Source organism: Lissotriton vulgaris, chromosome 1_1 (assembly GCF_964263255.1).
Source record: "Lissotriton vulgaris chromosome 1_1, aLisVul1.2, whole genome shotgun sequence".
NCBI lineage: Eukaryota > Metazoa > Chordata > Amphibia > Caudata > Salamandridae > Lissotriton > Lissotriton vulgaris.
In genome coordinates this window covers 752,926,666-752,998,754 of record NC_141685.1, presented here as the reverse complement: position 1 = coordinate 752,998,754, position 72,089 = coordinate 752,926,666, and the positions used below count along the sequence as shown (strand labels likewise).

General features: G+C 44.7%; 1 pseudogene; it reads right to left on the bottom strand.

Moving 5' to 3' along the window:
- Positions 1-31,651: 31,651 nt before the first annotated feature.
- On the bottom strand, positions 31,652-57,857 carry LOC147747764 (uncharacterized; annotated as a pseudogene).
- Positions 57,858-72,089: the final 14,232 nt, after the last annotated feature.

Genomic DNA, 72,089 nt, shown 5'->3' with positions numbered 1-72,089 from the left:
CGGCCTCACGGATGTGTGGCGCCTGACGCACCCAACAGTCGAACCGTACACATTCTTCTCGGGGCCTCACCGCTCCTTCTCCCGCCTGGATTACATCCTTACTCCACTGCACCTAGACACAGTAGTACAGACGGCGACCCACCTGGCGAGAGGTATCTCAGACCACTCGCCGGTCATGGCCCACTTCACAATGGGCATCAAGCGAGTGGGATGCGTGGCACCAATTAATGCCTGGCAACTCCGTGACGAGGACCTTCGCAACAAACTGACCCTCTCAATATCGAACTACTTCGCTAGTAACGACGGTTCAGTGGAATCGGCTACCACTCTGTGGGAGGCCTTTAAAACGGTCCTCAGGGGAGAGACTCTCTCAGCGATCGCGGGGCAGCGGAAAGTGAGGGAGGCGCAACTGGTTGCGATAGAGGCTGACCTGGGTGAATTGGAGGAGACTGTGCACTCGGCGGACACCACAAGTGCGCGTCACCAGCTATCTCTTAAGACCGCAGACTACCGTGAGATCGTAACAGAGGAGACGACGAAAATCGCAGCCTTCAAGGAGGGCAGGATATATGACCAGGGAGACAAGGCGGGCAAGCTTCTTGCCTGGCTCGACAAAAAGCCGCAAGCGAATAGAGTAGTGGCGCAACTTCAGTCGGAGGCCGGCACGCTCCTCACAGATCCGCAAGACATAGTCGCGGAATTTGCCCGACATTTCCAAATGATTTACCGCAAAGGGTCTGACCGCCCGGAGGAAGACTCGATTGAGTTGCTGAAGGATCTTAAAATGCCTTCCCTCTCTGAAGAGGAATGCGAACTCCTGGAAGAACCGCTTACTACGGCGGAGGTGGAACGTGCAATTAGGGATCTGCACCCTGGGAAGGCACTCGGACCAAACGGCCTTCCGATCGAGCTCTATAAGCTCAAACCGGAGAGCGTTAGCATATATCTCAAGCGCATGTTTGATGAAAGCAAGTCGAACGGGACACTGCCCCGGGACCAAAGACTAGCGACGATCGTTACGATCCCCAAAGACGGCAAGCCTAGGGAACCATGTTCCTCCTACAGGCCCATTTCCCTGTTAAACGCGGAACCAAAAATCCTGGCGAAAGTCCTGGCGAATAGACTCCAACCGGTCCTTAACACCTTAGTCCATCCCGACCAATCGGGCTTTATGCCCCGCCGTAACACGGCACTTAACCTCCGCCGGTTGAATGGGGTCCTGGGGAGATGCCACACCTAGACCGAAGATGCAATGGTGGTGTCACTAGACGCCACCATGGCCTTCGACACTCTAGAATGGCCATATATGATGGCGGTCCTCCGTAAGCTGGGGTTCGGCCCTAGTTTTATAGGCTGGGTGCGGCTCCTCTATTCGGACCCGCTGGCACAGGTAGTCGTAAATAATAAAATCTCGGAGACATTCACATTGGGGTGGGGGACGCGCCAGGGATGTCCGCTTTCGCCCCTCTTATTTACCCTCCCCCTTTAACCACTGGCCACCTGGATCAGACAGGTCGTCTCCCTGAAGGGGCTTCGGTGGACAGACGGTTGCGAAGACAGGATTACCCCGTACGTGGAAGACATTCTCCTTTACCTGTCCCGACCTAGGAAGTCACTGATAGTAGCCCTTGACATTTTTACTAGTTTCGGCAAAAACTCCGGTTACAGCATTAACTGGAGCAAATCTCACTTGTATGTCCTCCATGGCGACGTCCCCACTCTGCCGCGAAATTGCCCCATACAGGTAGCTACCGAAGGCTTCACATACCTTGGTATATTTATATCCAAGGACAAGGCGGCGATGTAAGACAGAAACTTGCTTTCGCCCCTCCGGAGACTACAACGCGACTCCGCTCCCTGGCAGAGGCTCCCCGTCTCACTACTTGGCCGCACTGCATTATTTAAGATGATGGCGCTGCCGCGCTTTCTCTACGCCCTACAGAATTACCCAGACTTGATTCCACCCGCCTACTTCTACGCGGTGGAGGCGGCACAGCGAAACCTCCTATGGTCTGGAACGCCTAGGATAGCGCTGCAGAAATTGACACTAGGCTGGTACGATGGGGGAATAGCCCTGCCCGACATCCGTAGGTACTACTGGGCAGCGCACCTCTCAGCGATCAACCAGGGCACCTATAGTGATTGGAACGATCCAGGGTATGGTATGGATAGGTGGCTGCTGCCGGGAGGGAACTATGAAGCGGCGCTGTACTCCCAGCCAGGCAGACACGTTCTGACGGGGCCCACACTCCACTCAGTGCAACTTTGGCATAGGGTTCAACGTCACATGGGCTGGCACAACACACTCACCATGGCCACCCCGCTATGGGTCTCAGAACGACTCGGCCTCCTGGGTCGCACTAAAGGGTTCAGAAACTGGGACCTGATCGGTATTTCCCGGGTAGGGGACCTCTGGGACTCCGACGGGGTTAAATCGTTTTCCTATCTGCAAACCACTAATGAGCTCACGGACACTGAACACTTTAGATACCTTCAGTTACGCCACTCACTACAGCGACATATCCCGCAAGGCACAGTGCCCCTCCAAGCTTCCCCTCTCGAAGATAGATTGCTGGATGGCCATATTCAGGAACATGCTATCTCACTCACGTATAAGAAGCTGATAAACAACCTCCCCGATTTACTTTTGGGCCTTAAAGGGAAATGGGAGGCAGACGGCTTGGCAATTGATGAGGAGGAGTGGAAAAGTGCACTTGCCTCCCCTAAGGAGGTGGCCATTTCGTCATGATTGCGGCTTATGCAACTTAAAATACTTCACAGGGTCTACTTCTCGTGTACAAGACTAAAAAGCATGGGCAGAAGTGAGAGTGATGTATGTAGGAGGGGATGCGGAAGAGTTGGAACCTTCTTTCACATGTTATGGGAGTGCCCACTACTGCAGACGTTCTGGGTGAAGGTAACGCGCTGTATGCAGGATGTGTGGGAGGTGGAGTTGCGCCCTGAGGCGAAACGCTGTATCCTTAAAATCTGGGAGCCATCGGACTTACCGGCAAGAGGTAGGCTCTGGGCAACGCTCGGCCAAATGGTAGCCAAACGCAACATCGCCAGAGTGTGGGGGGTGGCCACACCTCCGCGACTCACTGAGTGGAAACGAGACATGGACTGGTGTATGTTGCAAGAGAAGACAGTATATGTGGCCCGGGGGTACCCCAGGAAATGGGGGGAGATCTGGAGCAAATGGAATGAATATAGGGGAAGTATCTGTGAACCACCCCAGATGTAATGTTCTCGAACGCTGTTGCCACGCTGCCTATGCCACTACTGAAATGTCATATCTCTAGCTTGATCTACGAAGTACTCCTCACGCCTGGTGTGACCTGGACATTTACTGTTAGTTTTGTTTAACAATAAGAGTTTCTCATATAAAATGACCTGAGTTATTTTAGCCGACTTACTGAACATTCATACCAACATGTAACACACTGCCCTAATTAGCTATCCCTTACCAAACGCCGCCGGACAGGAAGGTTGTCGGTCACTGGCCGTGTGATAGGCTTAACTGCCATGATATGATGCTGCCGGCCTCCGGGTTGTAGGCTGTGAAGCTGTGTACAGGAAGCATGTGTGAATAAAGGTCTTAAAAAAAAAAAAGAAGTAGACATAAATAACATACTAAGAACATCAGTCAAGCAATAGTCTACAGTACAGTAAACATATGGATTAACCGCTTGGTGCACAATGAGAAAAAAGAAATAAAACAGGACAGCAAAAACCTCTGCCTATTATGAAGGAAGCAGCATAGTCTGCTATGATGCCTGGGTTCTTAAAGTGTACTGCACTCAAGACCTTAAGGTGGCATCAATGGAATATGAGCTAAGACTAAGAATAAAACAGATAAAACTGATAAAAAGGTTGGGGGGATAAGGAGCTAGCTCATGTTTGTAGCGATTTCCTCCTAATTGCCCACATATAACCCAGGAATTGTGCTACTGAGCAAGCAGTCACTGGTCTAGGGTCTGATCTAAGGATACGGAGAGCCGTACCATGGATACGTGTTCCCAGCTGCTTGCAAATTGGTTTGACACATTTGGCTCTCGGGTGAAATTGCACCGGACAGGGAAAAAATACATGGGCAGTTGCCTCTACTGTAAAAGTACAGCTGGGGCAAAGCTGAGAGGTAGTGTGAGGATGGTGCCAAAGGCCTATGAAGGAGTTCAGGGGAAGAGAGATGCATATAGAGTTTCCTATCTTTAGGTGACTCGATAATGTCTAGATATTTTTCTAGCAAACTAGTCAATTTAAAATGCATGAACGCCATAGTTAGACATCCCCATGATGGATTAATTAGTGAAGCGTGTGCTGCCAAGTTCAATACTGCTTTTTGACAATATCTTTACTAGAAGCAGTGACGGGTCCTTAACATCCCAAAGGCCCCTCTAGTCTAATTGGGGCTAGCAAGGATTTCATACTTCGTATCCAGCCTCTTTTTAAAATAATCGAGTGCACTAACTTCCATAAGGGCATTGGCATATGGGAGCCACTCAGAAATAGACCTGCCAAAGCAGTAGATGGCGTAGATTAGGCTTATCTGCAATTGGGACTCTACCCAAGTCAATCCTTACTGGGTGGAGAGGCGTGCTCTGGGGTGGCAAGACCAGGTACCTCAGGAATCAATGGTGCTAACCCTTTCCAATGGAACTCCCCGAAATAATAATATACCTCTGTAGGATTTGTGAAGATTAAGCAATAAAAGCTTTGTCTTTGATGTATTGACCTCTAATTCTAGTGTTTTGGAAACTAATAATGATAATCAGCAAACAATAATGTCACAAATACCCCCCCCTCACCCCAGAGTAGGGGCATCTGCTGGAATTTGGCAAAGATACCAGACAACACCATTCCTAAAGAGAGAAAGGAGTGTGGGTGCCAGGACACAGCCCTGACGGACACTCTTGCCATCATTTATTGGGTCAGTAAGCTGGCCTTGGACACCCTAGAGTATCCTGGCAAAATTAGCTTTAGGAAGGCGGATGACGAGATAAAATCTTGAGGAGAAGCCCCATGTCCTTTAGGACATGGGGACTTGCTTATTCCTTGGCACAAGATTGAAAGCAGTCTATAAGTCAATAAAAACGACATAGAGGCTCCCCTGAACAATAAGCACAGTCTTCCAAGACAGAAGGAAACGAAATACCTGATCATTAATGCCTGTCTTTTGTCTGAAGCCGGCTTGGAAGGTGGTGAAGATGTTATGTTCATCCGGTCCTGTATCTTCATAAGGAGTGCTCGGGAGAACACATTTTAGACACAGTCTATAAGAGTGATGGGTCTATTTTTGCTGGGCGAAGACCTAGCACCTTTCTATTATATAGGGATCACCTCCGCAACCCTTCCATAGTGGTGGGCAGCAGGGTTGACCAATGCCTGATTTGCCCATCATGGAGCCTGGAGCAGTTCAGGGGTAGTTTGGAAGCCGTTTAGAGCTGAGACTGGCACAGTCAAAGCTGGTATGTGGTGAATTGCAGTGGCCTTTAACAAGCATTACCTGCCGGAAATCTGCCAAAAAGCCTGCCAGAAAACCAATCCAGATGCAAACAAAACAGGTGATGGACCGAATGTGGATCAATGTCACACATTCACCCCAGTCCAAAGATCTGGGCCCAAATCCATCGTTTTTTTGCACTCCACACCACCCTGGGTTAGACAATGGCGATATGCAAATCAGCTCTGACCCTGTGCCCCATGGGACCAGTCCAGTCCGAACTACAAAAGCCATGTCCTTCCCAGAACGGAATCAAGCATCCGAGGACCGGACCGGTTTCGAGGTAACACCTCTCATCAGCCCGGCTAGCTTGACTCCAGTGGTGTGGAGTGCCTGGGACCCACGTCTGGGCATCCCCAGCGCACTTAGGGCGGCAATTGCAAACAAAACAGGTGATGGACCGAATGTGGATCAATGTCACACATTCACCCCAGTCCAAAGATCTGGGCCCAAATCCATCGTTTTTTTGCACTCCACACCACCCTGGGTTAGACAATGGCGATATGGAAATCAGCTCTGACCCTGTGCCCCATGGGAACAGTCCAGTCCGAACTACAAAAGCCATGTCCTTCCCAGAACGGAATCAAGCATCCGAGGACCGGACCGGTTTCGAGGTAACACCTCTCATCAGCCCGGCTAGCTTGACTCCAGTGGTGTGGAGTGCCTGGGACCCACGTCTGGGCATCCCCAGCGCACTTAGGGCGGCAATTGCAAACAAAACAGGTGATGGACCGAATGTGGATCAATGCCACACATTCACCCCAGTCCAAAGATCTGGGCCCAAATCCATCGTTTTTTTGCACTCCACACCACCCTGGGTTAGACAATGGCGATATGCAAATCAGCTCTGACCCTGTGCCCCATGGGAACAGTCCAGTCCGAACTACAAAAGCCATGTCCTTCCCAGAACGGAATCAAGCATCCGAGGACCGGACCGGTTTCGAGGTAACACCTCTCATCAGCCCGGCTAGCTTGACTCCAGTGGTGTGGAGTGCCTGGGACCCAAGTCTGGGCATCCCCAGCGCACTTAGGGCGGCAATTGCAAACAAAACAGGTGATGGACCGAATGTGGATCAATGTCACACATTCACCCCAGTCCAAAGATCTGGGCCCAAATCCATCTTTTTTTGCACTCCACACCACCCTGGGTTAGACAATGGCGATATGCAAATCAGCTCTGACCCTGTGCCCCATGGGAACAGTCCAGTCCGAACTACAAAAGCCATGTACTTCCCAGAACGGAATCAAGCATCCGAGGACCGGACCGGTTTCGAGGTAACACCTCTCATCAGCCCGGCTAGCTTGACTCCAGTGGTGTGGAGTGCCTGGGACCCACGTCTGGGCACCCCCAGCGCACTTAGGGCGGCAATTGCAAACAAAACAGGTGATGGACCGAATGTGGATCAATGTCACACATTCACCCCAGTCCAAAGATCTGGGCCCAAATCCATCCACCACAATCTGTCATTTCTTGTTTTTAGGCGCTTCTTCTGCCTGCCATTAACTCACTGCTTATACCCCAGCCGTGGTACGTCTCATTTCTTCAGTCTGTTATCCTATGTTCTTGAGCTGTGATTGTGCTGTGTGGAGATGGGCATGATCAGTGGGGACTTGAATGAAATGAGGTGGAGAAGATGGAGGTGTGACCGATGGGTTGTGAGCACGAGAAGTGCTGATGGAAGCAATGCTTGAAGCATATTGTAACTATGTTGGGGGTCTATCAAAATCAGTGATAGAAAAATAGTAATTTTAAAAAAAACCTTTCTCCTCGAGTTTACAATTCAATGCTTAAGTGTGATTTCCTGTTGGTTTTGATACCTTTACGGTGAATCTAAACTAATATTCCCTAGTCTGATGCTTTAATGAGATCCATTAATATTTTAATGCTGTAGCGGAGCTACTGTCTCATTGTTGGTGATGCAACACCTTCTGCCTCTTCCTCTCTGAAAATATACAGCCGAGAAGTTACAGCTGCGCTAGTATTCAACATGGCTGCAAGCGGCTGCTAAAGCTGCCATCATATATTGGGACACTGCAGTGCTGCAGGCCATAGCGGTGTTGCAGACCATAGTGGTGGGCAGCAGGGTTGACCAATGCCTGATTTGCCCATCTTGGAGCCTGGAGCAGTTCAGGGGTAGTTTGGAATCTGTTTAGAGCTGAGACTGGCACAGTCAAAGCTGGTATGTGGTGAATTGCAGTGGCCTTTAACAAGCATTACCTACCGGAAATCTGCCAAAAAGCCTGCCAGAAAACCAATCCAGAGCAACTGGATCGTCAGGGTGTCCGACTACGAGTATTTAGCACATTTAAAGTCCCAGCTCCCTGGCCACCCTTGCAAATTGTTTATCTACTCTGCTTACTTTGCCAGCTTAGGCTGCTTTACTGCAATTGTCTATCATGCTACAATCTGAATGGCCAGGAAGGCCTACTGGTGATTCATTACTAGTACTAGCTGCTTTACTGTGACTGATGCACAATCATACCAGAAGTTACCATTGGCTAGGTTGACCAGACATCACAAATTTGCCTGGGTCTTTCTGTTTTTTTTACCATCTGTCCCGGAAGATTTAGGCAAATTCGGCTCATCTCCTACTTTTTGGATAGGGTCGACTGAAAACCGTGGAAGGCATGTTTTTATGTGTTACAAAGCAGTGCTTGTTAGCAGCAGGTATAAGCAAGCATTTTAATTAAAATGTATGTTGGTTTAAAAAATGGCATTTTATTTATTTGCTTAATATCTCTTCTGTGATTCTAGATTACTGAGCGCTGTCATTCTGTGCCTCCCAGTTGCTGTTACGTTGGATATACCCTGCTTTCCGGCCTACGTGCTGTTAGGGTTGCCCAATGCCTTAACCTATCCACTACACTCCGAACGAAGTAAAGCCATTACTTTGTTGCTGTGTGCTGTGAAGCAGGTCCTGCTATCCAAGTGGGGCCGAATGTAGTTCCGACCCATACAGAATGCCTCCATAAACTTGGGGTCTTATTAGGGATGGAGAAGTTGGCAGCTACCATTAGCCACACACAGCCCAAATTTGGAAAACAATGGGGCACATGCATTACACACCTCCCTGGAGAATTTCAACAGCTAACATGGCCAATATACTTACGCATACTGCAGATCACGCCGCCAACACCCCCATCGGATCCAGGGTGAGAAAGAGTGATGTCTAGAACTTAGCAACTTGAGCAGATGCTGTTTTCTTTTTCAAAGTTTGAAGTAAATTTGGATTATGTTTCCCCTCCCCCCTCCCCCGCCTTATTTTCTGTTTGGTCTCATGACTACTGTGCCGGCCAATGGATGTAGGCGCTGGATGATGTAAATTAAATTAGTGCCTTACTGCAAAGTTTCTGTCTGCGCCTGCGCAGTGTTTTCAATTGAAATTAAGAGCGCCAACGTGGAACCCCGGCCCAGGAGCAGTGGCGCAGACCCGGTCACTAGTCAGGGGTACAACTAAAGAAGAGAACTCAGATTGGTACCAGTACACACACAGTAAACTAACTGGAAGAGGCACGAGCACGAGTGGAGCACGCCGAGACCAGCGGCCAATGCCAGCGCCGAGACGGAGAGGAGAGGCTGTCGCGGGCTGTGGGTACTCCAGAGTTTTGGAAAGCTGTGGAAAGCCGACGCATGCAGTCTTGAGCAGTGAGTGAGCCGAGCGAATGAGCCACTTTCGCTCCAGCCCTTCCAGGAGCTCCCACCGGGAGTCGCCGTGAGTCACCGTGAGGTGCAATGAAGAGCGAGGGGCAAAAGAAAGCGGGCAAAAAGAAAGCGGCTGCTGATACTACCACCACTACCGCCATTACCACGAACAGCAAGACACCGCTGAGTGCTGAGACCTGTGAGCCGCTGGCAGTGTGAGTTAATCCCGTTTTTGTTGTTGCTGGCGGGAGGCAGCCTTGCGGTTGTGTCATGCGGCGGGGCACTATTGAATTACAAAAGCAGCGCTAGAACTATTAACTATTGAACCATGAATTGTGAGAGGCGAGTGGCTTGGGAGCGGTTCTTGAAACGCCTAACAACTGTTGAGCAACTGCCGGAGCAGAGAGCAGTGAGCCGTGAGGATACAACCGCCATTAAACGCTGTGTTGAAAGGAGCCGAGAGGGGCTACAATAAAAACTAAACACTGTTTCAAAAGAACTTTGGACTGTCAGTGGGTCCGAGCTTCGGGGGGCTCATCGATATAAGGCACATGAAGACAAGGCAGCTGGAGGGGGGCCCTCTGTTTAATACCATCGAGCTAAGTACCCTCGGCATGTGTCTTTAACCAATGTGATTGGAAAAAGCTCCCAATAGTGGTCGGTCTAAGTCTTATTAAGCCCTCGCAAACCCGCGTTCAGTTGATCATTGACCACTGAACATCGACTAATGAACATTGAATATTGATTATTGAACATTGAACTGTGCGACTTGAAGTCAGGCTTACATAGTTTGTTTTGTTACTATTTGGTGTTGGTATTAGTTATTAGTTATTTGCATTGTTATATTTTGTAGCCCTATCTGGGAGACGGTTGATGATGAGATCTGGTCTGATGTCTGATGTATCAATTAATGTAAAGCAAGATGAAAACAAGGGGTTCAGTGGAACAAGCCGCGCAAGTAGAGGCTGAGCTTTCCCAAGGGAGCTAAAGAATGAGTCAGTTGAGTTGAGTTCCTCACGTTTATCCCCCATATCTCCCATAACCCCTGGGAAGATTCAAAAGATCTCCAAGACCGACGCCCAGCCATCGATTAAGAGTTTCTTTTTTAAGTACCACCACAGTCTGACCCATAAACAAAAAGAAAGACAACTAAGAATATTGATTCTATTACTGACTGTGGCATATCTGATTCATCATCTCAGATACTATGTCTAAAAAGTGCTCAGCCTTGTGAAACAACTGAGTCTAAAACTGACTCGAAAGTAGTAAAGTCATGCGAAGGGGCTGTTTCTCCAGAAAGGGGTTTAAAATCTGATCAATTCAGTACAATAAAAGAGTCTAAAATCGCCCTGGGTTTATTCAAGTTGCATGAAGTGGCTGGCCTTAAGGAGAGGAGGCTAAAGTCTGACAAAGTGGTACAGGATTCAGTGCTCCTACCGCCCGAACATTTATTGGGGCAGTCTAGTAGGCCACAGACGCAAGTTCAAATTCACTGTCAAAATATGGTGGAACACCCTACCGGGCCAATCCTGGTGGAGGACTCAAAAAGTATCGTGCCTGAGGAACTCTGCAAAAAAAACACTGAGAGCGTAAATGCTGTCGGCTCAGTAATCAATATCTCCTCTGGCTTGATTCAAAATGTCAGTGATGTGGCCGTGGTGTTGGACCATAATGCTGACAATGTAAATAATAAAGGTGGTGTGAATGATTTAGTATCAAGCCCCATAGAACAACCTTTACCAACTGGTGATGCACGTCCTTTTAATTTTGACCAGTCTAGTATAATTTTGGAGAATAGTTTTTCTATCAATAAGCCTATTCTGATTCCAGGTGTGGCTAGCAGGGGCAATAACCCTAAGGCCAATACAAATGAGAAATGTCAATCTCTTAACGCAGCTGACTTATCTTTGTTAACAAAATTTGATGGAAATTTTCAAGCAAGATCTGGTGCCTTCGAAAATTATTCCAATAAGCCAGAGCGTGGGGTATGAGATTGTATGCTAAACACTATGGATTCTATAACGAACGCCCTTAATTTTCATTCAGACAAACTAGACATGCAGGTGGACATTTTAAATACTTTAGCATCACATGTTGTAGGAATTGATGCAAAACTGTTTCAGCTAACTAAACTGATCTCTAAGGTACAAGCATATAAAGAGAATCAGCTAATATCTTGCACATGTGCTCAATTGATTGATAACATTTCTGACTTGCCTTCAATTGTTAGCTCTATGGTCCACAAAGTAAAATTGTTGTCTGGTAGAAAGCTGAGGGGTGTGATGAATCAATAAACCTGGGAAACGGAGTCAATAATCCCCAAGTTCTAAAACTTACCCACTCGTTGATTAATGGCGACAAAAATACCGCCCCCCCCCCCGACGGCAGCTGGTAACATCTGTGTACCTCCTGAGTACGATCAATCCTCAAATTGGAAGAAAAAATTGGAGTCGAGTAAGATCTGCATCAAAGCAAGTAGGACTACAGAACTTACTGCAGAGCCCGAGGTTTTATCAAAAAGGGCGAGAAAAAGGTTAAGGAAGACACATAATAAAGTAGTTCAGGACAAAAAAATCCATAGTGGGGTAGTAAATAATAGTCCCTCTTTAACCACTATTTCTAAATCTGTGGCTCTCTTCCCTATTTTTAGACCAACGAAAGACTCTGCAGTTGATAAAAGGGAAAAACAATCTGGTAAAGATGGTAGTAGTGTGACAAACGAGGAGTCCGAACTAAATGTGGGGTAGAAACACAAGGCCCAAGTATTTTCGGGGACTTTAGGAGGGCTAGCCCAGTCAATTTATCAATCAGATTCCCAGTATGGTAAGCAAAATGTTATTAAACAGAATTCTAATGCTACCACTCAAGTAATAGTAGGGACCAAAGATAATACGCTAAAAAAATTCAGGGGAAATAGTGGTACTTCGATCTAGAGATGATGGAATAATCCCACAGGGAGTCCAACATATGGTTAACAAGAAAAGTGTAAATTCCATCTGTTTACAAAATAACCAGATCAGTCAGAGCGAACAGCCCTGCAGCCAAGATCAAAATCCCCCTAATGGGAAACTTGTAAATCCTGATTACCTACAATGTAATACGAATGAACAGGAAGATCGGTTTCGCATTCTGGTCCAATCACCCTCAGAGCAGAGTGAACATATAAACTTTCAGGTTTCGGCCCTGCCAATGAATGCTGGAACGATGGTATTAGCTGATTCAAGGGTAAGGGGAGATATAGAACCCCCCCCGAAGTATTGGTTGAAAAGAGAAAAGTGTTTTTTGTCCCCATTATTCTACACGAGGTACTCAGGATATTTTGAATAGGGGTAACATATTGAAATTACTAAAAGCAATCCCAGACCTAAAGGATGTAGTATCTGATGATCTGGATTCTGTGGAGTTTAAGATCGATGGTGGAAACAGGGAGACAACCATCACGACTTGGCTAAACGATGACATTGTTTGAAAAATATTAGCCAATGCCAACAACTTTGAAAGTTGGGGGATTAAGGTAGGGAGACTTCAAGGTCTGCAATACCCAACCCCATTAATCCTGATTAAATCGTTGTGCGGTCCAATAGTGAAGAGGGATGCTCTAAAATTAATTGTAGTTGATCAGTTTAGAGTGTCGAAAGGCGCCTCAGGCCCATCATCAGATTTAAACATGTTATGTGGCATTAAAATCAAAAGTTATCAGCCGGGATCACGAGAATGTGAGGAGTTAAAGATGGTCCCTGAGGCGGTTGATGATTGGAGTTGGCTCCCATCTACACTATCAAGAAAAAATACAGTAAAGACAGATTGATGTCAGGGTACTCTAGTTAATGAACCTTCCTTTAAACTTTGCTCTTGGAATAGGAATGGTTTTAATTCACTTATAGAGGATGTAAATGTCGTAGGCTTTTTAAAATCTTTTGATATGTTAATTTTGCAAGAAACATGGAATATGTGTAGTACTCCACTGTTTGGCTATTATGAATACTTGAATGCGGCAGTTAGGGATGCCACTTTTGGTCGACCAAGTGGTGGTCTCTCTATATATGTTTCTTTAAGTCTTGATGTTAAACACTATGAAATTGACCTTTAAGTCAAATGGATACAGTGCGTTAAATTGATTGCTAGACACTCGTTAAATTTTTTTAATGTTTATTTAAGTTCGAAAAAAAAGGTTAGATCGTTACAACTTATCCAGTTATGGGAAATGGTGAAATTGCTATATTATGCTCATATGGACTCACAGTTGATCATTTCTGGGGATTTTAATACTCATCTTATAAGTTATAAAAAACTAAATATTCAATCAGATCTTATGGCCCAATGGTCTAATTGTGAGTTTATTAAATATAACCGAAAGATTCTGTATGATAGAGAGCATATTCCAACATTTAATAAAACTGATAGTCCATCTATAATCGACTACACTATATTGTCAGTTAAACTCTCTGATTTAGTTCAAAGTTATGAGGTTGTTCCAAGGATTGAGAGTGACCACAATCCCCAAGTTATCGCCTTTAGTTTCCCCTTTGAGTATTTACCAGAAGCAAGAATACTGAGATCTGCCCCCGTTGTTTTTAATCTCAAAGGCTAATATGGAGTGACAAAACTGAGAAGGATATTATTGAATTTCTTTCTCATTTAATTCTTGAAGCCCTGGCTTCCAACTTCAAAGGGAATTCGATGGTTTCTCTTTGGCCCTCCCTATGTGATTCCCTTTTGGATTAATTCTCTAAGAAGGAACCCTCTGGGGGTGTTATTTTGAACCCAAAGAACCCTGGTTGGTTTTCTCATCGCTTATTGTACTTGAAAAGAACTCTTAAGAAAACAATACGATCTTTGTATAGAAAAGCAAAAGGGACTTCCTACTTTTTAATGTCACTTAAAACCAGAGACTTAAAGAGGGGTTACAAGAATGAAATCTGGAGGGCTAAACAATCGTATAATGAAGAAACCTGGGCCAAACTTCATTTCGCATGCAAATCTAAGGATTTGCGACTGTTCTGGGGCATTATTAATAATTTGGAAAATGGTAATTTTAGAAGTAATAGTGCCAATATAGATGAATTAGGTTGGATAAGATTTTTTAATAAACTGAAATCAGCTCATCAAAGACTACCGATCGACGATGATGATCGTTTAGACCATGACTGTTTTTTGGAACTAGTAGGAGGGTGTGTTCCCTTAAGTATCAGTGACTCACTATGCTCTCACGATATTGAGCCATGGTCGGTTGACACAGTTAAAAAAGGTTTACTTAAGATCAGATCCAATGGAGCACCTGGCCCAAATGGTCTGCGGAATGGTATTTTTAAAGCTAAACTTACGAATTGGCTAGAGTTATTAACGCTCCTTTTTAATGACGTTCGCAAAACTGGTCGTATCCCGGAATCATGGCGGGGAAGCATTTTACAGCCAATCTATAAAAGTGGCCCCTAGGACAACCCTGGAAAAAAATCGCCTAATAACCCTCACAGATGTAGAGGTGAAAATATTTGCAAGTTGTCTGTTAGAGGAGTTGAAATCTTGGGCGCTAAGAGAAGAACAGATTCCAATTTTCCAAACGGGATTTAGGAAGGGTGAATCAACTCTAACAAACTTGATTTTATTGTCTTTACTAGGCGAAAGAGCAAAATGTTTTATCGACTTAAAAGCCGCTTTTGATTCCATCCCCAGAAATATTCTCTGGACCAAGTTATTTAATTGGGGTCTATCAGAAACTCTTCTAAAAATTATTAATTTATTGTACTCCAATACTTGGGTCCAGATCAAAATTGGCGACGGTAGACACACCACCCATCACCTTGATACAAATGTCGGCTTAAAACAGGGTTGTGTGCTCGCTCCTTGCCTTTTTAATTTATTTATGTCCGATCTCCCAGCCCATTTTAATGATGTAATTTCGCACTCCCCGCTGTAATGGGTAAAGAAATTAAATACTTACAGTACGTAGACGATACCATTTTACTCAGCCAAACTATAATAGGCTTAAAGAGACTAATAAATGAATTTAACATATACGTTACTCAAAATGGTTTAACAATTAATACAAAGAAAATAAAAAATAATGTCAATAGGGAATGGCAAATTAGGGGTAAAGGATTGAATATTAATGGTTTGAATATAGACTGTGTAAAATCTCACAAGTACTTGGGAATCACATTTGATGATGGATTGACATTTATACAGCATTTTAATAACTTAGAGGCTAAAGGTACCTCTCTTGCCTTTGCTTTTCGAAAACTGAGATATACGTTCTTATGTCCTAATTACGATCACTTACTCAAAGTCATGAGAGCAAAGCTTATTCCCTCCTTGGACTATGGATCAATAATTTTCAGGGGTAGGGATGCGAAATTGCTAGAGGGCATAGTTGTAAGGACTTATAAATCCGTTTTTAGGATTCCTAGACAGATTCCGCGAGCTAATTTAAGACTGCAATATGGTTTAAGGAACCAGATTTTGGACCGCCAAGCTACATTTAAAAAAAACATTATTGGCACTATCTTGAGCAGATGAGGGCACGTTAGCAAATCTGTGCTGGTGCGAGATCTCGAAAGGCCAATATTCGAGAAGCTGGCAGGATTACCTATCTGAGTCTCTCTTTTTTTTTTTTAAATATTTTTATTGAACAAAGAAAACATAATTCAACAATCTGTGCACGCCGGATGAGTCACATAGCATGGTGGTTTTCGTGGCATCACAGGATACATAACAGTAATAATCACATTTAGGATAAAGGGGAGTCAGACATTTCCAATGCAGAGACAGGAGCAGGCGGTTCACAAAGGTCACCCCTGTTTGTATTCCAGAGTCCCCAGACTTCCCCCATTTACCCGGACAACCCCTAGCTACATATACATTCTTTTCACGCATCATGCACCAATCTACGTCCTCGGACCATTTGGAGAGGTCTGGGGCTCGGGTGGCTCCCCACAGTTGTGCAGTGTTCCGCTTTGCCATCTGAGTCTCTTTTAAATTTCTAATGCCCTAATCTAGTTGATGAAGTGAGGAGCAACTCGGTACATAAAAAAAATATTTAATTCAACCGTTGCTCTGTTGTCAGAAATATTGGATAAAGATGAACTGAGAGAAAAAAAACACTTCTGGTCTATAGCAAACTCTTTTGAGAAACTGTCTGCCCAACCTTATTTACTTTTTGATTTAAAACCTTTGTTTAAAAAGAAATGTATGCTTTTAAGGTTTGACATATATCCAACTAAAGATGGAACTCCTAAGTAGGAGCATAAATGGTCATCAAATATTTGTAGGCTTTGCGGGCTGGATGAGGAAACTTTGCTGCACATTGTTACACTATGCCCAAAAATGTGGCAGGAAAGGAAGACCATTTAAAACCTATTTTTAAAGAAATGGGAGTCAGAACCTGTAGATCTGCATTACTATCCTGTTTAAGTGGTGTCAATGTCTATAATATACAGCAATTTGTTCAATTCCTTTTTAAAGCGGAAAAGAAATTATGTAAGGTTGACATCCAAAGTAAATGATAAACCAGTTATGGCTGCGAATGAATGATTTTACTGTTTATAGGGAGTCAATGAGCAATTTTAAGGCACTTTTAAATCATTTTAAAATTGTGTAATATTTGTATGCTGTTAGGCAACTTTTATAGCTATGGTCGGCTTGTCATGTCCATTTATTTTATGATTTTAAAGATTTGAGTATGAGCATTTCATCTCAGAATGGTGCTATGTTTCATAGATTAGTTTTAAAATAAATCAATAACTTGTTGCTGCTAGTATGAGGCATTTTTGCTTTGCTGGTGAAAAATGTAATGCACTTTTCATTTTGCTGCTGATAGCTTAAGTCACTTTAGTATTGATGTTGAGATACTATTGTATTTTTGCTGCTAATAGTTGTAGACATTCTGCAAATTCGTTCTTTTATTCTGCTACTAACTGTTATGTTATATTTGCTGCTAGTACATTGCACCTTAATCTTTGCTATGTGAACTCATCACACTTTATCTAGACATTACAGGCTGCTATAAAAAATTGGATAATATCTATTGTTAGCATCATGAACTTTAACCCCTAACTGGAAAATGGTTAAACAATTGTCAGCATTTTATATTTTGGCATTGTATTCATATATGTTCAATCAGACTTTGTGCTTGTCATGTATTTTCTTTTTTGTAATGATTTTAATTAATCAACAAATAAACAGGACTCAGCCTTACTGCTTATTCCTGGCCAGCCAATGGATGTAGGCGATAGCTGATGTTCCTTATCCCCTCCCTTTCGGAAATCAATAAAAAGGTACAATCCTAAATGGAAATTCGTCCTTTGTCTTTTCCTTTTTAAACACCATTCAATGATCTTGAACCAAATAAATCCATGCTGAGGATCCTGTCTGACTCTTTCCCTCCTGAAGATGAATATTTCAAGAGTATGCAGCCACATAATGTCGCCTCCACTTCTCAGACCTCCATTCATAGTTGCAACTAATTAGCAGTGAATTCTGATTGGTCAAAACATTTTATTGAAAAACCTGAAATAACATTTTGGATACCGATTTGTGCTACTACAGCCACAACACCAGTGCACAATTACAACAACACACCAACCCAAACTGATTGCTACATAGTCATTTCTCTCTGATCTTTAAATGGATGATCATCCTTTTTGCCTTTCCTTGTAAAATACCACCGAATGAACTTGAACCAAATAAACCCATGCTGAGGATCCCGTATGCCTCTCTAGCTCATGAAGATGAAGATTTTAAAAGTATGGAGCCACATAATGCCACTGCCACTTCTCAGACCGCCATGCATAGTAAAGACAAATTAGCAGTGGATTCAGATTAGTAAAAACATTTTATTGAAAACCCTGAAGCTAAATTTTATATACCAAGGTGTAAAACTCTAAACATAACAGTGGAAGCCCTATCTGCACAGTCGATAGAATTAGATAACCAAGCTCAAGTGCTTTGAGAATCTTCAATGTCTAAGGCTAATACTGATCATAGAATTGCAACAATGGAATAAGCTTTGAAAAATAAAATTAAGCAATCAGCAGACCAAAAAGAACCATATACCTGTTTACCTATCCTAAGAAAACTGTCTGAGGTGCCAATACTAATAAATTCTATCATAGATGATCGCAAGACCAAGATGAAATTAGCACAAAATGAAGGGGTTGTTCTCTATCATTCATCATACTAACAGAACAATGCAAATTGCAACACAGGAGAAACAACTTCCAAGCATGTCTTTATGTAGTTGCAAGGTAGTAAATAGTTTACTTAAGGTATTGATTATAAAACTAAATTTGTTTATGAGGAAAAGCTACAGCCACAGACCCAGGGGAAAGACCAACACTATTAGAAGACCACCCAAGAAAAGAGGTAAATGTTCTAAAAGCAGAGCAGGAAGACATCAAATCGCAAGTGGAGGAATCAAAACGACTTCCTAAAGTGAATGTAACATATACAGAAACATTTATCTCATTTATTAGCTCCAAACCAGGTACCCTGTCTGACAATTCATGCACAATCACACACATGTCAGAAGAGCGCCAACAGGATACAAGGACTTGCAGCCAGACGAGCATTCTGCTCCAAAAAGAGAAGTGGTGCTCACAGTGTGAGACAATGCAACTAATGCTATCCTGCATGTAATACAAGAAACATTGCAACCAAAATCGTGCCGCATCGCCTGTGCCACCTTACTCTCAATTAAGAGGGCTAAAGTCAATCACCTAGCCACGAATGAGCCTTAGACAAATGAGAGACTTTGGCACAGTTGCCTCTACTACTAGAAAAGACAGGGAGTGAAGTGCCAAGGAAAGAGATCAAATGGCTGGGACTTCAAAAATCAAATACAATGATTACATTTACCTCATCAGAAGCCACTGCCCTATCCCAAGTCAACAATAAAGTTCTCAAGGTGCTAGCTCTGTAATCCTCAAACTCTCTGCTCAATATAAATCTACAACAGAGTTTCATAGTGCATCTAAACTTTATATGGGTTTTCTGTGTGCCCCTAAACCGGATCGTATTACAGGAAGTAGCAAACACAGCCTTAAAATGCCTCTTAGGCACCAAGAAATAAACAGCGAGGAGCTGATGCTTTCCTGAACACCATTGTACCAAAGTAGAGGCAACCATGATAGCCTTAATAAGGGAAATAGTCTATAATTGATCACCTGACTCACAGCACTCCAACATATAACATCAAATGATTTGCGTAGCATACATTTTGTCTTGCCTTCTGTGCCACAAAATGGAGAAAAAAACATTTGGCATATGGATCAACAGAAACGTAGTCCTCTAGGTACTTAGCAATGTCAGTCCGTTGGCCTCCGAGGAAGTAATAGTGACTGAGGTAAGGACAGAACCATATTTTGTGATCTTTCTGTACAAAATGAAAAGTTAATTAAGCTGCAAATAATGATCTGTTGCTCAATCAGTCTTGAAAACAGCCTGTAGTACCTTAAAGTTCTTCCTATCCAGAGAAGTGTTGCCAAAGTTGAGATTCTATATTCCGACAGACATAATTGTTCCAGCTAATCTGTCAATTTTAGACCCGCAGCCTGCAACCAGCAATGGAGCACTAACATCACAGCAGCACGTTCAGCAGCAAATGTCTGCTGAAGTAGACAGTAGATGCCTGGATGAAAATGGCAAAATGCACCCCCAGAAGCTGAGCCTAGTAAGCTAGAACATAGCAGGATAGGGGAACAAACTGAAAGACTAAGATTGGTTCACATATATAAACAACCACAACATCTGGGTTTCCAATTAACATAGGTTGAGTATAGCATTGACTTGCAAGGCTATATTGTGTTCAATATTCCAGCAGCCAAACAACAAAGGAAGACCAAAAGGAGGCCTCACAATATGGGTCAAAACTAGCTTTACAAATAGTGTGGAAATGACCTGTACTAATACAAATAATAGCACTCATCATTTACAGATCTAGAAAGATCAGTGGATGATGGATCTTTTTAAAATGTATCTCCCCCTGGTGGGGAGAAAGACACTTCATCAATACTTAGAATCCTTGAGTCATCATTCCTCAAATCCCAACAGGAAAGACATTGCCTGGCAAAGTACAAGGATCCTTAGGATGCCCTAACAGGATCACCTTAGTATATGGCAATCTAAATACAAGACTGCAATCTGTGATGCTGGACTGGTCAGTAGTTGAGGAAGACAGTGCGGGGTGTATCTCCACGCATTCACAGAATCTCTAAGGTAACAAAGAAATAGGGGGAGCTTTGGTGCAACATATTAGTTGTGGCAGAGTTATGACCTCTGACTAGCCGCACAGACTCAGACAATCCACCTAAAACACTAGTGACTAAGTCATATTGAACCTGAAGGCTTGGCACTTGATTATAGATATGGAGGTAGTGCAAACATTACAAAGTGATTAATACTCATTGCAGCTCTTGATTACTTTAGTGTGTCTTCTCTACCTGATCAACCAATCAGGCAAAGATAAAAATCCTGCTTTGTGGCTATGAATACATAAATGAAAAACAAGAAATGTACCACTTCCCAAAGGAAACCAATCAACAATTTTTCACATACAAAATGGGATGCAATTTCTACATCTTTGATGTGTGGAAAACATCTTGCAAAGAACACAATGTTAGAAACATTTGTGCTGCTTCTTGAACATAAGGGCTTAGTGCTGAAGAAAAGCACTGGTTGCCGGAAGCCAAATTAAACATTTCACATTTTGAGTGGTATCACAAGGAATGTTTTACAGGCAATAGAGATCTAGCTAACACCCTTAAAAATAGGCCAACTAGTGAGAAAGAACATAGACATACGCAACTCATACAAATCAAAAATGGTAACTAACATCAAAAAAAGCTTAGAAAGTCCAGCAAAGCTGCAATTGATCAAAACAATTTTAAACTGTTTTGACAATTTGCAAGATGGGTAAGTGAGGGCCTGGCAAAAAAAATGAATTAAACATAAGCACTTGAAGATGGATCCTGCACTTTAATGATCCCTACCAGAAGACTTTAGATTAAGATTAAAAAAAGAATGGGCTTGAGATTGGAACGAAGCTAAACAAGTTGGTGAATAGATTCCCTTGCTCCTAAACCAGAAGCATTGCAGATTTAGTCTGAAATAGTTCATTACTGTTATCCAAAGTCAAACACGTTTTAAAGACCTGGGACCAGACTGGGTCCCCATTGATACATTCCAGAATAACCAGGACCGTCTTCATTTCAATTTTTCCAGGGAGCATGAGGTGGTAAAGTCTCGTGAAAATCATCCAAATTTGTTCCCATTCATATGAAAGGGCTAAGAGACAGCCCAGCCACATACTGTCCCATCTCACTTTTGGATGGTGTTGGAAAAGTATTTTGAAAGCTTGTACTTTTTCGACTAGAGACATGGATGAATGATATCACAACTTAAGCCAGGGTTTTTTAAAGGACAAATCATGACAGATCAAGTAATGAGGTGTCACCTAATATTCTACAAGCATGTAACTTTGAGAAAACTTACATTATATAAGGTCAACATAGACCAGAAAATGGCTTTTTACTGTGTTGACAGTTCAGTATTTTGGAACATCTTTGAAAAGCTTGTTCGACCTAGAGAGCTCCTGAGAACCCTACTCAATCTAGTAGCAATAAAGGCAGGACAAAATACTGAACCAAGGGAGAAATGACTAAGGATTTTTAAACAAATACTGGAGTAAGACAGGGCTGTTTTACTATCTTTGGCATTTTTGACATTTACATAAGCAACACAGGAAAAATTTTAACAAATCTTAACTTTGATGCGCGGAAACTAAATGATGAACACATACCAATCGTCCTATTCACAGACAATGCACTAATCCATGCATGTACAGAAAATTCAATGCATCACTTCTTAACAGGATTTGGGACCTTCTCAGCAACAGGAAGCTTACCATCAATATGGTAAACACAGAGTTCATGATGATCAAACCAAATTCAAATATTATATCTTACTTTAAAATCTATGGTAGACCACTCAAAAGAGAATAATTGTATGATTATTTGGGCATACATATCAATGCTAAATTAAATAGGGACTATCACAGGGCAAAGTAATGCATCATCAATATTCTCCAATAAATGTGGCAATACATTACATGGGCCTGCTATCACCTCTAATTAAATATTAATTAAAATCCCTTGCAACAAATGTGTATGGTGAAGAAATATGAGGTAGTACAAGGATTACATCTTACTCATCAGAAGCCACTGCCCTCTCCAAAGTCAACAATTACAGCAGCTCAAGGTGCTAGTTCTGTAAATTCTCTGCTCAGTATAAATCTACAACAGAGTTTCATAGTGCAGCTAAACTCTATATGGATTTTCTGTTTGCTTCCAAATCTAAACTTATTACAAGAAGGTGCAAGTAAGACCTTAAAATGCTTCTAAAGCACACAAAAATAAACAGAGAGGAGCTGATACTTTTTTTACACCTTTCTACCAAGCTAAAGGCAACCACAATACACTTGATAAGGGAAATATTCTATAATTGATCACCTCACTCTCAGCCCTCCAACATATAACATCAATTGCTTTCCGTAGTGTACACACTGTTTTGCCTTCTGTGCCATTAAACAAAGAAAAAACATTCACCACATGGATCAACAAACATAGTCCTCCAAATACTTAGCGATGCCAATGAGTTGGCCTCTTTGGAAGTAATAGTGACTGAGGTAAGAACAAAACCAAGTTCTGCGATCTTTCCGTAGAAAATGTAAAGTCTATTAAGCTGCAAATAATGGTGTGAAGATAAATCAGTCTTGCAATAACATGTGTGACAAACAAGAGAATCTACATGCTTGTGTAACTGACCTGTGATGGTCAGCTTCTCAATCTCAGTGTTATTATGGGTGAACCCACTAGGAGGAAGTCTTTCAAAGACTATCTGGGATAGTCCAAGAAGGGTGCACTCATGATTTTGCTATATAGGCATGACCTGTCATGTGAGGGCAAAGGGGACCACTTAACAATTAAATAACTGAGTTCCATAGATATTCCCATCAGTTTTCAATCATCCTCACTGTACACCATCAACATATGTGTAGATTCTCTGACCAGAGGAAAAGGAGTGATGTTGTTTTCCTGGGAATACAAAAGCATGAAGGTTTAAAGGACATCGAGGAGGTGCTAAATGTAGCACACTAGCTAAAACGTAAATCTGGATGAAGGTACAAGAGCTTATATGGACTAAATATTTAACAACAAGGGGTGGTGATGGACAGAGTTTCTGAATTAAGCAGAATACTCTCACCCAGTCAAGAGATCAGGGCTAGATCCAACACCGTTTTTTAGCTCACTGCACCATCCCAGCTCAGAACCTGGCTATATGCAAATTGGTCTGTTCCTGTCCCAGTGCATGATGGGAACAGGGCAAACCAAACTACCAAGCCAATTCTTACACTGGGAAGGAAACATGCTTCCGGGGACCGGTTTCTGGCATTTCAGCCGTCGTCGGCCCGGCTTGCTTGAATCCTGATGGTGCAATGAGCAAGGGACTCACATCTGAGTATACCCTTCCACGCTTAGGGTGGACAAAATATTTAACAACAAGGGGTGGTGATGGACAGAGTTTCTGAATTAAGCAGAATACTCTCACCCAGTCAAGAGATCAGGGCTAGATCCAACACCGTTTTTTAGCTCACTGCACCATCCCAGCTCAGAACCTGGCTATATGCAAATTGGTCTGTTCCTGTCCCAGTGCATGATGGGAACAGGGCAAACCAAACTACCAAGCCAATTCTTACACTGGGAAGGAAACAAGCTTCCGGGGACCGGTTTCTGGCATTTCAGCCGTCGTCGGCCCGGCTTGCTTGAATCCTGATGGTGCAATGAGCAAGGGACTCACATCTGAGTATACGCTTAGGGTGGACAAAATATTTAACAACAAGGGGTGGTGATGGACAGAGTTTCTGAATTAAGCAGAATACTCTCACCCAGTCAAGAGATCAGGGCTAGATCCAACACCTTTTTTTAGCTCACTGCACCATCCCAGCTCAGAACCTGGCTATATGCAAATTGGTCTGTTCATGTCCCAGTGCATGATGGGAACAGGGCAAACCAAACTACCAAGCCAATTCTTACACTGGGAAGGAAACAAGCTTCCGGGGACCGGTTTCTGGCATTTCAGCCGTCGTCAGCCCGGCTTGCTTGAATCCTGATGGTGCAATGAGCAAGGGACTCACATCTGAGTATACCCTTCCACGCTTAGGGTGGACAAAATATTTAACAACAAGGGGTGGTGATGAATCAAGCCCTGATCTGTTGACTGGGTAGGAGTGTTCTGCTTAATTAAGATACTCTGTCCATCACCACCCCCTTTTCTGAATCGTTTTGTCCACCATAAGCGTGGAAGGGTATGCTCAGACATGAGTCCCTTGCTCACTGCACCATCAGGATTCAAGCAAGCTGGGCCGAAGACGGCTGTAATGCCAGAAACCGGTCCCTGGAAGCTTGTTTCCTTTCCAGTAAAAGAATTGGCTTGGTAGTTTGGTCTGCCCTGTTCCCATGATGCACTGGGCCAGGGACGGACTAATTTGCATGTAGCCAGGTTCTGAGCTGGGATGGTGCAGTGAGCTAAAAAACGAAGATGGATCAAGCCCTGATCTGTTGATTGGGTAGGAGTGTTCTGCTTAATTCAGATACTCTGTCCATCACCACCCCCTTTTCTGAATCCTTATATGGACTAAGCTAATAATCCTAGCAGAAACGAATACTGCCCACAACTGGCCCAGTTCGCAGCTCAGAGTGTGAAGGTCATGGTGCATAAGATGATTACCAAAGTCTGAAGATGCAAAGGAAAACTGACTGAAAGATTCTCTTGGTTACACAAATATTAAATGATTGTCTCACTGTGCAGCTTATTTGTATCAGACCATACCTGCAAGTATATGAGGCCATTCTGGTGGAACAATTGCTTTGTGTTTTCCCAATAGCACCTCACCCTATTCTTAGACAACTCTACACAGGTGTGGTGTATATTCAACCCCAATAATCTCAAGAAATACCACCCATTTCCTATATTTCCTGTACAATAAACATCAAGTTTACATTATATTTGTATGTATCCCTTCTTATGCCCAAATAAAAAGTTACTTGAGTTGACCTTGCTGTTTGTGAGTGTGTTTATGATCTGTCTGTCTCATCTGCTGTATATCTATTTGTAGTACAATGTCAGACAGAATAGTATATTCCCCATCATTTAAAGGGATTATTAAGGCTGAAGAGGAGGTGAGCGGCCAAAACATCCCCTGCTAGGTACCAATGTAAAGGGCGACTAAAAAGATTTAATTAAAAATACTGGGGCTCCCTCATAAGGGCCCGACCTCCGTATCTTGTACACGTATAGTGTCATCGTCAAATCACAACTTGTTTGTGCACCTGGTAGGATGATTTGTCGACGACACTATACATGTGCGAGATACGGAGGTCAGGCCTGTATCAGGGAGCCCCAGCATCTTTAATTTTTATTTGATATGTACGGACTGATATTGCATCCCATTAACGGAACATTGGGATATCGTTGTATTGTGTACCGTACTATGAATTGCTGATCGACTATTGCATCTTTAATTGGCTCACTCTCTGTCCTTATATAATACAAGCCCTAATGAAGTTCAATCGTAATTGAATGAAACGCGTTGGCTGGAATCTATTTTATGATGTTATTGAAATAAATTAATCTATACACAAAAGGAACTCTGTCAGTCTATTTGATTGGAAACACAAATTAGAGTGGTGCACCTCTCCACGATCATCTAATTTCTGAACTGTTTCGCAGCTTGCACCCAACAGCGGCAGGTGCAGGAGGTGTATGTGCACACTTTCTGAGATCATTCAACTCACAATTACAAAAGGAACGCAGCACTCAGGTGTGGCTTCCCTGGTCCGCCGTTCGTCCATTGTAGTGTTAAAAAAAAATGACAGAGTCAAAAAAACAAAAGTAAGAGAGAAAGAGTTCCCTTAAGGCACAGGCACAACTTAGTACAGGTTCAACATAACGAACCGTATGACGTGACAATTACATACAACAAATGCATAGGGAAAGTTAAAAATTCATTTATTTTGAATACATTAAAAAAAAGACAGTTAATAGGGATAACTGAACTAGATCCCTAATCTAAAACAAAAGTAAAATTGAGACAGTACAGTTAATTGCGACCTGCACAATTACAAGCAGACAGAACAGTTACAACATAAAATTGTTGGATACAGATTTGTATATTCTTGCTCCGATCTGATAACACCAGTGTTGTATCGCTACCACCTCAGCGTATCAATTGTAGTGTTGGAGGCTTGAATTATACAATTTTAGTTGCGTCAACGCGTTTCGGTGATGTTTCCTTATTATAACCACCTTTATCAAGACATGTGAATTGTCTGCCAATCACAGGGGGTGTATATAATCGCCCCTAGAATTATATGGAGGGTCACTAATAATGATCAAGTTCCGTGTCCTGATTGGAGCATGGGCTTCGATTATCGCCTCATGGAAAATGCTGCTGCTAGTAGAATATTCTGTTCTGAATGTATACGACTTTTGTAGTTCCACTTGACATAAGTGACCAAAGTAAAATTTGTTTTACTGTCGGCCCTTAAGTGTATCACTGATTAGGCCACAATTGTCGTGTACGGATATCCCGTTCTCCCAACTTCTTACAGGTAATGTCGCGAAGGATTATTGATGGGAAGGGATTCACGGTTAGACTTCTCGGGAATTACCTAATGGGACGGTAAATAACTCCGCTGTCCCTTAGGCTCCCTTCTATGGCCAAATAAAACAAGAGACTACCTCATCAGTGGTAAATAGTTCTGTTCTCTATGGGGGTCCGAGTCGGAAGGGAGCCTAAGGGACAGCGGTTATTTACCGTCCCATTAGGTAGCTGAGGTGGTAGTGATACAACACTGGTGTTATCAGATCGGAGCACGAATATACAAATCTGTATCCAACAATTTTATGTTGTAACTGTTCTGTCTGCATGTAATTGTGCAGGTCGCAATTAACTGTACTGTCTCAATTTTACTTTTGTTTTAGATTAGGGATCTAGTTCAGTTATCCCTATTAACTGTCGTTTTTTTAATGTATTTAAAATAAATGAATTTTTAACTTTCCCTATGCATTTGTTGTATGTAATTGTCACGTCATAAGGTTCGTTATTTTAAACCTGTAATAAGTTGTGCCTTAAGGGAACTCTTTCTCTCTTACTTAGGTGTAATAACCCCATTTCCCTTGGCTTACTAAAGGGGTACCTCTCTGTCTTTTAGAGAGTCAAAAAAACAGCCATTTGTGCCTACATTTTCACCTGTAACAACTTATAACTACAGTAGATTTTTGAATACACCGTTAAATCTGTGAACCCTTCTGATTGCGGGGAAATATAGGGCTTGTAGGTTTACCAAGAACCAAAGATACCCAGAGCCAATACCTGAGTTGCACCTTGCAGTGATTTTTTATTGTGTACTAGGTATACATCAATTTATTTGGTAAAGTATAAAGAGTAAAAAAGAGGTATCAAAGTAATCTATGTATTTCTGGAATGAGAACAAGGTAAGGAGATTAGAAGCAGTCGTTATTTGTGCATTTCTGATTTTGTGGGTTCGCCATATTAGCATGCAAATTAGAGGGTATTGTTCAAAATTACTTCATTTTTTACCCATTGTCCTACATTTGGAATGCAGAAATGCATAGGTAAGACAAATGATAATAACATTTGTTCTACTTTTCTGTATTTCCTTATGTCAATCCGATAAAAATGGTATCTCACTTGCGTGGGTAGGCCTAGTGCCCGCGACAGGAAATTAACCAAAACTCAACATGGACACGTCACATTTTTCCATTAAAAACTGACTCTTTTTAGGTCTCGCATTGGCAGCGCAGCTGCCTCTACGAGGCATTAAGTAATTAACAGTAGTAGTTAAACTCCACCCATTGTATTTCTCTTTGCCTCCTCACTTACTATTCGTGAAATCTGAAATTCCTCTTCTTAACGTGCTCGCTCTTTTGGCTGGTGGTCCGTCACATCATTTCCGTTCTCTTCCGTTTCAGGCAGAAGCAGCATCGATCAACTACTGTGAACTTACACTGCAGGGCGGTATCTTTGCATGTATGCACTACTTTGTTTTTATTTGCCATGGCGCCTGCTTCGTCCCCTCGCTCCTCGTTCTGTTGGCTGAGGTCTTCCAGCCTGTACAGGAAGCCATGCCGGCTCTGCTTGTTTACCAATTGAATGTGGAAGGCAGAGACAGCACAAGCAGCGGCCGGGAAAATGCTGGGAGAAGATAATGAGCATTTTCCCGGCCGCTGCTTGTTTTAGTCGAATTCGAAGTTGCGATCTGCGTGTTGCATCCGTGCGCTGCCGGTGCAGCCTTCTTGGTGCTTGTAGGATTTGAAGCCTGACTTCCTCGCACTCTGCAGGTACCGTGATGGAGCCGCTCGGACATCTCTTCTGCGGATACAGTAATGCCCGGAGCTGCCACACTTAGGGAGGGGGCGGATGCAGACCATGCCCACAGGGCACAGCAGCAGCGCCCACCTCTGCCGTGTCCTCTGCTCTCCTTCCTGTCGTTGGGGCAGGTTCATCGCCCGGAGTGGTTGGCAGAGCTCGCCTCCTCGCCCCCTCAGACTCAGGAATGCTACGCTTCCTCTTCCCACCTGTCCCACTCCCCCGCCCTCTCGGATGGAACAATGAGAGGTGTATCCCGGGCCGTCTCGGCCTCTGGTCCTCGGTTATATCGGCTCGTTCTCACTTGCATCCTATCCTTTCTGGGCCTCCCTCTCTCAAATGCTTGCATGGCTTTCTTCTGCTTATTTATTGTTTTTCCATTCGTTCCACTCTCCTATTTTCTTCACCTACTTTTTCCATTCACTCCACATCATAAAATTGCATCGACTTTCAGTGCCTACGCATTATTTGTAATTGCCACTTATGATGAAAACTGGTCCAAAATGGTCCATATTTACCTGCACATACTTACTGGCGCCTTAGTACAATTATTACGCCAATTATCCCGCTGCCATGGTGAAACAAAAACAGAAAACTGTTGCTAAAATGGCGAAAGCTGCTCAGAGTGGCGCCAAGACAATTTTGTACGAATGTAGGTAAATAATTAAATCACTGAATAAAAAGTGCAACAGATGCTGTTAAAAAAGCTTCACAAAAATGATGTCATTCTGCCCGGCGCTCAAACCTTAAACTGGCAACGGGTGTTTCTCTGCATCACGAAGATACAGTTAACGCACGCTGAAGCATTCCAGGTTGAAACTCACCTCTCTCTTTCCTCCACTCATGTATGCTCCATGTAAATATATATTTTTTTATATACAATAAAAAATTACAGAAATAAAAAAAAAAGAAACTGATAGGGTTTTCCGGAGCGTGACCAGACATGCCATTTTCTGGAGCAATACGGCATCGTGTCCTCCAGGCAGGCCTTGAAAATAAATTAATCCTGTCTAATTAAAAGCCTCTTCTGCCAATCTAGATTACATTAAAAGGTCTTTTTTGTACAATTCAAAGCAACAACCCGAGGCAAATGTCTGCATTGAACTTGCAATATTGTAATGATATCCAACTTTCCTGACTTCATCCACTAAAGGCGATAGGTGCCTGGTGCACGGGTTTCCACTCCAGACTTGTTTTAGAGATATTTTTTCAGACAAAAAAAAACACTTTTGGTGAAAGAACAATGAATCACTCCCGCCCGCCGCCATTCTTTATTCCATAAATTCGTAATTATTCTGACAGCGAAATTGTTTTCCTATCAGGCTCTTTTCTACATCCTCTCCCCACTCTGGCCAGTGAATAATCAAATAATAATAATAATAATAATAATAATAATAATAATAATAATAATAGTTACATTTATAAAGCGCCTGGTTACACTGAGCCAGTGTGTCCCCGCGCTGCAGTGGCAGTAAAGAACAGTAGCACCTATCACACAGGATTAGGATGCAGGGAAAAGGTAGGTCTTCAGTCCTTTCCGAAAGATCGCTTCGGAGTGCTCCAAACGGAGTGTCTGCGGGAGCGAGTTCCACAATTGGGCAGCCAAGTATCGAAACGATCGCCCACCCATCCTGGCTGTCTTAATTTTGGGGACCAGTACAGAACCTTTCCCGCCGGACCTTAAAAGTCTGGTCGGTACATAGGGTATTAGAAAATTGTGAAGATATGAAGGGCCCTTTCTTTGTAAGATCCGATGACTCATGCACAAGGCTTTGAACTTAACCCTCTCCCTAATGGGGAGCAAGTGCAGAGAAGCCAGTGCACCAGTCGCTGAGGTCCTTTTAGAGAGCCTGAGAACTAGTCTTGCTGCTGCATTCTGAATGCACTGTAGGCGCTGCAGGCATCTTGCGGTTGCGCTCAAATATAAAAGGTTGCCATAGTCCAGCCGAGATGTTACCATGGCGTGGACCAGGATCTTTCTAGATGCAGTGGGAAGGGCGTCAAGAGTTTTCCGCAGTCTCTTCAATATACCAAAGCATGCACCTGCCACCCGCCTGGTGTGGTAGTCAAAAGACAGCTTATTATCCACCCAGACCCCAATATTCTTAGCCCGCTCACAAGGTATGGGAGTCGAGCCCAGAGACTGGGGCCACCATGCCGAAGACCAAACAGAAGGAGCATTCCCAATCACCAACACCTCAGTCTTGCTGCTGTTCAACCGTAAGCAATTATTTGCCATACAGTCAGCCAGTTCTTGGAGGCAAGCTACAAAGCTGGATGCAGCATCTGCCCGAGCTTGGGTCAGAGAGACTACTAGCTGGGTATCATCAGCATAGGACAAGGCGCATATTTATCCGAGATTTTAGCCAGGGGGCAACATAAAGATTGAACAATGTAGGGCTCAACACAGAGCCCTGAGGCACCCCCTTAGCCAGCTTGATGTTTCTAGAGTAATGGTTTCCCTGCATAACTCGAAAGCTGCGCTCGGATAAAATGGACTCCATCCATTTTAATGCTCTGCCAGCTACACCCCCTCTCTCCAGATCGTAGAGCAAAGTATGGTGGGCCACAGTGTCGAATGCAGCACTTAAGTCTAAAAGAATCATGGCGGCAGTCTGTCCTTCGTCCACATACTTCCGGATGGTCTTAGTGGAGTACAGCAGGGCCGATTCCGTGGAATGCAAAGCCCGAAAGCCGAACTGGGAGTGGTGGAGAAGGTTATTGATGCAAATGTGGGCAGTAAGCTGGAAATTCACAATATTTTCTGCAACCTTTGCAAAATACGGGAGAAGAGAGATGGGGCGCAGATTGTCAAGCTGGTCAGCACTAATATGAGGCTTTTTCTGTAGGGGAAGTACCACAGCCTCCTTCCACATTTCTGGGACCACCCCTGAAATAAAAGACAGTTCTAAAAGGTGTCTCAGAAAAGGCTCTAGTGCATCCATACTACTCCTCAACATCTTAGGAGTAGCCGGGTCCCTAGGTGAGCCTGATTTAATACCAATGGCAATTTTCTTAAGGATGTCCTAGGGCGGTACATCAAATTCAGAGACCCTGCATTTCAGACACATCCACTACTTCTATTTCCACTCTTTTCCCATCACGAGCAGAATTAGGAATGGAAGAGTAAATCCTCTCCACCTTATCCGCAAAATAATCCGCTATGCGATTGCATGACTGCTCAGAGCCAGCACAAGGTGCTGCAGCGGATGCCAAGGAAGAAATCTCTGTAAAGATCTTAAACATCTCTTTAGTAGAGTTCTCTGCTGTTTGTATTCTATCATTAAAATAGGCTGCCTTCGCCTTTCTAATGAGTGAGTGGTAGTTCTTAAGGCTAAGTTTGTAGTCTACTTTCAGGTGAGCAGAGAAAGCCTTCCTCCATCGCCTTTCCAACTGTTTACAAGTGGTTTTAGCGCAACGTAACTCTTCACTAAACCAAGGCTCCGTTTTGCGACTATTCGTAAACATTTTAGAGGACCAAGGTGCGGTACAGTCAAGAGCAGCAATAATACGTCTCTCAAGAGATTTACAGACCCCATTTACATCCTGCCCGGAGAGAGGACCCTCATCAAGAAGGCCAGGTCAAAAGCACCCTATGGGAAGCCAACCCACTTTCTTCTTTTTATTCCGGGCTTGGCTCCCTCCTGAGTTTTTAAAATGGGCATCTTGATCCTAAACGGGATCAGAAAATAATCAGACCAAAGCACCGGAAGTGGGAGCTCTGTTTCCAGCGCATCCCAGTTGGCAAAAATAGGGTCAAGCAAATGCCCTTGTTTATGGGTGTGGAGTTCAGATTTTAAGACTATTTGTAATACTTCAAGTTCCTGGCGTAACTCTTGTGCCCCAGAGCTGAGTGCATCATCAAGATGCAAATTCATATCTCCCAGCACCAATAGTTTTTCAAACCGTATGGCTGGTTGAATGAGGTAGTCAATCGGGCTGGGCATAAAACGCAGATGTGGTACAGGGGGTCTGTATATCAGTAGCCCCTTCACAACGTAGTTAGTGGGCAAACTGATAGTAAACAGGCCTGCCACCCCATCAACTATGTTAGCAGGTACCAGCGCGCATCGGATGCCATGTTTGTAAATAATTGCGATGCCTATCCCCCATCCTGCTACTCTGTCTATTCTCACGTTCGCATAGCCATTAGGGAGTGCCTCCAAGATTTCAGGCGCAGAGTCAGCACCCAGCCATGTCTCAGTGAGAAACAGAACATCAATTTGATCTTCCAAAAGTAGGTCACATATTTCATAGCTATGCTTCCTTAAGGATCTACAATTGATAGGCGCTAGCCTAAGTGCATAGCCGCCTTCATTAATCTCTGCTTGTGCTTCTGCCCAAAAAGAGCAGTGGCTACATTGCCAGCTCTCCCCCTCAACATTAATGCTATGCTTACATTTTTTTATCCAAGGTTGGGCAAAGAGCACGGAGTCTCCCCACTGAAACGGGACTTTGCACCAGTCCTGGCAGTGAGGCCTCAGGAGTCTTTATCGTCTGGGCTTACGGATCCGGCAGACTGTCTTGCACAACTCCTAGTGCACAAGTACGACTGAATAAAGGTTTCAGGTTGTTGTGGTCCACTTTCAGCCAATGGGATTTTTTTCATTCTAAAATATCAATCTGATTATCGACCGCTTGTTCGGTCACCAGCAACGCGTACTATACCTAATGCTCCCCTCTAAGATATAATGGTAAAACTCCCATTGAACTAATGCACTGAGCTGTTTAGGCGTGTTGGGGAACCTCGCTGCTCAACCGCATGTAAAGTTCCCCAAATGTGGTATCTGCGCTGCTTTGCACTGAAGAATTATAAATCTGCCCAACTACTGCTTCTGCATGTTCCACATTATCCTAATGCTGTTTCTCTGAATTTACGGCTCTAACTGCACAAGGTATGCGGCTACTTACTTTAAAAGTCCTGGCATGAGAAATAATATTTTTATTATATTTTAATTATTTTTATATTACAAGATAAAAGCCCCATTGCAAGGTACTGAGATAAAGTGTAACTGCACAAGGAACGCGGGTACTGACATTAAAGGCCCTGATACAAGATATATTATAATTTACTAAACCGCACATGGTCGAGAGATAGTCAGATTACGGTACATCGTACAAGGTACACAGCCAATGAAATTGAAGGTATTGGCACAAAGAACTTGCATTATGGGTGACTGAACAAGGAACACAGTACTGAGATTAAGGGTCCTGGCAGAAGATATTTTATAGTGTATTATATTTATGTTCATTATTTTTCTTTCCAGGCACTGCCATTATGGGTAATTGCACTAGATAAACGGGTACTAACGTTAGGGTCGTGGCATACTCCCAGTCCCTGGCACTAACTTTAACGGCAGATGGTACAGGGATAGTCCCATTAGGGTGCTGGCATAAGGTACTGGCACTGGAGTACTGAACAAAGTACATGGGTAGTGGCACTTCAGGGTCCGGGCATAAAGTACAGGCATTGATGGAATTTGCACAGGGTACACGGACACTGGCATTAGGGTCCTGGAAACATACATTTTATTGTTCATTACATTTCTTTTCCTAGTTTCTGTTTTACAGCACTGGCATTAGGACTGATGGCACGGGAACATGGGCACTACGAGCAAAGGTCCTGGCACAAGGGACTCACACAAGGGGTACAGTTACGACGCGTCCTGGCATTTGGGGTAATGACGTTACGTACGCGTTTATCGGCTTTAAGGACAATGATGCAAGGTTCAAGACCACTGATCCCAAAGGTACTGTCACCAGGTGCATGCGCACTAGCGTTAATTAGGACCGCAAAGGGCAAGTGTGGGTACTGGCTGTAATGGGCACATGCATTAATAATGATGGCAAAGGGCAAGTTGGTATTGGTAGTAACGGCTCTACCACTGGGTACATGGGCACATGCATTAATAATGATGGTATCAGCAAGTGGGTACTTGCAGCGCAGCCAGCAATACATGGCACAGGCAATCATGGGCGTAGGAGACACTAAATTTCTGGGGGGGACAGGGACAACCTTGTGGACTTTCCAGTGACCCTATACAAATCGCCCATTGTGCGAGACTGTACGCGCGTTAAACGTATACAATCGCATAGTTATGAAGAGAAATATTGAGAAAGGCAGGCAAGTAGTCACAGTCTGCAAGTATGCTTTATTTTTATTTACATTCACAATAAAGACCAAATGGGAAAAAAATATGTATATGAATCTTGCATCTTCATGCACCAAGAAAACAAAGGCGGGACAAAAAAAGGAATAATAAACTAAACGCTCTTAGCGACATTCCTACATCTCAAAATGCAATCGGACAAATTAGAAATTGTTTTTCTTGCTGCAGGAATCTGTTTTAAAATTATGAACTTTATTTTGAAAAGCCAAAAAATTTCTTGCGCCGTTCATTGCAGAGTCCATCATCTCTCTTATGTTGCTGCAAAGTGAAGGGCCCTTTGCAAAGGTTGACTGGTCACCTTTCTCATTGCTGCTGCAAAGTGAAGGGCCCTTTGCAAAGGTTGACTGGTCACCTTTCTCATTGCTGCATTTGTATGTTACACTGGTACTAACGAGGCAAAATCTTTGCAGAGACTGGAGGTATGTGTAAAAATGTCAACATTCACCGGAAGTAACTTATTCCTTAAATTAATAATTGTTCCCCTAAATTAAGAATTTTAACCAAAACTAAAGTCATGTGTTTTTCACATGTCTTATAAAAACACATGTAATGTGTGTCACAGAACATATCCAATCACAACAGGATTTTGGTTTTCTGGATCATTCTATTTTTTCATGGCAGCTGATTTAATTGCTGTTTTAGTAGTAGTAATTCGCCCCCCCCCCCCTTCCCGGACGATGTCACTGTCATGTCATACCTGTGAAATAAGACCAATTAAGTACGGAATGGCAAGTTTCACTGTTGTCTAAGCTGCATGCCAATACATTTAGTTCACAGCAGCACCAACCCACATGGCTGGACTTCACCTTTGAGGCTTTTGGATACAACGCAAGGGTGGGCAAAGGGACTAAAGTGATGAGCTCAAGAAAAAGGCCAGATACCAAGGAACAGGAAAAAGTGGCTGAATGCCAGCATAGTCCCACTTTCCTTTGCAGTGTAGGGTGTTGCAGTGACAAACAGCCTACAATAACACCAGTGTCTGTGGGGGGCTGCTTGCATTCTTGGGTCTGTGCTGAGCATCCCCAGCTGCTCAGAGGCCCCAGCTGACGTGGTGTTATGTACTGGAGTCTGTCACCAGGCAATGTCGGGCCTAGACAGGCTGAAAGACATGAAACCTATTGAGTGTAGTGCATTGAAGGGTGAGTGATGTCTGTGTGAGTGCAGGGTGAGCAGTGTGCCTGTGTGAGTCCAGGGTGAGTGATGTCTGTGTGAGTATAGGGTGAGCAGTGTGCCTGCGTGAGTCCTGGGTGAGTGATGTCTGGGTGAGCGCAGGGTCAGCAGTGTGCCTGTGTGAGTGATGTCTGTGACAGTGCAGGGTCGGTGATGTCTGTGTGAGCGCAGGGTAAGAAGTGTGCCTGTGTGAGTCCAGGGTGAGTGATGTCTGTGTGAGTATAGGGTGAGCAGTGTGGCTGTGTGATTCCTGGGTGAGTGATGTCTGTGTGAGCGCAGGGTCAGCAGTGTGCCTGTGTGAGTGATGTCTGTGACAGTGCAGGGTCGGTGATGTCTGTGCGAGCGCAGGGTAAGAAGTGTGCCTGTGTGAGTCCAGGGTGAGTGATGTCTGTGTGAGTATAGGGTGAGCAGTGTGCCTGTGTGATTCCTGGGTGAGTGATGTCTGTGTGAGCGCAGGGTCAGCAGTGTGCCTGTGTGAGTGATGTCTGTGACAGTGCAGGGTCGGTGGTGTCTGTGCGAGCGCAGGGTGAGCAGTGTGCCTGTGTGAGTCCAGGGTGAGTGATGTCTGTGACAGTGCAGGGTTGGTGATGTCTGTGTAAGCGCAGGGTGAGCAGTGTGCCTGTGTGAGTCCAGGGTGAGTGATGTCTGTGTGAGTGCAGGTTGAGCAGTGTGCCTGTGTGAGTCCAGAGTTAGTGATGTGGATGGGTGAATGCTGGCTTAGTGATGTGTCAGGGAAGGGTGAGTAATGGGTCTATGAGTGCAGGGTGACTGTGCCTATGCGAATGCAGGGAGAGAGATGTATCTGTGCAAATGCAAAGAGACTTGTCTGGCTACTCCCAGAGATGTATTGGCCAAGATACCTCTTTCTCAAATGTGCTTAAGACTGCACCATTTGCCCACACTTTTTTCAAAATGTTCTCGTGGGAGAACCCCCGAATCCCCCATAGGTGGTTGGGCCTTGCTCGCTGCGCGCGCTCGTCACAGTGCAGTATTTAGGCCCCACCACTTTCAAATGTCACCAGCCGCCCCTGCTTTTTAAATGAAAATACACTATGAAAATTACAGTGTAGGCATAAGGTGATCACATATCATTTCACACACTGACAAATCTGAATACACAATGTAATACAGCAATGTCTAGCACCATCCCCTAAATGAATATAAAAAAAAAACCTTTTGACCTAATGTCAGATGTGTCAGTACGAATCTAGTTATACTGAAAACATTGACAGTCTTAACTATCACAGTAGTTTAAGGAAGAAAGTCTTGAAAATTTCCAAAAGGCTTCCTCAGAGTTCTTAAAGAACACTACAGCACGTCAACACAGAGCATTATATAAGTGTCCAATCTGCGGCTGGGCTGCGCCGCGCCGGGCCCGAGAAGGGACCTGCACCTGGTGTGCCCAGAGAACCACAGGTGTGTGCGGCGCTGCGGTTGTGTGAGGTGACCTGGGGCCGCGATGTATACACTCACTGCACTGACTGCATGCCAAGAACAACGGTGCGGGACGCTGCCCACAAATGGACAGTGCCAAGAATGACAGAACAGAAGATAGCGCTAGCAACCCCAGCCTATGCGTTAAAAACACACGAATGTCCATTTTTGCACAACAATCTCCAAAATCTTTTCCCATCTTCCTACCTCGCAGATATTTAATTCACCCCTTGAAAGCCTTGTAAGCGGCCCTCTGATTAATTCCCAGTCCTTATGAGGTTAGATTTCTCACGTCCGTGCTCATAAAACTAAATCTACTTTGCAAGCCTCATTCAGATAATTAGAAAAGTATCACATTTAAGCAAGAATATTGAGCCACAATGCCCGTGAATAGCCGAATTTAGAGACCGGCCTGCAAACACTAGTCCACGGTGGCATTTACACAATTCCAATCTAATAATTACAGGAACACGGCGTGAAAGGGCCCTTTGTTTTTGGGAGTTATTCAAAGTGCGGAATTAAGACAGAACATACGTGGGCACAATTTAAACAAAATGCGACGAGGAGAGGGCTTTCACGCACTATAAATGAAAAAAAATAAAAAGCAGCACTGGCAGCAGAGGTGAGGGTGAGGCTGCTGTAAACTTGTAAACCCCACACCCCCATCACTTTCAAATGTCACCAGGCCTTGCCCCTACTTACAAGTTAACCGAGCGTCAGAGCGTGCTGGTGCCTGCAGCCCTTTGTTCAAGCCGGCAACAGACACTTGGCGAGGAGTCCGAAGACGAAGTCAGGTCAGGTCAGCCAGCAAATCAACCAGAGCACTGGCTACAGCACAGCTTTCCAAACTTTTCATGTTGGTGACACACCTTTTAGACAATCTTCATCTTGTGACACGGTAATGTGAGCGAGTGCAGAGAGTGAGCCCGAACCACCTAAGGGGGGCTCGGGGTTTTCCCCTTCGAGAAAGTGCTAAAAAAATAGTTAGCAAATGGTGCATTTTCAAGCAAATTTGAGAAAGCAGGAAGGTTATTAAAGCAATTGTGAATCTGTTCTAAAAAAAGACAGTGACTGGCAAAACTGGGTGTAAGCAAGGTTAGGTTTGGGCCTGAAACAAAAATATAATCATGCACACATTGACACATGCCCCAGTTGTTTACGGCACAAAAACAAACTCGCCACCTCAGTTCAGACCCAGCTATATGACAATGAATTTACACTGGAAGAGTAAGCAGTAAACACAGAGCTGGAATCTCAAACAATTTTGAAAGTCATAAATATAATCAAAGAATTTACTAAAAAGCAAAAAAAAAAAAACTGCTTGCTTGAAACGTGATTTTCGGAATGTACAAACAACCAGAGTTGGAAGGTCGTAAAAATACCTACAGAACTGTCTTGCTATACGACATGCAGAGCGAAGGAAGCACACCTGCATGCACAAGAAGCTGGACTATACCTGCCAGGAGGAGTGGCATGATCCAAGAAAGACTCAGCTGCATGATGGAATATCATGAGGACAGCTCAAGGAATTGAGATAGCCCAGGACCAAGAAGGCCACCCTCGCACGGCTGCATCAACTCTTGAAAACCCCACCCTTGTTCTTTTTTTGTCTAAATTAGGGAAGGGATAATTGTTTTACTAAGTACAGAAGCCGAACTGAGGCAGCTTGCTTCTGTGACTACATGATTCGCATTAATGGGAAAGTATCTTCTGAAATTTGGAGTAGCCTGGTCAGACAGCGGTAGCAGCAGTTCAGGCCCCCTGAAACAGAAAGCGCACAGCCGTCCAGGATCTGCTCACTATACTACAGCATATGCAGACCAGGATGTAGCTACTATAGGTGCAGCAAGTGCAGTGACACCATTGACCCCTGATAACTGCTGTATTTCTCTTAATCAACAGCAGTCAAAGGGTCCATTTTCCCTGGTTGCATCAGGGTCCGTGGCATCGCTGCTACACATAGGTAGTAACAGTACAAACATCCCTGAAACATAGCAGTGATGGATGCAGTGTTGGTTTATTGGAAATAGTTTTAAGTCGTTTCAGTTTGTGGCTCCAAAGATTCACAGGCTATCTTGTAAAATATTTTGGCTGAGAGCCAGATGCCCCGAGGCCTGGTCTCTGTTCAATGGCTTTAAAACTGTGCGGCGCCCTACAGGAAAGTGCAGATAGGTGTCAAGGGTGGGTGCGATTCTGGCACATTAGAGCACGTAGCTTGTCCCAGATGGGCACAGACAATTTTGGTAAAGAGTAATGTCATATTATAAACGTAGACAACGTGTCATGGAGCAGAAATTAACAACTTTTTGTCACTTGCTGGGAGTAGATATCAAGAAAGGATTCCAGATGACCTCTAAACTCCCACCGCTTCTGTTCAGATTAAGGATCATAGTGTGACTATTTTATTGTAAAATGTTACCCGAGCGCCTGTTGGAAATAATGTATTAAATTATGCTTTAAAAAAAGATAACTGAACTTAACCTCAGTGTCCGAAATATTTAAAAATGCCCAGTTCCTAAGTGGCGCCATGTCTGGTGCAACAAAATAAGTTACTCCTGGTATTTTAGTAAACCGCTTATTGCATTTTGTGTTTAGATTTGTAAATATGGACTCAAAAATCCCAGCAGGCATCGTGGTTTTGGTTGGACTGGCTAAATGTGGCACTCAGTTGCTGGTTGCACCCCTCCCCTCTCATCCCGTTCATACTCTAATTTTATCCCTCCTGGGTTCCGTCCAAACTTTATGAACTGTGCTTGCTGTACAGCGCTCCAACGCCCCTGCAGCATGTTCAGCGCTTTTTAAAAAGAACTCTCTAAATACGTGAAAGCAATAACCAAATATGTAAAATAAAGCACGTACAGCCACAGCATTTTCCATGTTGCCCCTTGAGGGTAAGTACACATCTTGCCATTGCCTGTCTCTGCAACGCGTGCTTTATACACCGGAAATGAACATGTCACAACCATGTGCCTTTCATTCAGAGCATACATAGTGTCTGTCTTCTTTCCTTTATGTAAAGTGCACGCACTCGTGTAATGGCCCTTTGCATAAACTACACATTGCCATTCTTTGCTTGTTTCGACAGTGCACCAAACAGAATACACTTGGCGCTTTCTAGGCCTCTTCTAAGCTGCTGCCTTCACAATGTAGTGTGGGCTAATGGCCTGAGCGGTCGACCTCGGAGTTGGGGAACCGGGTTCGAGTCTGGGCATATCACTTTAACTCCCGGTGTCTAACACAATTAATGTGCCAGTCTGTAACGCAACTGGTGCTCATGCAAAGAGCTCTGATTCCTTCGGGTCTAGTTCAGCGCTATATATATAAAAATAGCACTTTAGGCCCCCAAAGCCAGATATTACAGGCAGAAGAGGTGGTTTTCACGAACGCCGCATATCAAGAATAGGATCGACTCTGTTGGTTCTGTATTTTTTCTACCACTAGTTCTTGTATAAAGAATACAGCCGCCTGAGTTGAAGCAGTTGTATTTGTTCTTGAAAATTATATTTATATAGCTCTTGCTACTCGTGACGAGTTATTGAAGCGCTTTGCAGCGAGCAACATAACAAATTCACATTTTACACTCCTGGGCAGGTCGTGTAACTAGATAGGAATATGGTGTACTTAGGTGCACGTTTCTTGCACACAAACAAACACAATATGCACGACAGCGGTAGCAGCAGTTCAGGCCTCCTGAAACAGAAAGCGCACAGCCGTCCAGGATCTGCTCACTATACTACAGCATATGCAGCTGTACTGTAGTATATCGCGCGACACACCCACACATGGCAGGCGACACACTACTGTGTCTCGACACAGAGTTTGGAAAGCTCTGGGCTACAGGCAGCTGAGGTGAGAACTAAATCATTCCTGGAGCCTCAGGGGTGCTGAGCCACACAAAGAGTTCAAAAGGGCAGTGCAGGGGGGCTAGTGGCCTCTGACGCCACCTTATGCTGTGACTTTCGGATCATTGGCGGCTCACAGACAGGTAACTGGAGAGGCGCCAGGTCAAGTGCAGGGCCATTAATCCGATAGTCACAGCATAAGGTGACGTCAGAGGCCACTCGCCCCCCTGCCACTGCCCTTTTGAACTCTTTGTGTGGCTCACCGCTGATGGCCTGCCAATCTCCCTCTCAGGAGGTAGAGGGGAAATTTGTTTGACCCCTCGTCCCCCCACCCTTGTCCCCTGTGTCCCCCCCACTCCAAAATCTGGGGGGGATATGTCCCCCGCGTCCCCCACAGTTCCTACGCCCATGCAGGCAATCCCTAAAGCACTCACAAACGTCATGTGCATACAGTTGTGGCTCCGGCCAGACAGCGCCACTGGAGATGTTACATGCAGCCCCTTGTAGCTATTTTATAGACTGACACCTGAACTTTCGGCCACTTTTTTTTTTTTTTTAAATCGCGCGATGATAGTTTTGCAGCAGCCTGTATTTGATGGTGGCTACAGCATTTTACAAGAATAGCATATCCTTGTTCTCGAAAAGTTACGGAACAGGCGCCCTTTTTTGATGCCTTCAGTTGTGTGGTGTGGTTGGTTGTGTGAGGAAATCTCGAGGCTGCGAGTGGACCCTTTTCCTGATGTTCACTTCTCAGCGCGCGCTCTATTTACACTCATGTGGCCTTTGACATGTGGACTTTGCTGCCTTTAGGTTCTAAGGGTACTTTTGCTGTCGTTTTGAGTTGCGCCTGAGCGCGTAACTCATGCCAGGGACCCTGTTGCCCATACCTCTGTGTTTGATGCCAGCACTTTGCCCCCCCTTAATGCCAGTAAGCAGGCATGTTGTACCCGCATCCGTAATAGCAGCACCGATTTAATTGGTAATAACAGAATCCCTGCCGGCGCCGTGCCACTCTTGCCAACACCCAGCTCACCCTTAATGCCAACGAAGATTCTCGGTGTGACCGTACCCCATGCCCCCTGTGTATGTTTGACTTGTGCCAGCACAATAATGCCAGAAGTTATGAGCACAGTACCAACTCACTGGGCACTCTTAATCCCAGTATCAATGTATTTGTTGTAAATGTTTTTCATGTATTTTTGTATTTTTAATTCTTGGCTCAAACGTCTATGTACAGTCAAATCAGTACCTATCATATCACATCTACGGACTAACTAGCCATTTAATACCAGTGCTGTTAAGGATTTGCCAAAGCTGTCATAAAAAAGAACAGATAATCAAAACGCATAGTGCAGGAGCGAGTTATGATAACTTTGAATATTCCGCAAATTAACCCTCACTGGAGACAATCATTGGAGCAAGGCCGCATTAATATGTTCTTGTAGCACCTCTGTGTCCATTTCGAGCTGTGTGCAACCCTCCCTCCCCCCAGCCGATACCAGTGCTTAATTTGTAAAATATTAAGTGCCAGGGCTCTGACCAGGAGGCCACTGCAGCTTGCACCACCTATCGCTCTTCTCATCTGCCAAAACACCTACTAACCATCTCTCTCACATATAAATGCAACAGTTCAGATTATTCCAGGTCCCTAAAGCTAAAGGAATGGCTGGGGAGGCAGGTATTAGAAATTCTAATGTATATTGTAGTCATAAACTATCATTGTTTTGCTCATCTTCAAATTAGATGAGCAGCGCCACCATGTGATGGACTGTTCTAAGTATGGTGTTGACAATCAGGTGCCGGTGCCGAGCACCGGAAACCAATTAAGTGCCGGTGCTTACCACCGGAAAGCCCCGGCTCAAATTAAGCACTTACCATACCACCACCCTGGCCCTAATATACTTCTGTCTGAAGCTACCAGCAATCTCTTTGGTAGCACCAGTGTACCAGGTGGCAGCGCCGTTACTGCCAGTACCCATTTGGTCTTTGTCAATATTATTAATGCTAGTGCACATGTATCGCTGGCAGCGCAGTTACTGCCAGTACCCACTAGCCCATTGCCATCAAAATTAAAAGCCATTGTTATTTGTAAGTATGGGCGAATTGCCCGAATTTGCGTTCCGCGAGTTCGTGCAAAAGCGAATTCGCGATCCGCATATTAAGCGAATTCGTGCAAATTTGTGGATTTTTTTTTGCGTGTTTGCTGGGCGCTTTGCGTGTTCGCGCGCCTCTTGCAGCGCTCTGACCGCAAAGTTACCCATGCGGTTGTACATGGGCGTGGCCATCTTGTCCGTTGTGTATTTCTGTTTCCGGGTGCTATTTGCATGCTCGCGTTGTGCGCGCGGCGCGATTGGGTGGTCGCGGGAGTTTGGTCGTGCTCGCGGGGGAAATCTTGCGCGAACTTACCCACGCGGTCCTCTATGGGCGCGGCCATCTTGTTTTTCATTCATTGCTATAGTTCTGGGCATGCTTTTTCAATCCTTCCCTAATCTTTACATCTATATTTTGTGTTTTTTTTCAACTTTTTGTTGCTTCAATAACTACTTTCTTTGTTTATCTCACTCTTTTTTCCCCCTCCACCTATTTTTTTTATTTTTTTCGCCCAGGACCATGGCAAAGGGAGCCGATAAGTCACAGGGGAAGGGTCCCGCACCCCGTAGCTAGCTCCCTTGCGGGCGCTTGGGGCGGAGAATGCACCTGCCAGGGAAATGTTTACTGTGGTGGAGGTGGCCGCACTAATTTTCTATGTGCAGCGCCACCCCCCGAAGACCGTGGCAGCAGGTGGCAGGCTTGCTTCTGGGTATGGCCTCCGGGAGCGTCGCCAGCTGTGGGATAAGGTGTGCCGGGTGTAGGGAGTCAGCGGTCGGGCGCACCTACCAGCAAGCGACGCACCGGTGGTCAGACCTCCTCGACCGGGAGCATGACCTGCTCCACCTGCTAGGTGTGGAGATCCATGGCCTTGGTGAGTAGCTATTTAATAACTACTTTGTTTTCTTCTGCTCTGTGTTATTTTGCTAATATATGTTATTCCCGAAGAGCAAGAATGCTGCCGATTCGATTACATTGCAGGTAAATTAAAGTTTAAATAGCTTCTGTCATTGCAGGTGCTCACCTGCTCAGTGGCGTTGCTACTATGCTTATTTGTTTGCAACTTTGTGCTCATTTGAGAGCAGAACTGCGTAATGCTAGAGAGACTAGAGACTCAAGTCTAGTCCTTCCTTTGTACTCCTGCTGCCACTAAGAAGAGATAGTGGTGGACTGATACGTTGAGTATATTATTTATGACTTGTTATTTAGTAGTAGGACATTTTTAGTGGTCTGCAATCATGATGACGGACCGTGTCTGTCACGTCGATTGCAGCTGAGTGCTGGCAGTTGTAGTAGAACCTTTTTGTTGCTGGTGTAGTTAGTGATTGACATAACTTTCCTATTTGACGGTCTGCGAATCCAGCAATACTGTACTATCCTCCTAGTTGACCAGATCAGATAGGTCAATACATGTAGTGCAATTGTTGGTAATTCGTTCCCCGAGATAATTTTAGATTGTGGTCAAAGAAATCAAATATTTTGAAAAAACAATCATCCATGTTTTGTTTATTTTATGATCATCAGCACCTCCCAGGGGCAAGGAGACTACCACCACCACAACAGACACTCCGGCGGAACAAGGGCAGGATCGGTCCTCTGCAGGCTCTTCTGCTGGCCCCAGTAAGTTGTTCTATTGCTACATTCTTATCCTGCCTCTACCATCACTCTCTGTGCTACTACTATTTACTATTATTATGAGTCGGTCTGTGTAGGTAGCTAAACTTGCCCAGTCGGCAAATGGTGTTAAGCAAAACTCTGATCCAGCAATAGCTCTAGGCAGTGAGTGTAGTCCTCTGGGTTGCCCTTGCTGTCTATTCTGGTCTTCTTAATGAAAGTGCTTTGACAATTTCTAACAACAAAATGTCAATGTGTCCACTAAGAATAAGCTAGCAGTTGGCTTTTTTGATTTGATAGGAGCACATACCATACCGCTAGTGTTTCAGGGACTATTCTGCACATACAGAAGTATGGACAAGAGAAATAGGACATTGTTGATGATAGGTGCAGTTGGACTTTCCACATACCTCAGTCCGAACAGAAGGTGCAGTTGGACTTTCCACATACCTCTGTCCGAACGGAAGTTGAACGCTCAATCCCCTGACCGACAATCTAGTGTGTCTGACCAATGATTATACGACCCAGAAGAACAGAAGACTACCGAGTCCCGACCTATCAGAGTCACGGAAACATGCCTGCAAAGTGCAGTAGTTCAAACCCTTCGGCTCACTCACTCGTGAACAAAAACCACACAGTGTTAGTTAGTTTTAAAGTTTTAATTTTCAAATAAGAAATAAAAAAACTATTCCGAGCGAGCACTGGTGTTTGATGACGTTAAAGTTTAAACAACATTCCCTTGAATCAATATACTTCAACTAAGTTAACACATCAAATTATTAGAATAACTGTGCGGGAGCCCCCACCTTCTTTAAAGTACTTAAAGTACTGCTGGTGATGAGTAGTAGGTGGTGAATTGTCCTGTTGGCAGAAGGGCAATGGAATCTTCTTTCTGTAATTAGAAAAATGGTGCACGTTAAAAAGCAAGCATTCATCAGTTATTCTAAAAAGTGTAGCATTTAGTGGGTAACCATATAAAAGGTTAACACCCTCCCCAAAACCGGCACTTTTTTCATTCCCAATAATTAAAAATTGGTTATGTAACATTTTCTTCCATTACGACATGAAATAGGGGGTGGTGTATGGCATCTGAAAATATGACATGTTTTTTCTAGGCGTCACAACATCGGATGCGGCACCAAACAACACCAGTGCCTGGGCCAGCAGTGCGCAGGGGTCCACTCCAGCGGGTGATGCGGCGGCGCCACAAGTGCCACCAGTAGGAGCTGTGGGGTATGGCTCATCGCAGTGGACGGTGGTAAGTTATTATATTCCTTGCTTATTGACATTTTTGAGTAGGCTCGCAAAGGAGTGTATGATGTACTGTACAGTAGACAGTACACTAGTACAAGTACACTGTACTGTTAAGAACAGTTACTAATTTAGAACTACATTTTTGCCAATCATGGAGAAGACAGTCAACCTTGACTTAGTAATAGCATTAGCGGCTGTAGTTCTCAGGTAAGCAATGGCCCCCTCTATTTGACTTCAACTCAGCTGGGAAACTTTTATTGTGAAGCCAAGTCATATCAGATGAACTTAGGGATGTGAAGAACGAAAAGGGAAAGAAGGGTGAAAGGAAGGACGAGCGAGTCGTAACATTTATGACTGTAAACAATGATACATGTTTTTGAATGCACGCAGAGGTAACTGATAGGAAGGAATCAGATGCATGGCTGCTTGAAGCAAGGACGGTTGGAGGAGAAAGAAAAGATGACTGCCTGTGTGGGTGAATCAGAAAATGCATGTGTGGTGTGCATTGCAATATATATCATTTGGGTCAAACTCAAATGCAAGTCAAGACGGTGGTTTACCAAATAAAATGAAAAGGGTGTTAGTTGGTTGTTGAGAAAAAGTAAACTTGGTACAGTGAGACATTAAGAAGAATGATAGACATTTACTTTGGAAGCCTGGATGGTATCTTCTTCTTCCTAGATAGCAGAGGTGTATGTAGTAGAGCAGACGCTCAGTGGATGAACAGTGGTACTTTGAACAGCATTTCCGTGCCAGAGTAGCAAAGCTGAGGAAATCCAAATACTTGAAGTTGTGATTTTTCAGAAATACTCCCTTGACTAACAGTACTGTAGTTTACTTTGCAAGCACAGTATATATTCAATCAATCAATCATTGAATTTATATAGCGCACTACTTACCCAGAGGGTCTCAAGGCGCTGGGGGGGGGGGGGGGGGGGGGGGGTCTGCTACTGCTCGAACAACCAGGTTTTGAGTTGCTTCCTGAAGGCGAGGTGGTCCTGGGTCAGGCGGAGGTTGGTGGGGAGGGAGTTCCAAGTCTTGGCGGCGAGGTAGGAGAAGGACCGTCCCCCAGTGGTGGTTCTACGCATGCGGGGGACGGTGTCGAGGGCGTGGCTGGTCGACCGAAGCTGGCGTTTGGGAGCGTAGAAGTTGAGGCGGCTGTTGAGGTATCCTGGGCCTTGGCTGTGTAGGGCTTTGTGTGCGTGGGTGAGGAGACGGAAGGTGATTCTCTTGTTGACCGGGAGCCAGTGCAGATCTCTCAAGTGTCCGGAGATGTGGCTGCGACGGGGGATGTCCAGGATGAGTCGTGGTGAGGCGTTCTGGATCCGCTGGAGTCTCTTCTGGAGTTTGGCGGTGGTTCCGGCATAGAGGGTGTTGCCGTAGTCCAGACGGCTGGTGACGAGGGCCTGGGTGACTGTCTTCCTGGTCTCGGTGGGGATCCACCGGAAGATCTTGCGTAGCATGCGCAGGATGTTGAAGCACGACGAGGAGACGGCGTCGACTTGTCTGGTCATGGAGAGGGAGGAGTCCAGGATGAAGCCCAGGTTGCGTACGTGGTCTGTTGGTTTGGGTGCGCTGCCTAGGGCGGGGGGCCACCAGGAGTCGTCCCACGCGGCGGGTGAGTTTCAGGCGGCTGTTCTTCATCCATTCGGCTACCTCTTTCATCCCTTCGTGAAGGTTGGCTCTGGCGGTGGCGGGGTCGTTGGTAAGGGAGAGGATCAGCTGGGTGTCGACGGCGTAGGAGATGATGTTGAGGTTGTGCTGGCGTGCGATGTCTGCGAGTGGGCTCATGTAGATGTTGAAGAGGGTTGGGCTGAGCGAGGAGCCTTGAGGGACGCCGCAGATGACTTCGGTGGCTTCAGATCTGAACGGGGGGAGGCGGACTCTCTGTGTCCTCCCGGCGAGGAAGGAGATGATCCACTCCAGTGCCTTCTCCTGGACTCCGACGTTGCTGAGGCGTTGTACTAGGGTATGATGGCAGACAGTGTCGAAGGCCGCGGAGAGGTCGAGGAGGATGAGGGCGGCTGTTTCTCCGTTGTCGAGCAGCGCTCTGATGTCATCGGTGACTGCGATCAGGGCGGTCTCGGTGCTGTGGTTGGCCCGGAAGCCAGACTGCGAGGGGTCGAGGGATCCGTTCGTCTTGAGGAAGGCGGCCAGCTGCTTGTTGGCGGTCTTCTTAATGACTTTTGCAGGAAACGGGAGCAGCGAGATGGGGCGGTAGTTCTTGAGGTCGGTGGGGTCAGCCGATGGTTTCTTGAGTAGAGCGCTGAGTTCGGCGTGCTTCCAGCTCTCCGGGAAGGTAGCGGTGTCGAAGGAGGTGTTGATGATGTCCCGCAGGTGGGGTGCGATGACAGCGTCGGCCTTGTTGAAGACGTGGTGAGGGCAGGGGTCGGTCGGAGATCCGGAGTGGATGGAGTTCATCGTGCGGACGGTGTCTTCGGTGCTGATCGGGGTCCAGGCGCGGAGGATGGTGGTGGGGGGCGGTGGTTCAGTCGAGGCGTGCGTCGGTTGAGTGCTGAAGCTGTTGTGTATGTCCGTGATCTTGTTGTGGAAGTAGGAGGCGAGGGAGTTGCAGAGGTCTTGCGAAGGGGTGATGTCGTTGTTTCCAGCGTTGGGGTTGGAGAGCTCTTTGACGATGTTGAAGAGTTCTTTGCTGTTGTGTGCGTTGTTGTCCAGTCGTTCCTTGAATGCAGTTTTCTTGGTGGCGCGGATGTGTTGGTGGTGTTGGTGGTGTATGTATGTATGTATGTATGTATTGTATAGTTGACATTATATCAAGTCAAGTCCCTTCCTCCAGTAATTATGAGTACCACACTCACTCCCTATGGTAATAATTTTCTTTCAGCTGTGCCATGGGTGGACTATCGCTGTTGTTCACTCAATCTATCAAAACAAAGCACCTAAAGTCATCCATCATATAAGCAAAGATTATGTGATCAGCAGGATATATGATCAGAAATGAATAATCTTCATTTTTCTTTTGTAGTAGTCAAGGCCCGGGGGGGCAGTGCGAAATATAAAATTACATTGAGCAGTAGCCCTTGATGTAACCGAGTATGGCCAGTGCCACCCTTATAGAAAAGTAAGAGCTTCCTATCCCCACCTGCATGTACTGCTTAAAGTAATGCGAGTCTGCGTCATCATGGCTTGTGTCAGTTTTTCTTGGGTGCAAGCTGAGTGAGCTGGTATTATGCCAGCTACCACAGGTTCATGTACAAGTAATTTCTTTTGCAAAACAAGAGAAAAAAAGAAAAACACTGGTGTAGTCTCTGACTCTCTGACTATGTAGTAGTGAGTCCATAGTGCTGCTAGTAGAATTCCTGAAACTCCCACTAATGTCACAGGCCTACAAAGACGGCGGAAAGATACATGCCAAAAAGTTATACTGTGCTTGCAAGTTGCTAGTGTTACTGTGAGACAAATTTCTGTTGAATTATTATGACTTAATGTTAAAGATTATTAGCTACAGTATTTTTCTTTCTTCTTCATATAGATGTTCCACAACAAAAGCTCACTCGGAAGGAGATGGCTGTCCGGGCCCTGGGCCCGTAAGATGGAGGCCATTTGCGCTGAATATCGGTGGCTGGGGGCTCGGGAGCAGGAGGAGATGCAGCAGCAACTACTGCATCCTCCTCCAGTGCCCCCGGGGCCACCAGCCAGCTGCCTTCATCCAAATGGCACCTTGGCCCGACAGCCTCCCGCTGCCACCGCACAGCAGCAAAAACAACAGCTGCCCCCCCCAGAGCCTGGATGGCAAACCTGCGCTGCCTGCGAAAGCGAGCGGACTATCTGGAGCGCTTGGCAGAGAAACAACAATCAATCAATCACTGCATTTATAAAACATGCTACATACCTGTGAGTGTCTCAAGGCACTGGGGGGGGGGGGGGGGAAAGGGGGGGAAGGGGGTCCGCTACTGATCGAAGAGCCAGGTCTTGAGGAGTTTTCTGAAGGCCAGCAGGTCCTGAGTCTGTCATAGGCTGGTGGGGAGAGCGTTCCAGGTCTTGGCGGCGAGGTAGGAGAAGGATCTGCCACCGGCAGTGGTTTTCCGGAAACAGAGAACTGTGGCGAGGGCTTGGTTGGCTGAGCGGAGGTTTCGGGTGAGGGTGTGGAAACTGAGACGGTTGTTGAGGTATGTGGGTCTGGTGTTGTGTAGGGCTTTGTGTGCAAGGATGAGGAGTTTGAAGGTGATCCTCTTGTTGACGGGGAGCCAGTGCAGGCCTCTCAGGTGGGGTGTGATGTGGCTGCGTTGAGGGATGTCGAGGATCAGTCGTGCCGAGGCGTTCTGGATTCATTGAAGACGTCTCAGGAGCTTGGCTGTTGTTCCTGAGTAGAGGACGTTCCCATAGTCGAGTCTGCTGGTGATGAGGGCCTGGGTGATGGTTTTTCTCGTGTTGGGAGGGATCCATTTGAAGATCCTGCGGAGCATGCGGAGGGTGTTGAAGCAGGACGCGGCGTTGACTTGCCTGGTCATGGAGAGGGTGGAGTCGAGGATGACCCCCAGGTTGCGTGCGTGGTCTGTGGGTTCCGGGGCTTTGCCTAGCGATGTGGGCCACCAAGAGTCATCCCAGGCTGATGGGGTGAGTCCGAGAATGAGGACCTCCGTCTTGTCTGAGTTCAGCTTCAGACTGCTGTCCTTCATCCAGTCGGCTACGGCTTTCATTCCTCTGTGGAGGTTGGCTTTGGGGGTTTGGGGGTCTTCGGTGAGGGATATGACAGGGAACAGGGCCAGCTCCGGGAGCTCCGCAAAGAGCTGCGGGACCACCTGGCCACAGGACACCACCGGAGGAAGTGACTGTTCCTTGCCTCTTTTTTAAAGACTGTTGGGGGGGGGGTGGGAATTGGGCATTGGGGAAAGGGATTTGAAGGACATTTGGACATTGGTTGGGCTTAGGGAGGGGGGTAAGTTGGGTTGGTTTATTTTTGTTATGGGAAATATATTCATTTATTTTACATACTTAAACATAGTATACGCGTTTATATTATTTTGTGTGGTGGTGGGCGGGTGTTACTGTACGTTTGGTTTCTTCAAACTTACCAGCATAAATTATCTAAACGTCCAAAAATGTACAAAAGTGCCACTAACAGTGTTAGTGAATTCAATTGCCCTACTAGTACTTTACTAGTACTACTGTCAGTCTCTCCTCTCCTCCGAGTCCTAGACCATTATTCTACCTCCCCAAAATGCTTATCTTACCTGTGATTCGTGTTTGAGAATAGGGCTAGGTAGGCACAGGACTGGCTGCATGGCAAATGGAGAAAGGTTTGGTGTTGACTGGAATCCTGGACGGGTGAAATATCATTGTTGTGCTGGTAGTAGTAGTTGTACACACTGGCAGTAGCAGCATATGAAAAAAAAGAATATGAAACATTGAGTGGCCTGAGCGTAGCATTAGAAACAGTACAATAGATAGTACAGTAGAGAACAGTGCCATAAATTGTAGCCTAAGCAGTGCTAAAGTATTGTAAATATAAGTAGTAGTTGCTGGAGTATGGCTACTATAAGAAATAGTATTAAGGCAAAGGACACAGCAACGTAAGCATTAAGCATTCGATTTGTCACATGTAGGAGGAGGATGTTGTTCATGATCAATCCACGATGGCGCACATGAAATTCTGATTTGAATGATTTTTTGGTTTCTTTGACCTTATCCTCCCCAGCAAGTGTGTGGAATTTATTGTTGTCAGTCACACCTCAATGAAAAACCACAGAGCCGGGGGGAAGAGGGTTAGGGTTTGCAAATTGGATGGGAATGGGGGTTTTTGGGAAAGTTTTGTGGAGAGAGGAAAAAATTCACAGCATGGACAAACAACAAATGAAGAGAAACAAATCTTTGGATTCGAAGATATCGATAAATCTTTTAAGGGACATTAAGGAAGTGCACTACTGCATGCATGATGTTGTTTGCTAAATGGATGGTTAGGTTACTGAAAAGTAGTACTACTACTTACTACAACTTACTCGTAACTACGAAGAAACAAGTTGACAGTACAGGGCTGCAGTAATTACGCAATTTGACTTGCCTCTCTGCCCTCAGAGAGAATAAACACTTATTATTAGAACACTATATTAGTTTTAAAAATAGCAGAGAAACTTATCAAATAGCTGGAGGGATGAATTTGAAGCAGAGAGCAAACAAACGCACAGAGTCACACTCGTAGAAGTTCAAGTTCACAACAATAACATTTAAAAGATAAGGAGAATTGAAGTGGATACTGTAACTGTATTTTGTAGTTGTCCTGTTGAATTTGTGAAGTTGCATGCATCCATCCATTCCTCCTATTCGCGGTACTCCTCCATTCCATCTGACGCTCCGTCGATCAATCTTGGTGACCAGACACACTATCCACTGCCTCGCTGATGCGGAATTGCGGATCGCTAATGGTAAGCCTGAGTACATCGTTTGTTCCATGGCACAGGGTAAAATCCGGCCTGTACACCACGGAGAAAAAAATATAAGGCACTGCTGGGAAGGTCTAATTTTGATTGCAAATGTGGTTTGAAGAAAATCCATTGTGGAAAAGGGGGGTTTGGGGCCTACTTTCAGAGTGTGTTTTGGCACGATTTTCAATTAGGCCTCTGCCACGTAGCAGTACTGCATGTTTTTGGGGGGCTACTTGGGGGTGTTCTAGAGTTTTGTGACTGGGTTTAAGGGTCTGGGAGCACTCATGGGAATGTCTCATTTTGATTGCAAGTGGTTTGAAGAAAATCCATGGTGGAAAAGGGGGGTTTTGGGCCTACTGTCGGAGTGGGTTTTGGCGCGATTTTCGATTAGGCCTCTGTGCCAGGTAGCAGTATCGCTAGAGTTTTGCGACTAGGTTTAGGGGTCTGCTAGGGACAATAAAAACATCCAACATGTTTCAGTCCAAATAAGCCCCATAAAGGGTGCTGGACTTTCTTCTTGTGGGACCTCACCCTGATCCTCTTCCTATTTGGAGGGAGTCCAACCGCTTGGTCTCCAAACGGTGGGACTCCCTCCAAATTGGAAGAGACGCGGGGCAGGACTTTTGATGGCTGTTTGACAATAAGGCTACCCCGACTCAGAGTGAGGTCCCACGAGAAGTCCAACCTCTCCCAAAACGGGATGGAGTGATAATTTGAGACACTGAAATTAAATAACTTAGGAAAAATAGGGAGCAGCTACCTGCCCCTACTAATAGTAGTGTAGGGAAATTCTCTATCCAGATTCCCATGGGGCTTACAATCCCTCCCTGAAGAAAGTTCAGCACCCTTTATGGGGCTTATTTGGACTGAAAGATGTTGGCTGTAGGCTCCTAGGACCCTAATATCCTTGCTGACCCGCTTTGTTTTTTTTTATTGTCCCTAGTAGGTCCAAGAATAAAGGGAAACTGGGACCTGCTTGCAGATTTTTAATCTTTATCCCCCTGGCCAAAAACATCTCCTTAAGAGCTCCTTGAAAGATGGTCGAGCCCAACTTGACTTTTAGGCATCAGGGTGTCCCAATGATGAAGCATGACACCACTAGGGTGTGTGAGGGAACATAAAACAAAAGGACGTGCCTCCTTCCCCACGCTACAGTGGTGATTTATCAACATCTTCACATTGATGTTCAACCCAGTTGAGTTCAGGTATTGACTAGAGTTTCTTGACCACCTAGTTGTGGTTGAGTAGTTAAGGGGAGTACTTCTGTTGGTGAATTAGTGTTAAACACAGGAGGGTGCACTCCCCTTGAGATTTCCTCTCGGCCCCCAAAAAGAGAAGCAGTGGATTTCCCTTGCTTTTCATTGTGTATCAGAGTATGGCGCCCACATCTGGGGACACCCGTCCCACTCGGAGTGACAATGCAAAAAAATAACTGATGGACAGAATGCTGAACAATGTCAAACATTCACCCACTACACAGATCTGGGCTCAAATACATTATTTGTTCTTCTCCCTATGCCATTCCAGTTTAAACCCAGCCATATGCAAATCAGTATTGACCCTGCTCCCCATGGGAACAGTCCAGCCCAAACTGGCAGGCCAGGTCCTTATCTGGACCGAAAACAAGCATCCTGGACAAGCTGAACAATGTCAAATATTTACCCCAGTACAGAGATCCTGGGCCGCAACTTTTCATAAGTGGGATGGGTATGCCCTGATGTGGGGCGCATACTTGCTGTGCCACTGGATTCAAGCTATCCTAGGTGATGATGGGGGTTACAGAGAAACTGGTCCCAGGATGCTTGTTTCTGGTCCAGGGAGTACTTGGCTTTGCAGTTCGGGCTGGACCGTTACCACGAGGAGCAGGGTCAAGACTGATTTGTATATGGCGGGGTCCAGACCGGGATGGCGTAGTGAGCAAAAGAATGATTGGTTTGACTCAGATTTTATGACTGGGAATGAATGTTTGATTCATTCAGCCTTCCATCCATAATTTGTTGCTGCAGCACTAATGGGCCTGCAGCAGTGATGGTGCCACCCACTCCAGTAGCCCTCTAAACATGTCTCAGGCCTGCCATTGCAGAGCCTGTGTGTGCAGTTTGTAACTGCCATGTCGACCTGGCAAGTTAACACTCTTGGAAGGCCCAAACCCTCCTTTTTAATACGTATAAGTCCTAAGGGAGGCCCTGGACAGCCCAAGGGTAGGGTGCAGTGAATTTAAAACATTTAACATGCTCTTCTAAGTTTTACATGTCCTGATAGAGAAAAACACTCCAATTCGTTTTTCACTATTGAAAGGCATTTTATAGAAATGCCTTTTTTTTATTATTTATTTTTTTATTATTTTTCTTTTATTGCAAGCAGATCAGGTTACCAACATTTCCAAACAGATACAGAGAGAAAAAAGCAACAAAAAAAAGCAATTACAGTTGATACATTGCATTGCATTGGATTCCATGAAAGTTCCCACCAAAATATTGCATATGCAACTAACGAGAAAAAAGAAAAATATACCAAGTACAATCCAAATATCTCTACCCCAATTCGCCCTCCATCCAATGCGCAATCGGTGCCCAGATTTTTGAACCTAGTGGTCTTTTTGCGCCCTTTCGTTCTATAGATAGCCCGGTCTAAAATAAACATAGCCAGCAAGCGTGCCCTCCATGAAAAAAAACGATGGCGGGGTCTGGGCTAATCCAGTCTTGAGTGACACATGAGCGTAAGATTCCCATAGTAATAAATATTAGGCTCCTATGAGCCTCAACAAGAGCTGCCGAAGTAACTCCAAACAATACAAGCTCCGAAGTCAATGCTATTGGGGTACCAAGTAACATAGAGAGAAAAGTTTGGATTTCAGATAAGATTAGGGATAGATGTGGACATAGAAAAAACATATGCATGGTGTCCGCAGCGTGCAAGCCGCATCTACTACATGAAGTGCCGACAGAAGTTCCCCATTTGGCTATTTTAGCTGGGTTGTAGTACAAGTCAAACAACACCATATAATGTTGTGTCCGGCTTTTTCCCGATAATAGAATGGAATTAGCCAGCTTGATAGACTCCTCGATCTTAATATGATCTTAATATGATCTACTCCCATTTTCTCAGCCCAAGTCTGTTGCCTAGCCAGTAAATCATCTGGGGAGAAAGACAGCAATAAATTGTAGAAAAAACCAATCTTCCTTTTATTATACAGAGAATCAATCAAAGGAATCCGTTGCAGTCCTGCGCGTTCCTGAAAGGTTAACAAATTGAGCAAACTATGCCACTTAAAATATTTCAAATAATCGGCATTTCTGAGCTCAAATTTGGTTTGTAAATCCTGAAAAGATACCATATGATCATTCTGCCAGAGGTCGCTCAGGTATCTAATACCATGACTATGCCATCTTCTCAAATTACTGTTAAGAAAATATGTTGAGACGCCAAGGGGGTGTATAGCGTGATTTTAGGAATATCAGTGCCTAATAATTTTCCAAGCCCTAAATGCTGCTTTTAAAATCTTAAATTTTGTTTTTTGTGGTATCTGGGCTCAACCATTTTTAACAACCATCCCATAGCCACTACTCCTAGGGCCAGCTCGTAGATAGACGGTGCATGCGCATCTGAAATCGGTGCCTTATCTCCAATTATTAAGGGAGTGATGAATTGCAACACCGAAGCAAGATAATAAAATAAAAAGTATGGGATGCCCCATCCCCCCCTAGCCTTTGGAAGTATCATTTTCTGGTAGGCTCTTCGATGACGCTTGTATCCCCATAAAAATCTCCCTGTCATTCTCTCCAATTGTTTGAAAGTTGAAAGAGGAAACTCTAAAGGGATATATCGAAATAGATATAAAAATTTCAGCAGAATAAGCATTAATAACACGTTATTTCTTCCATAGAGTGACAAATGTAGATGGTTAATACGTTCAAGTGTAGCATTAGACATTTTAATATTAGGGTTGACATTTAATTCTGGGATCTGTGATATTGGAGATGTAATCTTAACCCCCAGATAAGTCGCTGTGGAGACTATATTAGGCAGTGCCGGGGGGGACTGACCGGTAAACAAAGTTTGTGTCTTTGACAGGTTCAACTTGTAGCCCGAGAAGGCACCAAACTGAGTAGCAAGTTCCTCTATCTTTTTGATAGCTTTTACAATATCCGTGGTGATGACCACCACGTCATCTGCATAGGCCAGTGCCATATATGGTGTACCTGCCACCAGCACTGGTGTTATCTCCTCCGCATGATTTAATTCATTTAAAAGAACATCAATATATATTGCGAACAATAATGGGGAGGCCGGACACCCTTGTCTTGTTCCTCGGTAGATGGAAAATGGAATAGATTTATTTGATCCAATTTTGATACATGAAGTTGGTGCTAGATACAGAGTTTTCACAGCCCTAATTATACCTGGGCCGAACCCCTTAAAAGAAAGGATATCCCAAAGGTACTGCCAGGCCACCCTGTCAAATGCCTTCTCGGCATCTAACAGGGTGACCCCTATGGGTGTATTTGTACACTCGGCCCAATCCAGTAAAGCAATTACTCTCCGGACATGATCCAACGTGTCGCGGTTAGGAATAAACCCATGTTGCCAGCGGGAGACTATGCTAGAAATTACAGATGATAAGCGGACAGCTAATATTTTGGAGAAGACCTTGCTGTCCGCATTAATAAGTGGGGATTTGTCCTTCTTAATAAATGCCATTATAATTGATTGCCCCCACGAAGGGGGGGCAGCCCCTTTCTGTGCCTCCAAAAAAGTAGTTAATAGATCTTGCTTTAACACATTTCTGAATATTCGATAGAATTCTAAAGGAATCCCGTCAGGTCCCATGGCTTTACCCATAGTAATGCTGAGTCTATTTCTTCCCATGTAATGTCTGCATCTAAGATCTGAGCCTGCGCAGATGATAATTTTGGGATATTATCAGATGACATAAAGTTCAAAAATAACTCATTAGAATAGTCTAAGGCGTCCTGTTCATAAAGCTTACTATAAAACTGCCCAAAAACTTCTAGGATCTCTTCTGCTTCAGTATGAATCTGCCCTGCCTCATCCTTGATTGTACCAATAAAATTTGAAGCCTCTCTTTGCCTAATCTTTTTTGCCAAAATTTTCCCAGAGTGCTCCCCCATTTCATAAATCTGTGTCTGCATTTCTGCTGCCTGTTTGGCCAATTTAGATGCAAAGACTTCATAAAGCTTTGCTTTATAAATGGCTAAGGTTGTTTTAATGTCTTCAGTGTCCTGATTAGATGTAATAGCTGATGTTAATTTCTCTTCCCACTCCCGTACTACTTTGAAATGATGATCCATTCTGTCCCGCATAATTTTCTGCTTTTTAATCGGGTAAGCTAAGGACTACCCTCTCACCCCCGCTTTAAAAGCGTCCCACACTATTTGAGATGATGTGCTTTCTCTATTAATTTCGAGAAATTCCATTATCCATTTACCCATATATTCTAAATATGTTGGATCCGCCAGTAATTTCCTGTCAAAAGACCACGATATGTAACTAACAGCAGCACCATCCTCGCTTTTAATCTCAATCAATATTGGATTGTGATCCGAAGTTACTCGCGGAAATATCTCCAGTGCAGTATTAGTTAGGAGTGCGGAATTTATAAAAAAATAATCCAACCGCACCATCTTCTGATGTGGGGCGGAGAAAAATGTATAGCCAGGTGAGGTGGGATTTTTATTGCATCCAACATCAGTCAGTCCTAGCTCCATAACTATGCCTTTTAATGCCTTGTAAGTCTTTCTCTTTAAGCCAACATATGGAGCATTACTATAAATATTCAATCCACCTTGTAAGTGAATATTAAAGTCACCGCAAAATATTAACGGGGATGGCCATTGAGCTAATTCTAGGCTTAAAAAGTTCAAGATTTCTGGATTGTCTACATTAGGAGCATAGATTGAACAGATAGTCCATATTTTATTATCAATAATAATCTCAGAAATAACCCATCTGCCATATTGATCGACCTTAATACGCTTAAGACACACTAGCCCTCTCTTGATTAGACTTGCCACCCCTTTCGTTGTCGTACCTTGACGGGTACACCCCAACACATACATTCCCATATCATTTAAAAGATGCCTGTCATTCCAGGTGAGGTGCGTTTCTTGCAGACAGAGTATGTCTATACGCATACTCTGAATCATTTGTGCGCACATCCCCCTTTTTTTTATTACTAAGTCCACATATATTCCACGAGCAGATCCTTAATTTAGCCATCATGATAATTTATTCGGGTATATCCAGGGTGAACCCCGCATAACTTTTATGCAACATGTTCTTTGTAAAGATCCCAACCTTAGTGTTACATAATTCATTATTAAACGCACCATCCATTTGATATTCAACTTCATATTCAAATGACACAAAAAAAATTTCACCTGACCTTGCTTGCCCCACTCACACCACCCTGCCCCCCCTCCTGCCACCCCCATAGCTCCCCCATCCCACCTCCCCCTCCCACTAAAGGGCAAAGGGACTAAAAAGTCCCTCAGATTGATGACGTGAGATGCAACTTGTGTCTCGCCATTCAATTTCCTACACAGTACCCTGCTAGACAAAATATTCAGCGCCCAATAACTTGTGGAGATATCTAAAGTAAAAAAAAAAGAAGAAGCAGATAGCCAAAACACCACACGTCTGCCTAGAGCACATATCTAATGATTCAAAGATTCATAGATGCCAGAGTTTGATATCCTAATCATAAAGTACATGAATACCTCCACAATCACATTGACAAAAGAGCCTTATAGCCAAATATATCAAAATGTGCTTAATAGTTCTTTCGCAGCCCCCTCAGACGTTAAAAAGTATGATCTCTCTTTAAATATAATCTTGAGTTTAGAAGGGTTAAGGAGAAAGGCCTGGGCGCCCTTCGCCTGGAAAGACGGAATTAACTGACGAAATTGCCATCGCTGTTGCACAGCGGCATGCAATAGTCGGGTCGAACAAAAAAGTCCAGGCCTTTTCCCTTACGTTTCCTATCAGGTCTGGTTAAATCATAAAGAGCCTCCCTAGCCAGGGTTTAACATGGCCCTGGGCTTAGCATTTGAATCAGATCTGATATTCTTTTGGAATGGAAATTGATGAGCTCTTTGAAGTTCCATATCCCATTTCCATTGGGTGAGCTCTGGAAAGGCCTCTATAAAAAGATCAATAACAAACTGTCTAATGTTCCCCCCTTCGCTTTCTTAAGGAATGCCTAGAATTCGTAGATTGTTCCTACGTGATCTATTTTCAAGGTCCACCAGTTTCCAGTTGATCTCCTCTTTTAACCCTTCTAGCAAGGATAGCTGAGTTTTCTGCTGTATCATTGAATCTTTAATTGTCGATATCCGTGCTTCCGCTTCCACCATTCTGGCAGATACCTCATTACAAGTTTTACCAACCCGACGTAGATTATTTTGTAGGCGTCGAACCGCCCCCTGGGTGCGCATGTTCTCTGTCCTGGTCTCCTCCCTATGCTGGAGCATTAACTGATATAATGTGTTTAAAGTCACTTCAGGAAGTGGAGCGTCCGAAGAAGCATCAGGGGAAGGAGATAAAGAAGAAGATTCACCAGTGGCGCCCTGAACTGTGAGTACCGTATGCTCATCAGCGCCCCAGTCTGGTCTGTCCGGTAGCTCATCTAGATCACTCTCTGAGTCATGTGGGGAGCTATGTACACTCTTGCCGCTCCCCTCATACCCCCATTCTCCCCCTCCTTCAGCATCACCATCAAAGCTACCCGTTTCCAAAGCAGTGGATAAGTCCGACATTGAGTAAAATTGACATGCAGAATCAGTTGAATCAACATCCTCATGTAAATTCAGCGGGTCTGGTGCTCCCTGTATATGATTACCCGGAGATGGGACTTGCTCAACCATAGATGTAACATTATTGCTTGATACATCCGACTCAATCTGTAAATGTAACTCTGTTCCAATATTCTCATTAATTACTTGCACCGTCAAAGGGCGCTCTTTTCCAATCTCGATATTACTCAGAACAGCAGAGGAGACAGGTAAGCTGATACTTGCGTCATCGTTAGATGGGGTGGGGCTATCAACTAGTACTGAGTCTCTGCCCACCTGAATCACGGGTTGTTGTTGTTGAGTTTGAGATTGCTCTGCGTTACTGGCTTTACTAGCTTCATCATTGCCAGCATTAATGGTCTTTTTCATAAACATTTCATGAATCTTGGGATTGCTGCCAATACCGGTTCCAGCACTACGAGTCCCAGAATGCACCTGTGATGCCTGTGATACTGGTGATGTCGGTATCGCTTGTGCCGCCTGCTCCAAACCAAGTGCTGAGGATTCCACTATAGAATTCCCTATTACATCTGTGGCAAGAGATTTGCTTTGGGCAGCTAAATTTTTCATTTGGCTTACCGTCGGTGTAACACTGCCACCAGACTGTCCCACTTCCTGTGCCGCGGCAGTTGCTGCTCTGGTCTTTGGCTTAGAATTCTTAGGAGCTATCCTATCTTGACCTCTCCGATAATTCAGCTGTAAATGAAGAGCCGACAATCCTGCTGTGAGCTGGGGAGCTGACGTGCCGTAAATCTACTCGCCTCTGCTCCGTGAGAGCTCTCCCAGTTTCTGCAGTGTTCCAGGGTCCAGTAACGCTCAGGGACGTCTCCCACACCAGCTGACCGCCGCCACGCTTACTGGAGCAAACGCTGAAAGCAGCCCCAGAGATCGCGCCGCATCCCGTAAACAAGCACCAGGTACAGCCAATTCAGATTTTTGTACGCCGAATTTTCCCTCTCTGCATTATCCACTAAAGGGAAAACATGCCGGGTCCACTCTAATCCTGTAGGTCCCGTAGGAGAATAATGAACGGCGAGACCACTGCCGCTGCTCCTCACTCGGACGCCCTTGCGTCCGCCATCTTGCCCCTCTACAAGGTAAGATTATAGAAATGCCTTACTACATTTTATAATTGTAATTTTCAATTGGAAAGCGATTGGACCCCCAAATTTGGTCTCTCTGGAATCACAGTTTAAAAATACTATTGATGGTGAAGTTGAATTTTAAATTGCAATTCTGAAAATGTCACGTCTAAAAAGTTGCTATTTTCTTACTGTAACCATTTGGTGTCTTCTGCCTGTCTATGAATAAATACCTGGGTGGATGACAACTGGCTTTGTGTAGTCCCTTCAGGCTACCACACACAAAGGGAGCGAGTCTTAAGTTTGTCCTAATTCTGTCTTAAGTTTGTCTTAAGTCTGTCCAGCGTTTGTCTTAAGTCAGTCTTAGGTCTGTCTTAAGTCTGTTCTACTAATTTTGGTATTCACAGAAGGCACTTAGTAGTAGTAAAGTTAGGATTGTGTCTTAAGTTTGACTTATGACAGACTTAAGAAAAACTTAAGACAGACTTAAGACAAACTTAGGACAGACTTAAGACAAAATCCTAACTTTCCTACTACTAAATGCCTTCTGTGAATACCAAAAGTAGTAAGTTTAGGATTTTGTCTTAAGTTAGCTCTGTGAATCGGGCCCCTTAGTAGAGGTGAAAGATTTATAATTGGTAAGCCTTGGGATGCATCAAAATCAATGGTAAGTAAGTAAGCAACTGTATTTGTTTTGAATGACTACAATCATACAAAAAGAAAGAGCAGTAATTAAAATTCATGATACAAAACATGGGCTGTGAGCAAGATTAAATACTGGTAAAAAATCCGGGAGTGCATAAGTGCTATCTGAAGTTTGCCAGACACATGGCTTGACTCAAACCTTCCCTGAACACTTGGTTTGTTGGCATGTGTGCAGTGTAAACTGTTTTGTCAGACTGCTTCATAACATTGAAAAGAATCACACAGCTGTTATTGAAGTCCAGTGTTCAACTTTGTCAAAAAAAGTTCCCAGGTGCCAGGAGTTTGCCAAGATTTTGATGTTGATATCTGTTCTCTGGCTGGGAACCTGGCCCAGGAGTCACGGGTAATACACAAGGACCTCGGGACCAGGAATATTAGTAAAGCGCGAGTATGCTGGTTAGCAGCGTTTTAAAGACAAGAGGCAATCCAACACTGGAGGTCCTTGGGCCAGAAATGTTATTAAAATGCAGGTTTTAACAGTATTGAAGTGCATGGATGCTGTCTGGAGCTTGTCAAGCTGGGAGTTGTCAGGCGACCTCCTGAGAACCTAGTAGAGAAAGGTGAAGTAGTATTATAAGAACTGTCCTAAATGGTTTGAAACATCGCACAACTATGTTCAGCTAATGGGTGTAACTTTATCTGGGGTCTCCCAGGGACCAGGATAGCCCAGGGATTTGATGTTAATGTCCCCTCTCCGGGAAGCAGCCTGGCCTGGATGTTTTATGTTAGTAAACAGCCACCCAGCTGGTGGTTGATTTCACTACTTGCTTGTTTAGGTAGTTTTTTTCATATTTATATAAAGATTTCATGAAACAACAGCTCAGAATGGGGTCGTCAGGCTCTAGACAGGATATGACGGCCTGCCTACAAGTTAGGGATCCCTTTGATTGTTAATGAGGGCTTCAGGAGACCCCTCCTCTCCGCTACCATCTTAGGGCATTTGCTGGTTAGATGCAGGAGGTTCCCTCTACTTGAGCCACATAAGCGGTAGCCCGTCATCAGAAAACAGCCATGATGGTTTATCCGCTAGGGTTAAAATCCATACGAGTAGCGTTGCGTGGCTTTAAAAATCTGCCTTAAGGTTTGCATCGCTCTTGTACCATGTTGCAAGTGTGAAGCAAAAGGCCTCATAAATAGGCTCCTGACTGTTTATGTTGCAATAAAGAAATGGAGAACATTTTATGTAAAATTATGCTAAATTACACCTGCTGCAAATTAAAAATCTGCTGTATTATTGTTGCAGTTCTTGTAATCGACATCTGTGGTTGGAAAAATCTTCATATTCACCCTGCTCAAATCTATAAAGCTAAAGATGCTGGATAACCATGGGGTTTGGGCTCAGGGCTTGGAAAAAAGCTAGCAGGAACAGATACCTGAAAGGCAAATGAAGTACATCATACAAAAACACAGAAAAAATGAAATTCAGTGAATTCACTAAAAACAAAGTCAACAGGTAGCTACACTTCAGAGAACACACACCGTTAAAATTATCACAGTGCACAATGCCACATACCTTATGTACCCATCGTGCTCCTTTGTTGCTGGCATGTGAAAATAAACTGTCCACCAATGCAAAGCAGGTCCATAGGTTGTGTCAATTGACAGTACACCTAAAATCTAGGGACCACTGGCTACTGCTCCCAAAAGATCCAAATCTTGTGACCCAGCAGTGTGTTAAATTGTAAACCTCTTTCACAAAGCTGGACAAAGGTGGTAAACTTATCACTTTCTGCTGTTTGAAAAGTTTGCAGTTTTTAAACTTCCCTCATGGAAAATGTTTACCACAAAATACATGTGTTTGTGAGAGCATTTATCTTCAAAACATTTTTACTCACCAAACAAATGTAGCTGACATTTTGTCCCACCATTCAGGTTGGAACGTTTAACAAACAACTTTACATGCTCTTGATCAGAGCGGTAACGCCTCTGATGGAATTTGATCTATTCCATATTTCATGCAAAGATCAGAAGCCCGTGTTTTGCACTTTGTTTCATTTTCTTAGCTGGCATCGAAGTTAATAACATACAGCACACAATCTACATTTCCCCCAAAATATAGGGGTATCGGAGAATGAAAAATTTCCTAGCTAAGGTACAGGAAAGTTTCAATTCTATTAAGGAGGCGGAGGCGAGGATTAGGCTGTTCTTTCTCGTTTATTTCCACTCCAGCAGCCATAAAAAGGTATCAACATTAGTAACAAAACCACATTTCCCATGAGCATCAGGGAAAATTGGAAACAGAAAAAGTCCCGCACATTGACCAATCCCAGGTCAGGGCTCCTCATAACTTCCCCTTCTGGCACTCTATCTTCCTCTTTCTTCGCTGCTCCAGCAGCAGACAGATGAGTGCTTTTGTTTTCTTGTGTTTTCTGACTGTTACCTGATATGTACAAATTTTCTGCTTAAGATTCGCAGTCTGCCGCGTTGGGTTACGTGGGGCGACTGCGTGTGAGACCGCGGGAGCGATCGTCGCTCCTTTCGCGGTGGTATCCTCTTTAGCTCTGTGCGCGGGCAGCCTCCGGCCGCTAGGGGACCGCGCGCCTGTGCTGCCGCTCTGAGGAGCTTGACCCCCCGCGTCGTGCGAGTCGTTGAGTACGCTTCGTGCCTTCCGTCGACGAAGCGACCTAACGGTCTCGCGCGTAGTGAGGGAAGTTCGGCGGGTACTATTGGCGGCGCTATTGGCAGTATATATAAAACAGAGCCCTGCCCGGAGCCTGAACACCCGCGCTGCGGGTAAGGTGTTACTTCAATTCTGGGACCGGCCCGGGCAGTTTTTGTGTGCCTCATAACGGAGGCTGGTGGGTCCCGATTACACTTGCTTTGACCCCGCTGCAGCGGGAAGACCTTTCTATTCGGGCTTTGCCCCATCTTAACCCCTGTGGTCAGAGCGGCCTTCCTGCTCTCCAGAATGGAGTACGACGAATACTATGCTGAGGAGGAAGAGGAGCAGGTTATCTATTTACCGTTGGATGACCACTTTTGTAAGGTCATGGATTCCTCCTTGTGGAAGGCGGTGACGCGGGTTGTCGAGCCCCTGGAAAAGAAGATCGAGCAGCTTCAAGCACAGTGCCAACCCCCTGGACATGGGGCGGACGCCCTAGGGCGGCAGGACCCCACGCCCCCGGCCCAAGTTTCACCCTCTGTGCCGGATCCCAAGAGGAAACGCTCTGCGGACACAGGGGTGGATTCGGACGCGTTTTCGCGCCTCAAAAAGGCTTTCCTGGAAGCTAAGACCTCTGACGCCCCTTCTACTTCTAAGACGATTCCGACTGCTGACGAAGGGGATGGTCATGGCGACGGGGATACTGTTGACCCCGACGAGTCTCCGCAAACCTCGGACGGGGATCGAGAGCCTGATAATTCGTGGACCTCTACACCGGCCACTCAGCCCTCTCATCCGGACCTTAGCTCAGACATGCTCAACCCGGATGAGCTTCTCCACCATCACTGGGTTCCCGCGCCCAAGGTGGCGGCCTACATGGCGGCCAGGCTACGCAAACCCCTAGATCAGGAAGTGCGTAGCTGCCTTTGGGCCGAATGCCCGCGCCCCTCCTTGGAAGACAAAGTTGCGGTAACGCCGGACATTGATCCTAAAATGTCTACGTTTCTCACCAAATTCGTCAAGGACCCCAAAAAGGGTATCGATCGATCTTGGAGGTCCTGCCAAGATAAACTCTTGGATGCGGCAGGACCCCTGGCGAAAATCCTCGGCATGGCTGAGGACGCCAAAACCTCAGGTTTGCTGATTTCCCCAGAATCCCTTTCCGGTTGGGCGCAAAGGGCAATCATTTTCTTGGGGAACGCGAATGTGGCCATATCTACTGGGTGGAGGAGATCAATCCTGATTAAAATCGACCCAAAACTGGGGGAACTGGCAACCTCTGAGGCAAGCCCAATGGCGGAGGGGAACCTCTTCGGCGACCCATTCGTCAAAGAATTGGGTAAATTCGTCAACACCTTCAACTCACTCGACAAGGCCCAGTCGTCGGTGAAGAGAATCTTCTCCCCCCGTGTTTTTGGAGCAGCCAGCCGAGGCAGGGGCCGCTCGTCTGGCAGGCCCTACACCAGAGGCTCCAACAGGCAAGGTGATTCCCATCGAGGCCAATATCAAGATCCCGACAAGTTCAGCAACTTTTACCAAACCAGAGGTTACCCCCGCCGCCGTGGTGGAAGAGGACGTGGTGACGGCGGCTACAGTAACTCGAGAGGTGAGACTTCAGAGTGTGTCGGGTCTGAGAGTGGGGGGCAGACTCCAATATTTTTTACAGGCATGGTCTTCCATTACCTCAGAAGCTTGGGTCTTACAGACCGTCGGAGGTTTTTGCATAGAGTATGCAGGGCTCCCCAGACAGCAGGCTCTTCCCAAGCCCATCAGCTTTACGCCAAACCAGATTTCCCTCATAGACGGGGAAGTGGCGGACCTTCTTCGCAAAGGGGCAATTGTGCAGACACACTGGCACCCTGGGGGTTTTCTCAGCAACATTTTCCTTGTAGAGAAGCAGGACGGCGGCTATCGCCCAGTGATAAACCTCAAGGAGTTCAATGGCTGGCTAGTCTACCGCCATTTCAAGATGAAGGGCATCCATCTTCTGAGAGACCTGCTCCAGGAGGGGGACTGGATGGTCCGTTTGGACCTGAAGGAAGCCTCCGCTCCTGACATAGAATCTAAAAACAAATCACCACCATTGCTCAGACTGCAGGGATTCTCGACTACCCTTTTTTTACTGACAGGGAAAACTATGTGCTTAAATTCCAGACAGCACCTGTGATGGATCCTATTTGCAGGCCTCTAGATTATTTGAGTTCCCTTGTTTTTGATTTTCTCACAGTTAAATACTAGGAGGCACATTTACAAAACTTTGACGCAACGCAGGGCAGCAAGCAAAGTTACCGTACAGCCCTGCGTTGCATGAAAGGGAGAGAGCAAAAACGCTCCACATTTACAAAATATATAGCATTTCTGCTCTCTCCTTGCGCAGGCGCACTATGCGCAACAGAGTGCTAATGCAGGTCCCCTTGCATCATATTAGTAGGATTGATTTTGTGCAGGAAGGGACATCTTCTTGCAAAAAACAATCCTTAGAGTAATTTTCCTCTTTCTATATGTGCTGCAGAATTCAACACATGTGAAAGAAGAAAAGAAAGATATTTCTCCTCGTTTTCACCTCTCTTGGGCAGGCATAGCATTTTGAAGTATTCCCAGGTTTAAAAGTCTTTATTAATCTGGGAATGTGCCAAAATCCATGGGTAGATGCATGGGAACACCCATGCTCTACCAATGGTATGTCTCTCAAGTTGAAATGTAATGTAAAGCATGACAAGGAGCAGCCTTGTGTTACATTTCTTCAAAAAGCAAGCAATTCAGGCCTTGCATGACTTTGTAAATATTACTTAAGCCTTTGCGTTTTACTTGCATTACCTTGTGTGATGCAAGGACAACGCAAAGGTTTCATGAATATGGACTCATGTTGGTAACTCACACGGCAGGAAATGGCAGTGGAAAGTAAGTGTTGTTTTCCGTTTTATATTGAAAAAGAAGTCAATCTTCCCATTTTGGTACTATAGTCTGCTGGTGCTGGTAGGGCCTTCTCCCCAGTGCCTAATTTGTGCATGTGGTTTCAGGTGGTGAGCACCCGCTCTCATTTTGGGGTTTCCCACCACGTGTATTATGAATTTTGCTAATTATTTTTCACCATCAGACTTAGACCTGAAGCAAAAAAATGAAATGAAGGGAATGTTTACTGGACATTTTTATTACTCTGATTACCCAAACGTGTCCCATTACTTACTGAAGGAGGTGTGTCACTTCCCTGTAGTCAGCACATGGGCTTCACAAAAAAGAAATCCCTACCTACTCCCATGGCTGCACTGAATCACTATTGGAAGCCGGAGACCCCCACCTAAGCAATCGTTACAATTTGAATCTCAAAGATATACATGAAAATGCAAAACCAATCATACATTAAAAATTTTTTCAATGAAATGTTTAATTTCATTTATAAACTTGTATTTGCAATGCAATAGGTGTCGCATTTACGCGAGTTTGAGCTATTGGCATTGTAACAGATGGTGCCTTTTATTTATGTTTTGGTTTTTAAAACATAAATAAACGGCATTGTCATTTACAGTGACAATAGATTGAACGTGCGTAAATGAAAGTCCTATTATATTGCAAATGTTATAACAATGTGCCTCTCCCTTGCTCAGCCCTAAGGAAAGCGGCCTGCAGGTTTAATAAAATAAATAAGTGCGTACGCTATAGTTAAAGCGGACGCGCTATAATTTTAATAACTACATTACAAAAGTGGCCAGTGCAAAGTAAATAAATAATTAAGCGTGGCCGTTATAGTTAAAGCGGACGCGCTATAATTTAAATATATACATTAGTAAAACCAGAGGGCATGCTGAGATGTCGTGGCTGGAATAGGGAAGATCATTAAAGAAAAAAGTGCTTACTGACTTATGAAGGAGACTGTGTAACACCACAAGTAAAAGATCCAATCCTCAGGGGCGGTACCAAATGGAGCCAGGGCGATAACAAAGAGGGACAAACACGTCTCACAATGAATCGGAAGCCAGCATTTACTGAAGACAATGACACCAACCAATGAAAAGTATGGGCGGAGTGTGGTCGAGGCTTACACAGCATGCCTGCACAGCAAGTAGCGCATGCGTGCTGCTGCTAGGCTCGACCTAAAAAGCACATTTGAAAAAGGCATACCACTCTCCCATGGTAGAAGATACTAAGAGGTTGAGAATTTAACTCACATAAACAGAAGGGCCTGTGCGCCTTACGATGAACCAGCCTATATAAGCAACAGATATGTATTTGAGAAGAGAAGGGAGATGTGTCGCATGAAAGACCACCTGCATATGAGAAGCTGCCAGTCACAAACCCTGAGAGTGTATTATCATTGTCACAATTCCAATCTGAATACGCATTATATGACTCAAACATTCAAATACTCACAAGAAGATAGTGAGCTAGAGCAGTAACCATTAACATATAAACTAATACACAATAGGTATGTCACTCCAATGGTGAAAGGTCTGAAGAAACTGAAGACCAGATAGGAATGAGATGCAGGTAATATTGATAATGACTAATGGGAGTAAACTTTGATGTATCCAAATTATGTGGCAGTCAGATCAACATTGAGATTAATACAGTTATAAATTATCCATTGAGTATATTACACAAAGGTCCAGATAAAAACATTTGTCAAGTCCACCAATGATGTCTTGGGAGATGCAGATTGAAAGACACTTTTATACACACACAAAGTTGCCTAATAATGGAAGAATATTGGAAATTGAGGGTCTGCACCGTCAGTCCTGCACCCACACCCTACTACCACTGAAAGCATTTACCATAAAAAACATGATTTACTCAAGTTACGAGAGTCACTGTCCATTAATGGGGTGCTTACATCACTCCAACTGCTGAGGACTGCGTTTGCTGCAAAGATTGGTGCATTAAGCTGACAAAACAATGTAAAAGGGTTTGCTCTACTAAGTATTTTAAGAAGATCTGGGGGGCCTTGGTGAAACACAGTGGGTAGGGGGTAAAAGGAATTGTTACATTCTGGTGATGGAGTTGTATTCCTGGACAACTGCCTTGAAGACTGCACATGTGAAGGCCAGACAATGCCTTTCATATTATTATCAATATAGCAGTTCCCTTGGTGTTGCAAATAAGGGGCGGGGGCAGGAGCGCATGTTCCTGGAGACAGCAAGTCTTGAGGAGAGCCTAAAGAATAAGCATCAGCTAGCTTGTCCTCTGTCCCACCAATGTTCCAGAAATCACAGAAGTGAAGGGTGCACAAAGAAGTCTTTATTATCACAAGCTCATGCATATGCCATTTTACCAATCTCTCTAAGCATATTCAGGTCTCACCCAGCTGTACCTGAGGACAGTATATGACATGACATTACTTAACTAAAGAACTGCCAGGCAACCATTTAAGCTTGGATGTTCAAGACATATGCAAGCTAATTGCAATTAACACTTTATGACCTTATTGCCAATTTCAGTTAAGAAATATTTAATTCAGAGACAAATGCAGTAATCTATTGGCTCACAGGTTACGGATCAAGCAGCAGACCAATAGGGCCAAGGTTATTTAGAGACAGGATAGCTCCGAAATAACAGATGTTCTACATATACGGGTGTGCTTTGGGGAGTTCTACTGCAGCTTTACGATATGCAGGAGCTCTAACACGATGAGAACCAGACATACTTGCAGGGCGCACACACCATTTGACTAACCCCCCAGCAAGTGTAGTCCCTAAAGCAGCCCATTCGCACAGAGGAAGTTATAGCGGCCATCCCCACATGAAACCCCTAAATTCCCCCGGCCCAGGCCGCTTTTTCTCCACTGTTTTACAGGACTTTCTGTTAGACCCTTGCACAGATCTTCACCAGGTTGTATAACTTCTTTGCGGATATTGGGTCACTTTCCCAGTCTATATTTGAGACTTTTATAAAAGTAATCCCAAAACCAGGGAAAGACAAACTTCTTGGGGGTCCTAAAGCTTAATTTCCCTGATAAATGTTGACGCTAAGCTCTTCACCTGTATCTTAGCAGTGAGTATCAAACCTCTAATACCATCCACGATTGACCAAGACCAGGTGGGATGTATCCCTCAGTGTGGAGACTAAAGCAAATGGATCCTCACCTGATAAAGCTAGGGGCTCTCAGAGGAAAAACATGCTCCTGGCAATCGAAGCTGAGAAATCGTTTGATAGTGTTAACTGGCACTATCTTGCAACAACCTTAAAGAACGTCAGATTTGGAAGCAGATTTAGGGGCTGGATATTGAGTGGATATGGGGCCCACGGACTGCAGTGAGGGTCATAAGAGTAAGCTCGGACATGTTCCCTGTACGCAGGGTGATTAGACAGGGCTGCCGGCTGTCCCCCTTGATGTTTGCACTTTACATGGAACCACTGTTCCAGCGAGTGAGGGACGACCCGGGCATCATGGGCAACCAGCTTGGGGAGACACTCGCACCAACAGCATCTATGCTGATGACATTCTGGTAGCGCTCAATGGCCCTCAGCATTCACTTCCAGCCTTCTTAGACAAGCTCTGGCTCTTTGGAGAGGTCTCCTGTTTCAAGGTCAACTTGCAGAAGTCTCAAGCTCTCAACTTCACTGTACCACCATGGCATCCCATGGCTCAGCCACCCTGAAAATTACAACTTCGTAGAGCCTTCTACCAATTCTGCTAAAGTTGCTGCAGGCAGAACTTCTTCATTACGTGTGGAATGGTAAATGTCCATGTATGCTCTGAGCCCTGGGGTGCAGCCCGGCATCGGAGGGGGACCTGGGGATTCCTAACCTACAGCAAGACTATCAAGCCCTGCAGCTCCACTGATAGAATGGCACCGGAGCAAATCGGAGAAGCCCTGGAGATTTATGGACTGATCAGTAGTTGGAAAACATAGGTGGAAACTGCCCCAGCTGCCAAGCAAGTAAAGGCCTGAGGTCTTTACTCATCTCATCGCCTGTCTTTAGAACCACCATCACATCCAGGGATTCAAGAGCGACACACAGGGACTAGACTACATTCCCCTCACCAATGACGCTGGCCTTGAGCAAGTCAGGCTTCTACCTGTGTCTACATCCCACAGCCTCTCCCAACACATATTGCACTTGGCCTGTCCAATGCCTTAACCTACCCCTGAAACCTAAGTGAGGGCGTCAGATAGGCTTAGCCCTGGGGGTGGCTCTTCAGGCCATCCTTTCTCTCTGGGGCTCTGACAAAGTTCCTACGCACACCTCCTGGCTGCACAGACGGTAGATAATTTTAGGCATGGAAAAACTAACACTCGCGACAGAGCACAGCCCAGACACTTATCAGGGACTATGGGGCTTATTACTCTCTCACAGGAGTTTAACGAGCTGGCCTGCCCCAAATACCAGAGGGTCCTCCACTTA